The 55,681-nt window shown below is 41.0% G+C and overlaps 4 protein-coding genes and 2 long non-coding RNA genes across 10 annotated transcripts; 2 read left to right on the forward strand and 4 right to left on the reverse strand.

Moving 5' to 3' along the window:
- Positions 1-1,316: 1,316 nt before the first annotated feature.
- Positions 1,317-10,992, reverse strand: eno1a (enolase 1a, (alpha)). Of its 3 annotated transcripts, none has more exons than XM_071475967.1 (12): positions 10,852-10,992; positions 8,372-8,466; positions 6,255-6,350; positions 5,669-5,727; positions 5,174-5,243; positions 4,090-4,223; positions 3,709-3,931; positions 3,088-3,285; positions 2,430-2,631; positions 2,211-2,319; positions 2,007-2,065; positions 1,317-1,831 (listed from the first exon to the last, which is right to left on the reverse strand). In XM_071475967.1, exons 2-12 carry the CDS (start codon positions 8,454-8,456, stop codon positions 1,768-1,770), a joined length of 1,299 nt encoding a protein of 432 aa, XP_071332068.1. In that variant the 5' UTR covers positions 8,457-8,466; positions 10,852-10,992; the 3' UTR covers positions 1,317-1,767. The 3 variants fall into 3 exon arrangements, with proteins under 3 accessions (XP_071332068.1, XP_071332070.1, XP_071332069.1); XM_071475969.1 differs by lacking the exon at positions 5,669-5,727 and adding an exon at positions 6,050-6,108; XM_071475968.1 differs by lacking the exon at positions 10,852-10,992 and adding an exon at positions 8,558-8,737.
- A 7,636-nt stretch (positions 10,993-18,628) lies between these two features.
- ca6 (carbonic anhydrase VI) lies at positions 18,629-24,141 on the forward strand. Its single transcript, XM_071475970.1, has 10 exons — positions 18,629-18,789; positions 19,352-19,531; positions 19,812-19,960; positions 20,571-20,666; positions 21,943-22,009; positions 22,331-22,488; positions 22,679-22,805; positions 22,932-23,015; positions 23,124-23,156; positions 23,286-24,141. Exons 1-10 carry the CDS (start codon positions 18,699-18,701, stop codon positions 23,918-23,920), a joined length of 1,620 nt encoding a protein of 539 aa, XP_071332071.1. The 5' UTR covers positions 18,629-18,698; the 3' UTR covers positions 23,921-24,141.
- Positions 24,132-32,433, reverse strand: slc2a5 (solute carrier family 2 member 5). Its single transcript, XM_071475972.1, has 12 exons — positions 32,293-32,433; positions 32,080-32,178; positions 31,811-31,971; positions 31,590-31,714; positions 31,331-31,483; positions 31,076-31,201; positions 30,775-30,962; positions 30,454-30,564; positions 30,216-30,317; positions 26,594-26,669; positions 26,248-26,375; positions 24,132-24,625 (listed from the first exon to the last, which is right to left on the reverse strand). The coding sequence occupies exons 1-12, from the start codon at positions 32,335-32,337 to the stop codon at positions 24,401-24,403; spliced, it is 1,539 nt and encodes a 512-aa protein (XP_071332073.1). The 5' UTR covers positions 32,338-32,433; the 3' UTR covers positions 24,132-24,400.
- Positions 32,434-32,843: 410 nt separating this feature from the next.
- On the forward strand, positions 32,844-38,792 carry LOC139620432 (uncharacterized). Of its 2 annotated transcripts, none has more exons than XR_011690825.1 (2): positions 32,844-33,170; positions 38,395-38,792. It is a non-coding gene; the product is annotated as an uncharacterized lncRNA (long non-coding RNA). The 2 variants fall into 2 exon arrangements; XR_011690824.1 differs by having other exon boundaries at positions 32,844-33,166.
- On the reverse strand, positions 37,278-43,095 carry gpr157 (G protein-coupled receptor 157). The gene is made up of 4 exons (XM_071475973.1): positions 42,446-43,095; positions 39,910-40,123; positions 39,234-39,428; positions 37,278-38,622 (listed from the first exon to the last, which is right to left on the reverse strand). The coding sequence occupies exons 1-4, from the start codon at positions 42,820-42,822 to the stop codon at positions 38,404-38,406; spliced, it is 1,005 nt and encodes a 334-aa protein (XP_071332074.1). The 5' UTR covers positions 42,823-43,095; the 3' UTR covers positions 37,278-38,403.
- Positions 43,096-45,235: 2,140 nt separating this feature from the next.
- On the reverse strand, positions 45,236-54,597 carry LOC139620430 (uncharacterized). Of its 2 annotated transcripts, none has more exons than XR_011690823.1 (3): positions 54,417-54,597; positions 50,459-50,732; positions 45,236-46,178 (listed from the first exon to the last, which is right to left on the reverse strand). It is a non-coding gene; the product is annotated as an uncharacterized lncRNA (long non-coding RNA). The 2 variants fall into 2 exon arrangements; XR_011690822.1 differs by having other exon boundaries at positions 54,421-54,596.
- Between the last annotated feature and the right edge of the window lie 1,084 nt (positions 54,598-55,681).

A 55,681-nucleotide genomic window follows, 5' to 3' on the forward strand; every position in this document is an offset into this window, starting at 1 on the left:
CTGTAACAGACTTAATGAGAGGCGCCCGGGATCGGACATTATCTGTTTGATCGATTAGTGAATTCCGTTAAATTAAGTTGTAATTAAAGACAGCGGGACCTCTGACATAGTGAAAGACGCAAAACTGAATTCATGAATAATTTCAAATGGTTTACTATTTCGCCTTTTGCAGTTGCGGCACATTTACACCTCATCTCAGCAGGAGCTAGTATGACAGATTAATAGATAAATAAGTACCGGTTGGCTGTCGATTTGAGGTTGCAAAGTCGTGTCACTTTCATGGGCTTTACATGTTCATAGTTACATCAACAGTAAAATTCACGAAACATGCCAAAATGTTCCGATGAAGCCCAGTCAGGTGAACTTCCACATGTCTGGGGGGTAAAGCATGTTGGTGGTTCCCGTGCTGCTATTTACTACATGGATCTGACCACTAGATGGCACAGGTCTCAAAGAAAAGAAATTCAGCATTGCAGCGAGAACCCCATGAAGACAAATATAATCCACGTTGGTATCATTTTACAAGTGATACCAGATTTTCTCTCTGAGAGGCTTAACTTTATGTGAAAACCATTTAATTCATTTAGGTGTGAAAAAAGATTTTGCTCACTCATTTGTTGCGAAATGAAATCTGCAACAGCTGATGGAGGAATTTCCAGATTCTGGAATATGTGGTATGTTGTGTTTTTGTACCAGTGATTTGTAATACATTTCCTTGGTGAAGGTTGAACAATGGAGGCGGGTTCAGACAGGGCTCACACAAAGTGAATTGGCGTGGCACAGACCCAGCTGGCAATCCCCTCTGGTACCATACCACTGGTGAATAGACCTTCAGTAATCTTGGCAAGGCTCAGTACAAAAAGAGCTTGCATAGAGCTCCTGGATTCCTTTACCCAGGGGAGGGACAGAAATGGCGTCCCAGAGCACAGAGCTCATGTTTCTGCCTCTCTGTGGCACTCAGATTACATCACACACTTCAGACAGGAGCAGTAACTGAGGAGGACCCCCTTTACTGCAGATACTCTCACTTTACCTGCAAGAAAGCTTGAAATGATTTGTGAATATAACTTTGAGTGTAAAATGTATGTGCTGCAGTAAACAAATAGTAGTATTTGTAGTAATATAATAGTAAAATAGTATAATAGTATAAAATAGTATAATAGTAGATTAGATTTTCTTTGCTTTGTCCCTTAGGTCTTGTCACTGATTAAATTAAAACTAACTTGATATAGGAATTGTAACATTATAAGAATTAAAGTACATATAATTGAAGCTTCAGCATGAGAACATGAGGATGAAAAGAAAGCACAAAACACTTCAAACTGTATTGTTTATTACATATTTCTGCCGACGCTTACAGCAACACGAGACCTTGTCAGATGCGACACATTGCACGTACAGTACTCTTACCACTGCTCGAGGCAGAGCCATACTAAAGTTACAGTAGCTCAAATACTCAGTAGAGGACCAAGAATCACAACAACTTACGAGAAGCTAAAGAAAAATCTCTCACACAGATACACTGACACAAATATAGGGACCAACACTAATCAGGAGCTAAAGCATAGTTTGAGGATGAGCTGAACTGTGGTTGTGCTAAGACATACTGTAGCTTCTCCACGCCACAGACCACAGACTTGGACCTTGGATTTCAGCGGTGTTCTCTCCATCTTCTCTCCAGACAGGGCAGGCGACCTAGCGTGGCGTATATGTGTGGGAGTTATTTATGAGCAATGAACATATAGAGGCCCGTGGAAGAAGACCTGCTCAGATGGGGTGCCTGAAGTTCTGGCCAGCAAAACGGGCCTTGTCGCCAAGCTCCTCTTCAATCCTGAGTAAGAGTGATGACAGTTTGTTAAGGTGGATGCATGTATAGCCCAAAATATCAGCAATATTGTGCCTTTAGGGCGCAAGAAATGTAAAACTCATACTGTTAATAAAGTTCTGTGTGACCAAGCTTTTATTTAGCCATAATAAGTATGCATATGTTTTTGGACTGGACCTACCTGAGCAGCTGGTTGTACTTGGCCAAGCGCTCGGATCGGCAAGGTGCACCTGTCTTGATCTGGAGAGGACAATGAATGTAAGAACAAATCGGTGATGTAAAAGCTACACCCGTGGTAAGATTTGTATTGTTAGCTTTAACTTTTTTCAAGATTAATGACACAAAGCCAATGAACTTTAATTGACTTGACAGTTAAGCTTTTTACCTGTCCAGTGCAGAGACCGACCACCAGGTCAGCAATGAAGGTATCCTCTGTCTCTCCGGAGCGATGGCTGACCATCACACCCCAGCCACTGCTCTGGGCCATCTTGCAGCTAAAAGAAGAGACACGGGTTAACCCTGTGAGTCAGCTGACACTTTATTTACTTTCTTGGATTTTGGCAACAAGAGTGATTACACCGCTGTGAATATTGTGGACACTCACGCCTGCAGGGACTCTGTGACAGAGCCGATCTGGTTGACTTTAAGCAGCAGGCAGTTGCAGGCCTTTTCGGTCACGCCCTTGGCGATGCGTTTGGGGTTGGTGACCGTGAGGTCATCACCCACCACCTGGATACTGGTGCTGGCTGTGAATTTGGACCATCCCTCCCAGTCATCCTGGTCAAAGGGGTCCTCAATGGACACAACTGTTAGGATAGATAGATGGAGGAATGTTAATGAATGTTTTTAAATAAAACACATTAGAGCTGTTTAAGAAGTCATTGGTTAATCGTCACCATGTACAGAAACCTTGAATTTGGATTACTTGATGTTGTTGGCCACTTGGGGGCAGCAGAAACAAGCTGCTAAGTGCTCCACTATGTTCACCAGCTAGCTGCTAACTTTGAATGTAGTGAACAGTGGGTTTTTAGAGCAGCTATACTGGATTTATAGCATACTGTAGTGTACTAGATTACATTTTATGTAAGATAAAGTAACTTGACAAGACTCTAGTCTGGTTACTTGAGTCTGTCCTTCATGCTTTGCCTTTACTAAATGGATGTCTACGATATCTTGAAATCTCTCACTCTTGGGGAGCAGCAAGCGTGGACTGAAAGAGAGTTTTCAGGCTGTAAATCAGAGACCAAGCATTTAAAACCCACCAGGGTAATCTTTGACAAAGCTCCTGTAGAGGTCAGCCAGCTTGTCAGAGGAAATGTAGCGGTTAGGGTCGTCAGGTGACTTGAAGTCCAGGTCGTACTTTCCACCCTTGTAGAACTCTGAGGCAGCCACATCCATGCCAATAACAATCTTATCAGTGTAGCCGGCCTTGGCGATGGCATTCTTCAGCAGCTCCAGAGCTGAAACAAAAACAACATACTACAGTAAAAATGTGAACAGAGATGATGCTAATAAAATCAAAGCATTTGCTTTTTGCAAATGAGTCACCTCTAAAGACTCTGCTCCACTGGGGCATTTGCCATATCAGCACCTTGACCTGACACTAGAGTCAGAGGCGGGACTCAGTACTGAGCTGAGGCCTTAATTTAGAAACCATATGTCAGCTCAAGAGTGAAATGATAAGTGAAGTACTTTCCAGGGAAGGCCCAAGAATGCACTGCTTTCAAGACACTCCCTTTGGACTAGTTAAGGCAAACAGTAACAACTGATAACCTCCTAAATGTTTAATAAAATGATGAGTGATTTGTTCAGCTGGATCTTTACTCTGTTGGCTTGTGATGAAACTCTTACAAATAAACAGCTTTCTGAGTGTTTGCTCTCACCTTCCTTGTTCTCCAAGATGTTGGGGGCGAAGCCTCCTTCGTCTCCTACATTGGTGGCGTCCTTGCCGTATTTCTCCTTGATAACATTCTTCAGGTTGTGGTAGACCTCAGCACCAATACGCATGGCTTCCTTGAAGCTGCTGGCTCCTACAGGGAGGATCATGAACTCCTGCATGGCCAGCTTGTTGCCGGCATGAGAGCCGCCGTTGATGACGTTGAAAGCCTAAAGGGAAGCAGAGAGGATCCACTTTCAGCTTAATGGAATCACAGCTGAATATAATAATCAAACGTTAATGGTACAAGTCTGTTAGGCCTATTAGCGTTAAGAGTCTTTAAAAAGCCTGTGGTACATGACTTAGGCAATTCAACTATCATGCTCACAGGGACTGGGAGGATGACTTCAGGGTTGCCAGCCAGGTCAGCAATGTGGCGGTAGAGGGGGACGCCCTTCTCTGCTGCACCAGCCTTGCACACAGCCAGGGAGACGCCCAGGATGGCATTAGCACCAAACTTAGCTAAGGGAGGACAGGTACAAATATATTAATACATTGTCTGTAGTACTTTCAAGACTACATTTACAAAATATGAATTGTACTCTGATGTCTATATTGTTCATTGTTTGAACAGTTTGAGTATTTCCATGCATGAACTTTAAATAACAAGGTATAGAATAAATTTTCTGTGGCAAAAACACAGTATGAGTGCCTGTTGATGTTTGTGTGTTTTTTGTGTGTGTATGTGTGTGTGTGTATCTTTTTTTTTAAGAATGGCTCCTGATGTCATTATTTTAAAAAACCCATATTTATTAACCCCCATGAATATTGAAAATAAAACTCAGTGTCCAAAATGCTTCTCTCTCTTCCCACAGTCACTGCACTGTTTACTCTGGAGTGGGCAGGACACTGGCATTCCTGAAACTTAATCATTGTCATTTTATAACATCACTGCTGTACAGTTGTAAAATATCAAGCTTTCAAAGCATTACTTTGTGGGGTCGTTAGCAGACAGTGTACTGTACATACAGTGGACAGATTTTTATTGGATAAATTTCACAATAAAATGGCAGAGGATAAACATAGGGATAGATTTCAGACAATAACTCAAAACTACCCTATGTAGGAGGGGGCAATATGAATAAAAACCCCTCACACTGTATATTTAATTTCATGTTGCAATATCAACATATATCAAGATATGGTAAACATTCAGGAAATACGTCATCATATTAATGCAAAACACTGCCATAAAACAGTTTTGTTCGCTGTATTTGCAACATTGCCCACAATTAAAGAATACACTGCGTTACTATGAATAAATATATAGGGAAAAAAAATCTAGGTTGATAAATTGATAGTGTCCCATAATATACTTATGTTGTCAGTAGACATAATGTTATAAAATTTTGCTCCCAATACTCTGCACTGATTTTGCCAAGAGAGTTTCAGAACATTAAGTAGCAACTTACACTTGTTTTCTGTGCCATCCATGTCCAGCATCAGCTTGTCGATCTTCTCCTGGTCCACAACACTCACATCCTGGATTAGACATATTATCATTTGTTATACTGTACATTTAGAGGTAAAATAATAGTTAGGTTTAATTCTAACTTATTAGTTCAGAAGAACACACTCCAATAATGTTAGAGGAATCACAGCATCTCCGAATAATACCACTGAAGCTCTGCTAATACAGTGGTTTATAGATACTTTAGGTGTATCACGTTTATAAATGCAAAGATTTATAAATGAGGTTGATGTTAAATACTCAGAGAAAGGAACAACAAACAGCTGCTCAACATGTCAGTTTGATGCAGTTTCTTACCACTTCTTACACCAAAATTGTACAGGTTGTCATTTGGAGACTGTCTGTAATGCTGCCAATGTTACTGATATTTTCACATACTTTCTCCTGAAATTAGACATTTAACAGTATTTATTAGTCAAACAATAAATGGTCCTACCTTGCTAACCAGTGCAGGTGCAATTGTTTTATTGATATGCTCAACAGCTTTTGAGACACCTGCAAGGGACAAGCAGACCATGACTGACCCAGACAGAAGAAGACCATGCAGCGCAGGCGAGACAGATGACCACAGCGCACCGTCCAATCTTATCAGGATGTAATTTTGAAAGGCAAAGTATTATTTTGCAATCATTATGAGGACTGTGGTAAGTTATCTGGTATGATCTGTGACGGTGCTCTTATTAGTTTTTTTCTTTTTAGATCTGTGAACATCTGTTAATGCCTGCAAAGGTTAGTTTCCAAAGGCAAACCCATTCTTCATGCTGCTGTGAATAGCGATATGTAAAGGAGTCATCCTGTTATTTCACACTTTATTTACCTGGTTACACAATGCAGGGGCCAAGAATTCATTTATATATTTAACTGCTCTTTTGACTCCTAACAGAAGGAGAAGAGATGGAGGAACCGGAAATGAAGAAGTGAGAGATGAGGACAGACAACTGAATGTGATAGTGTGGAAAAGAAATTAAAGTGACAGAAATAACCAGATAGTTTAGAGGAGGAATTTAAGGAAGATGCCTTACCTTTGCCCATGTAGCGTGTTTTGTCATTGTCACGGAGCTCCAGAGCCTCATAGATGCCTGTGGAAGCACCACTGGGCACTGCAGCTCTGAAAAGACCTTGGAGACACAGAGGACATTTTGCAATCGTCATTTCCTAAAGTGCTGTGTCATGTCCAAGAAAGACAGCAAAGGACTGACTATAGTTTGATAAACGTTGCCATGTAATTTTACTATACAAGTCTTCATCATGACAACCAACTCTCTCACTTAAACGTCTGTGACTACGATGTGGCATTTATACAGCACAGAGACTGAATACAAGAACATGTTTGTTAGGACATTGAGTGTAGGAGGGGATGCTTGGTATTCACAGGAGCAACAACAAGTAAAATGCGCTCAATGTTCAGCTACTGGCATCTCCTGCCCCGGTAAAGTTGTCTATTGTTTTTCTGTGTGGACAGAGAAATAAAGCATGTGTAGAGGAAGTGGTACTGGCTTCGCTGCGGAAGGCTGTGATGCAACAGGGGAGGACGGGCTGCCAACTGAGCATGTGCAGTGCATCTGTGGAAGAATGCCAAGCCACACCCATTCATAAGAGGGCATCCATTTTGGATTCAGCCAAGCAAAGAGAAATTCAGGATGAGCAAAAATCTATTCAATTTGCTCAGTGGACCGGCAGGGATGGTGCAAGTCTGAAGGGATTTAGGACAGGAGGACAGAGCTGCTGTCTCAGCCATGAGCTCAGGCTTAACACATCATCTGCATCAAGAAGTGCAGCTGGGGGGTGCTGGCAACAGCCCATCAGGCTATAAACTGAGACGTAGAGCTGTCACGTTATATCAGCTTTATATTTTACCTGGCAAAATACAATCAAGAGTCACGGGTAGTATAAATTTACTGACCTTTCCAAGATTATCCTTACGTGGACGTGATGCATGCAGCAATTTAAAAATACATACACTTAAATAAATGTCTATTTGTGCCACTATGCAGAGGATATTACAACAAGAGTAAGCATAAATGTGTCTCTAGATTACTAGAGCTACTGAAGTTACATCATTCTTACAACAGGCATAGGAGGTTTTCTAGTATGCCTGTGATCGTGAGGCGAGCTGGTTACATAACACAGCAAAACACATTACAGCTACTATGACAGACATACTCTGGGTGCTGCACTCTCTTTGGTCTGTGCTATTAATGATGCCAAAACATGCCTGGTGGACTTAAAAGGGAATCTTGTCCAAAAAAAGGAATAAAGGTGCTATTTACAGTAAACTGGGGCACTTAGCAACCATCGCAACACAGGGCTGCAGAACAGGGCAGTCGAATTCCAGCCAGTGTTAAAGGCAGTGTGGCCAGTCCCACTCGCTTCCATGTCAATGGTCATTCAGGTTGCTTCATTAACATTCTCAGAACATTTCATTGGGTTGAGCTGTTCCTTTGTTTTAACTCTAAGAAGTGAACAGCTTGCCAAAAAACTTTCAGTCCGGCCATTAGTTAATTGAATGAGCTGATCTCAACCTAAGGTATACATGCTAAACAGTGCAGGGCTTAGATCTTTTATGCCCTGCAGCTTCATTACATAATCTAATCTAGTTTACAGCCAGGTGAGGGAAGCATACTGTAGATCATCAGCATACTGTCATCTCTACCTTGCATGCAATATCTCAACTCAACTCATAGGTTTGTTAGAGGCACCTACTGTATAAGCTATTTGTGCTCCCAAACAGGAACCATTACAGTAACAGAATGCTGTAGAGGCAGTGTGCTATTACAGGAGCTATTTTCACACATTCACCATCTGATCTGATCCAATCTGGGCCTGGAGCTCACAACAGAGCAGCCACACTGGCTTGACCATCATAATCTACAACTTAACTAGTTTCCACCAGCTAAGAAATTTGGCTACAGACACAAAAGAATAATAATTTATGAAACAGATATGTTCGTATAGCAGTATTATCCACACAGTTTTATGCTTTTATGCTAAGTCATGGATGAGTCTGAATTACCTGTTGAACAACGGTTGTACATACAATAAAGATTGATTTGAAACTAAGGTCCTAGTTGTGCCATCCTTGACCACAATTTCTAAATTTAAACAGTACATAAAAACATATATATTAGGCATACAGTACCTTTCTTGGTGTAAAGATCAACTTCCACAGTGGGGTTGCCACGGGAGTCAAAAATCTCACGTGCGTGGATCTTCAGGATGGACATGGTTCTGGATCTGCAGATGAAACGACAGGAAACAGACATCAGTATAGTGCTGTTCCACAGGCCAAGCAGACAGACACTGGTTACCTTGCACTGTTACTTACTGAATTAAAGCTTCAAGCCAAAACAGTGACTGGGCAAAAATTGAAATGCCCAATGACAAAGTCGGGACAAAATGTAATCTAATTTATAGCTGAAGTTTGGAGACAGAGCAATAAACCATCTGTTGGATTCTCTAATTAAAGATATATATATCTTGGCTAGGCACACCACCTGAACCAAGTGATGTGGGGTGGGCAGGATTGCAGGGATATTAGTCACAGAAAGGCGTGGCTTATGCAGCAAAAAAAAAAAAAATCCCTGCAGGTCCCTTCAGTTTACTTAATCTATCAGATTACAAAACCGCATTTCAAAATGCTTGCAAAACGGAGTTGACAGCACTACTGTTAAACAGTTAAGCAAGAACTCTTGATAACAATAGTGAAAAGTAACCATAAGAAATGATAAACGAGCGACTCGTTCCAGTGCATGTTTGGCCTCTTTTTGTCCAAATATCACTGTGCTGTTGTGTGTTACAGGATTCAGTAGTGGTCTAATCTCATGAAGCCTTCGTTATCTCTCCAAATTCCAGTAGGGGAGGTCAGAGAAGGTTTTAAGCCAGACTGTCTGGCCATGACGCCTGCTGTGCTATTGATTTTCATTTGTTTTATCCAACCTGAATCCATGGACTAGCTCACTCATGTACCCACTCTAAATGCATGGGTGAACTTTGAGTACAGTCTCCAAAGCTAAGCTAGAGTGAAAGTACATTAGAACTAATGGAAAATTCTTTGTCCTTAAAAGTCTGCGTGGAAACTCACCACTGGCTACTGCCAGGAGGCAAAATCACTAAAACACAAAAACGCCCCGTTCTTTAGCTAAATGGAAATATTTTACACTTTACTGGAGCTGGGTATTGAACCTCAATATTTTATTGATACCGACCAAAATGTGTCCCTGAGTATTAAAAACAGTCTAGATGGAAAAATCTGCATTGAATGTCTGGTAAGAATCATAATCTTACATTATTCTTTGATCAGACAGAAATTTAATCTATCCTGTTTCCTCATTTAGGAAAAAGTTCAGTTTTATCTTTTTTTTGGTAACGTTTATACAACATTTAAGAATTCTGGCTTCTCTGTTAATATGTCAATATTTCTCAAGGTACCACTTTGGTATTGGAACAGGAACACAGAAATTTAAGCTAATGACCACCCCCATTGAACTTAAATAGAAAGGTAGATAGATTAGTTGATTAACCCATTAACAGGGTTAATGAAAGACTTTATGAAACTGTGATGTGTGTTTCTCACCATTTTCTGACATGTTTTCAAGAAAACAAGTCATGGCAAAGGTAATCGACAGTCTAATCAACAATGCACTGCATATACACTATATTTCTGTTGTGGCTGACTCGTACACATACTACAGTAAATTCTGTCCCATTTCAAGGTTTTTGCTGCCAGATTACTGCAACCACTGGAAAGCAAGGAGGTAACCTGGCAGCACAAAATGGCACCCACAGATAAATAAATAATTAAGGATTGACACCTGATATCTTTTGTAAACTGTGCGCAGGTAAAATGGGATTAATCCTTTGTTGGGCTGCATAAGAGTGTACCAGCAGGCCATTACTGTGTATTAATAATCAGACTAATAATTATCCATAAGAATAATAACACCTTTAAAACTGCAGTGATAAACTTCTGAGAGACTGAGTTAAAACCACATACATCCTCTGGAGGCCTGTTAGGTAGAGAGATGACTAACAATCACTGAACACTGAGACTTGTGTAATCTCCCTACATGCAGTACTTTTCCTTTATTCGTTGGACACACCCCCATGTCTGCTGCAAGCAACTGGTAGCTCAGTCACTGCCTGACCCCAGCATGTGTAGCCTGTGGCAGTGTCTGACATCCCATCACATCCTTTAAGTCTTAAAAAGCTGTTCTTTGACAAATGGAAAAGACTGTCTGCTGGAAGTTGGGAGCTGCAACTTGACGCCCTTTTCCCACACACACACACACTGCAGCTGTAAATGGAGAGACAGCTGACGGCCTGGTTTAAAAATAGACGGGTGGGCTACAAACTACTCCATCCTACAAGTCGCACAGCCATCAACTGAGGATTCAACTGACGCGTATAAAAATCTGACACAAAGTATCTCCAGCTATCACAAGGACAAGACTTTGACGTTCTCGTCGAGCATGAAGACCCCCATGTACATATTTAAATAACAAGAGAAATAGTGAATATCAGTACAAACTGTCTTAGAATTGGCTCTTTAAACCGTAATGGTTATTGTCCCGCCCAGAGTTTGGAGATAAAAAAAAGCAGAGAAAAGGGAGTTAAAGTTACCTTTCCGGCCCAACTGTGTGCAAGGACGGTGCTGTGTCTGTCGTGCGGGCAGGCAGAGAAGGCGTTCGCGACGCCCCTGTGTCGATGATAAGTGCACGTCATCAGGAAGTACCGGGGTAACGGAGCGATGTGATTGGCTGGAGCTGACTCACCGGCCAGATGAGTGCGAGGGGGGATGCACGTCCACCGTCGCACTAAGGAGTCACACATCCCCGGTAAGGACGGAGAGGATGCGGATTTTGTGTCTGAGCTGGAGCATCACTCGTAGTAAAGACTGCATATAAATGTTCAGAGAGCAATGGTGCTTTTTTTTTTTTTTTTTAATTTGGGGTGGATTATGGGAAATGTATTTTTTTTTGTTGGTGTGAGGATGAAAGAGGCAGTATGCGGAAAGATGACGCAGAGATGAGTACGTGCTGAGCAGCAGGCAGGAGCTCCGATGCGGTGGTTCGTGCTTGGTCACATGTCACTGCTGGTCACGTTTCCTGGCACTGACTTTTCTTTTCCCATCATGAATACCACTAAACTTATGCCTCCGGGGACGTATTTAATTTTCTCATTAGGTCCAATCCATAGTAAGCACTGATGTAATGGTTTGCAGGCTAAAAGATGCCAAGACGTTGAAAATGAAACTGGTTGAAAATGAATAGAGCCGTTGTTTGAACAGAATTTCAAAAAATTACAAATTAACATCAGTGATGAAAAGTAAGTCAGTGCATGTAGGCCTCCTTGACTACTTCAAGTTTGAGGTAGTCTACTTGTTTTCTTACTTGATTGGTTTCATTAGACATCTACTCCAAATAATTACATTTTACTCCACCTCATTTAGGCAGCAGCTTTAGTTACTGGTTACTAAAAGCAAAGTATATGATCCTACAGGCTATAGAGTACTGATGCATCAACAGTGTAGAAAGCAGTTAAAATTAGCCTCAGCCTGACTAACTACAACAGTAAAGTACAGTTTACACATGAATACATCAGTAATAATGATACAATAATGTAATTCACTGAGAGGGGGCATTCTAAATCTTGTGTACTTTTACTATATTTAGTATTATTATTATTTTAGTATTATTTTCATACAGTGGTGCTTTTACCAGTGAAAGCTGTTGGAAGTAGTAACTTTACCCTTTAGCTACCCATGTGTAGAAGACCACTGTGATAATCAAACCTAAGACAGTGGTGTGTAGGCCTAGTGTTTTTTCCATTCTGAGTAAGTAAGAGTCAGAATCAAACTACTCACATTTGCATGAGTGGGTGCGACAGTTATGTCTTAAAACAGGGACTGCACCAGTAATTCATTTGGAGACTTTGTAGTGATGAATCGCAACATGAATACTGGGTTTCCTACAGATGTCTGACATCTCATCATTACAGGACATGGGTTTCATGCGGCTGCGCAGTGCAGTGCAGCATCCATGGCGGATCAGAGCTGTGTGATGAAAGCCTGCTGCAGTGACCTTGAGACTCTGTCTGTGTTACATACAACTGCGCCATCTGCTGGCTGGATGCTCTCACTAAAAATGACACAAGTGCCTCCGGCTGACATTTCCATGGAAGGATGGAATTCATTAACCATACAAAGACAGAGGAGTTTATTGACTCCATATTATTCAAGAGGACCTCGGACTCTCAGTCATAGCCTAAATACAAAAACATCTTTGATATTTTTGCAATGGGTCCTCACATGTGCATAGGGGATTTGTAAAGAAACTATGATTCAAGGACAGTGGTGGAATTAATATTCAAACCACTGACTATAGTAAAAAATAGCTATACCGGACTATAAAAGTTTTCATTTACCAATAAAAGTCCTGCATTTAAAATCTTAAAATGCACTTAAAGTATCAAAAGTAAAATTATGCAGACTGGTCCCTTTCAGTGTTATAGTGTTATACTACTGGGTCATTATTACTGATTTATTGATATTTAAGCAGTATTTTGACGTTTAGTTGGTTGTGGGGGGCTATTTTAACAATTTCATATACTGTTGGGTAATATATAATAATACATCATATTTTATAAACTGATTATGTTTGGTATATAAATGTCTAATCTGCTGTCTAATCCCCAGCTAACAGGTAAATGAAATGTAAAGCAGTAAAAAGTACAATATTTCACTCTGAAATGTGTGGAGTTGAAGTATAAAGAAAATAAAGTGGAAAGTAAAGTAGAGTTCATATTGTACCTAAGTGCAGTACTCAAGTAAATTTGTTACTTTCTGCCACCAATTAAGGGATAAAGTGGCCTTGACAAAACTGTCCATAAAATACCAAAAAAAAAAAAAAAAAAAAGAGCACACCCTGATACCTGCTTCTCTGCACAGCCCATTTATGGGCAGAGGATTTTGGAGGCCCTGGCAGAAATCTAAGCTCTTATTCAGCAGCTTTCCAATGAACTTGACCACAAACTGAACCTCACATAGCTGCACATTTTTTGCCTTCTATCATGGCTTCTTTGAGCAGGAAAGAGGCCTATTTGGAGCACTTACAACCAACATGCTATGACTACCTACATTTATTTGAGAGTGGCTATACTGAGAAATAAGAAAATGTGCTCAGTCTTTAAGCGCTCGTCCTAGAGCAGGTTTGTGGTAAATCAATAATAATGGTTATCAGGTTTAATGAATAATTCAGTAATGCTGTTTAGACTAGTATTATCCATTCATCAGAACAACTTTTAGGCTTGGTAGGTTGTGGAAAATACCCCTCGCTGCTGTTTAGGCCCAGCAGCAGGGCACTTACAATCTCATTTTGGTGCTCAGTGGAGTCAACACTGAGCACAAAGTACTGTTTCTTCTAGGGACCTTGATTATCTGTCACAAAATTGGAAAGAAATCCATCCAATATCTTTGTCAGACATTTCAATCTGAGCCACAAATCAACCTAGAGGTGGCGCTAGAGGAAAACTCAGGCGATCACCAAAGTCCATGGACGTCTGTACAAAATTTTAATGGTAATCAATCCAATGGCTGTTGAGATAGTTCAGTCTTCACCAACCAACAGTCTGACATCACCACATGGCTACAAATGTGGGCACAGAGGAAAACCAACAGCATGGGGGATTTGTCATAGCAATGACCCAAAAGTTGTTCTTATGGATGGCTTGTAACTGATATAGAGCAGCCAGCAGCCAATTAGCTTACCACAAAGACTGGAAACAGACACAGCTAGCCTGTCTGTGCCCGCAAGAAACAAAATCTGCATACCAGCACTTCCAAAGCTGACTAATGAACACTTTATATCTTGGTTTCATAATCCACTTGCAGTGTAAAGACTGAAATTTGCTTTTTAATGGGTGGTTATGTGACGCACTATTTCTTGACCAGAGACAGTTACTTCCTCCATTATCTTGCCTGGTTGCCTGGTTACTACAAAGAGCCAAGCTTATTTCCCAAGATGAGTATTTCCCAAGTGTATAAGCGAATTTTCCAATATGTTGTACTTCCTTTACCTAAGTCACACATTTACTGAATTGTCCTCCCATCTGTCAGCTGGTGGTAACCAGAGTGTCTACCACCTGTGTGAGAGCCACTCTCTGCCCCCTCCCCTGCCATCTACCTGTGAAATGGTTGGAGGCAACTGCACTGGCACTTTGCTAAGCTGTTGGAGAAGACTGCAGTGAGATATAAGGAAGCACGTTAAAAGAGTTGGTGATCTGTAGCATGTTGCTGTCAGACTATGTAAAATATTTTCCCATGAGCAAAGCCCCAGCCCTCAGTTACATTGCATTATAAAATGAGGTAGACTAGGAGGAGGAGATGTGAAAGTTGGTTTGCTGATTTACTGGCCTCACCCTGCTGCATATTTTAGAGGAACTGGCTAAATATGAGTGCCACCCTCTTTGCCCCCTGACACTAAAAATCTTCAGCTCAGGAGAAAATGTAACAACGTAAATCAGAATTTTCTTTGCGTAATTCTTAATTGCCTTAATTCTTTAGAGACGCCCTTTCATACAATATGTCCAGCAACATGACCAATTTGCTCCACTGCAGCTGCTCAGTGACTCAGACTGTGGTTTTACTGGGCAGCTTCCAGGTGTGAATGTGCACAAATGTGCATGCAGGGCGTTCCTGAAAAAATCCTTCATGCTCAGTGGACCCTTGTTAAAAAGGTAAATAAAGACTTAAAATCCATCAATTCTTTTTTGTACAGTGGTATTTACTGATCCAGAAGGCTAATCCAACAACCAGTATGTTTTCATGCATATAAAATAACTGGGGTCACTGTGAACAGATAACTTTTTTTTTTAACACACACACACACATGGTTCCAAGTAACACAACTTCCCCAGTTATCTGAGTTAGCATAAAATGTGTGATAATGTCTAGAAGGAAACTTTGTCTTATCATTACAGAAAGAAGAAAATTGACAATTGTAATAATGTATCACTTTGACTTATTTGCACAATAACTTAAATCAAGCAATGTTACAAACAGTTCAATTGCAACATTAAAGCCATTTGACTGTCATACAGAAATAAACAAGGTTTTTGCATCCTGCTCACTTCAGGGCCTTTTTGGTGCTGGTGCAGAAAAAGAGGCTTCAATGACATGCATGCATATACCAAAAGTAATTTAAAAGATTAACAAGTACTCCAGCGCTATCGTTCCATTTATGTTTAATCCGATTGCCACCTTGATATAAAATATAGTCACAAGCAGCAATTTGAGGGTTTCAGGCTTGACAAAGATAAAGTCTCTTTAGCTAGTTTAATTCTGTTTAAAGAGGAAGTGAGAACAATCACACATTTGTTTCATCATCACAATGTGTAGAGACAAAAAATAAATTGAATTCACCCAACCATTATCTAGGTGTGCCAGCAAACTTAAGTTCCTGTTTCGCAGTTGAGGCTTTTCAACTTTTCTGTTAAGAATCTTCTCGTGTTGTCATTATCTGTGCAACCACTGCAGAACGTGCATAATCATATGCAATTTTAATAACAAATTGCATATTAAATTATATTACCTGGTGCTCATTAAATAAACACTTGAACACTGTGAAAAACGAGCACATAGGTCGTCTGTGACCCATATTATGACCCATAGGTACATTTTGTTGTTATGCAACATCAAGCGACATTTGTATTTATGATGGGAGCATAATTACAAAGAGCAATGAAATCCGCATTAGCAGGAAGGTGGGGTGGACAAAACACAGAAATATCACACAAGAGTGGTGGTTGCTTGAATAGGCCACGCCCATATTCATCAATCAATATGTCAGATTTTGGTTAACACTAGCCCCCAGAGCACATGAGAATGTGAAATCTGTCCACCAACTTTTGGTGACTCCCTATGGGTTGGGCTCAAAATTCTTTGGTAGGACTATTCCCAAACACAAACTGAAGATATCTACCAAAATTTATGATGACTGGACAGATCGTTAATGAGTTATGGCCAATTTTCTCTTAAGCCCTGCCCTTGGTGACATTTCTGCTCAATGTTTTTTGGGTAGATCTTGCTCATGTATAATATAATTCTGCAGGCTATCTCAGTCCTGCAGTGCTACACACCAAATTTGATGTTGATACAGTCAAAATCCAAGAAGTACATTACTGTTTTTGTTGATTTTGATCTTTTCCATTTTCTGTTCCAAAGAAAAACTGTTGCTGATTTTATTATAAGATTCAACAGTCCCCCCCCCAATCGCTGCTGGATCAAACTGTAGTCGGGCAACAATTACTTATTCTCATTGCTGGTGGAAGCAACTGGCTGAAAAGTCAAGGTACTAGCAGTCATATGGTTTAAATTGGCCTGTTAACTGTATTGCCATCGCACATCAACAAAGGTTAGCTTAATAACCAGTAGGTCTGGCTTTTATCCTGATGACACACTTAGACCTTTGATGTAATTAATTCTCATCTGGCTCTTAAAAATACAAGAAGCCAGTGTAAAGGTCAAATTTGTCCTATCTAGGAGGCTTGGACCTGTTGTTAATATCATCCTATATTTGAGTATTTGAGCAGTTGTACCCGAGATAAATGTAATTTTGTAACTTTATAATGACATCTAGCTGTTGTTGTTTTTGTAATACTCTTTTGTTTCCTCTTTACTTATTCCATTGCAGGACACTGTATATACAATCTGCGGCTGAATCATATATGTCAACCTCACCATATGTGACCTTTAAATTACTAGGCATGGCTGGTACAATTACATCGTTAAAGTTCCTAAGACTTTAAAAACTATGATTGTCCTCAAGGCAACAGTAAACCTGGTGATTTACTAAAGAAGAAGACAGCTTCAGATAATTCCCAAGTGCCAGTGTTTGCAAGTTAACTGCCAAGGGGACCTGTTGGCCCCCTAATGAGCTCAGAGTTTGTGCATGTCGAACACCCTGTCCTGTTACTTTACCTATAGAAATCATCTCTGTCCTCTCCACCTGGATTTGTTTAACACAGTTTCCATTGGCCTTTAGGCGTTGATAGCCAAACACAAAAACAACTGGCATCAATCAAGTGCAGGTCATAGAGAGGCTGTAAACTCCAGTTCAGAGCGGAAGGAACAATGAAAGTCTTAAATCAAGGTGAGTCCTTTGATCACTTTGTAATTTAATCAGGTCTTTGCACACACACAAACACACACTCACACAGATTTGCAGTGGCCTACTCTCTCTGACTAAATTCATTTCTGAATTCCAAACTTAACCCACCTTAGACCTTCCTTTTAACGATAGTGCACAAAACAAATTGCAATCCTTGACCATCTCAAACTTAACCCAAATTACAAATCTAACCTTAAATTAAAGGAGTCATTCAATTTTTCGGGAAACATGCTAATCCTCTCTCTTGTCTGTCCAGTAAATATAAGCCTTAAACCAGAAAATCAGGTAGCTTAGCTTAGCATATAGACTGGAAACAGGTAATGCTAAGCTAAACAAACAACATACAGTGAGTTAACTGGATGCTGGGTAAAGCCTCATATTAGTCGTCCAGATATAAGGACGGTATCTAACTCTCGGCTGTTCCTTTAAAATCCTGACTGTGATTTTGTCCTAACTATAAAATACCCAGCAAAAAATATTTTCACTTTCACTGATTTGTATGTCCTTGTGAGGACATGTGCTCCTCCAAGGCAAACTGGGCAATCCCACACTCACACACCCCTGAGTTTGACAGCTCTGGCATTTAAAGTTGAGGTGTTGGACATGTTGCAACTGGTGTGATACACCTCATAATATCCTCATATTTACCACTGGCTCTTGTGTTTTTAGCTGACACATGTTTTCATCAGTGTGCCAAGGTATCCTGTGAAATAATTCTGATGAATTTTCCCAATAACAAGTCAGTCAACAGTTGTTTCTGATGTTGAAAGAAAATGCCAGGCTGCAATGCTGATATCACAAAATGTTAGATATAGAGTCAGGTAATTGTGATGCTGTAGAGAAAGGTAACAAGATAGATGGTCCTTATGTCTTTGTCTACACACATACAGTATATATAAGTAAATATATATAAATCCAAAATGAGATGGCAACTTTTGTCCTTCAGGAGAAATGATATCTTTCTGGATATTGATCCGAAGTGATTACCTGCAGCCTTAATTTGGCAATGAGAGCAAAACAGCATGCAGACAATGATGTGTGGTTTTTTTTTTGTTTTTTTTTTTGTTTTTTTTGATTAAACACTGAGATACATTTTCAGCTCAAGCTCTATTTAAAAATACATCGCAGATTACACTGTCTGATAGTCAGTAAGAGCTGCTTTGATGACACTTTGGGGCTGCTCGGAAGAGCTCTGGGCGTTTTCACCAGAGGTTTCGACGCCTCCCTTCACTCGCAGTTTAAATCCAGGGAGAAAAACCTCTGAGGTGTCAGTGTCCTGGGTGAAGGAGCAGAGGCGCAGCGATGGAGATTTTCCCTGTGTTCCTCTCCGCTGTTTTGGTCTGTGTTGTTAGTGCTGGAATTCCTCATGATGGAATACACTGGACATACACAGGTAGGCTATTTGATTTCACATTGTCGCATATTTTCATTTTGTTTCAATCAAAGAAACGCTGACAGTGACGGGAAACTGGATTGAATTTAAAGGTGTTGGATGCGTAAAACTTGCGTGACAACCAATCCGACGCGCACTCGTCTCGGCACATAAGAAATAAAAGAAGCGGCAAATAAAACGCAGTTTTTCCAAGTTGTTTAAAGGTTATTTTCGGCTATTGTCATTATTATAAGTTGACATTCAACCAAGCCATTTTGCCACTGGGTCTCCTGGGTGCCAAATACCTGGGTAACCGCTGTCAGACTCTGGCAGTCAAAGGAGCAAATTATAAGGTGTTTACAGCGCGGCTGTAGTAAATAATTTGAGAGTGAATAATATAGGAAAATACACATCACTTGCAACAATATCCAGCTGAACAAGCCCTGTGCGTGCCAGTATAACCAACAACCTGTGTTTAAATCCTCCACAAACAAGGGCTAATGTAAACAGTAGCTTTTTTTTTTTTTTTTTTTTTTTTTTTTTTTTTACAATGAGTGTGATAATAGTTTCTTTCGTGGCACAGAGGGAGCTTTGGACCAGATGCACTGGCCAACCAAGTACCCTGCGTGTGGCGGCAAGAAGCAGTCCCCAATTGATATCCAGCGGCGCAGCGTGAGGCACAACCCGGACATGTTACAGCTGGAGCTCAGCGGATATGATGCCCAGAGAGGGAATTTTCTCATGTCCAACAACGGGCACTCAGGTAAGAGAAGCCAGCAATATGAAAATGTATGAATTTCCCAACCTCAATATTTCCTTTGTGTCAAAGGACCACTGAGTTATAAGTTAGACTTAGTGTGACTGCTGACTGATCATTGTTGCATGCTAAACCAATGGCTGCCTAGAAGATGGTAACATGTTAAAAAAAAAAAAAAATCTGAAATACTACAACAGTAAAGTATTTGTGATTTGTGTGATGCCTCATTTATGGTTTTTTTTTGATAAAACACTTAAACACATCAACATCTTTATGTTTCCATCAGTGCAAATCGACCTGCCTCCCACAATGATCATCACCAAAGGCCTCCCAGGAAAATACACAGCTGTCCAGATGCACCTGCACTGGGGCGGCTGGGACCTGGAGGCCAGTGGAGCAGAACACACCATAGACGGCATCCGTTACATGGCAGAGGTTGGCTTTGAAAAATTTGGAGATGAACAAAGAGGGTAGAAACCAGCTGTGCAACACAAGCTGGCGCACCACTGCAGTGACAACAGGCCTTTAATACGCAATGCAAACACCCTCCTTACATTAAAGTCTGTACTGAAGCAAACAGATGCAGTTTGTATGTACAGATTTGTTCAGCTATGAAATGCTAAAGTGATCATGAATTACAACTAAGTGAGAAAACCGCATTTGTACAGAAAATATTGCACTTCTTCAAGTCATTCCCAGAGTGTAGTGCAATGAATTGTGAAAACAGATCATGAAAGTATGTATTGCCTGTATTGCATTTTATTATTAAGGAAGCAGCCCTCTTGAAGATCTTTTAATTTGGAAATTAATACTCGCCCTCTTCTGTGATTCCATTTCTGAGCCACCCACATGCAGGTTTATTTCCCAGTATCTCTATGCTGTCTATCTACCAGCCTTAGTTTGCTCATTCTATGATTTAATATGTGACTTCATATAAAGTTAATCAACATTTTTTTATTGTTGCTTCTTAGTAAAGAGCTTTGCATTTGAATAGCAGGTCATTGGGCACATTTTGGTATCTAATCTGCTCTGCATTGTCTTCCAGCTCCATGTTGTCCATTACAACTCTGACAAGTACAAGAGCTTTACTGAAGCCAGAGATAAGCCAGACGGGCTGGCTGTACTCGCCTTTTTCTATGATGTACGTAAGCAACAAGTACTTTTGTTCCCCTTCCTCTATGTTCTTCTTTGTGTGAACGCCAAGTTGTTCAACAACTATGCACATTGCCAACACTTTTTCAGATATATGACCATCAGTTCTTTCATAGAAACTTTTGAAAATAAAAAAGTCTGCAATGAAAAATTATCATTTGCCAAACCCAGTGTCCTTTGAAGTATGTGATACTTTGTTTCAGTCATCCTGCCGGGGTAAAAGCTCTATTGAGTATTCAGCTACATGCTGACATATTGAATGAGTGCTTGTTTCCAGAGGAATGCTCTGGGTCTGAGACAGTCAGCGGCACTCAGCTGTGGGAGGTCATTGCTGCGGTGATCAGTTAAAAGGAAAATTCTGGGTTATTAGTAGTTAGTAACTTGGGTCTTTGGGTGGACGATGTGTCCATCCCTTCCTTTGTTCATAATAAGACTAAAGCTGATTGCTGATATCTGGCAATGTGTAACGTTGCTAAAAGAAGTCTAACAAACAAGGACAAGAAACACAAGCAGTCAGATGATCAGACAAGATATAACTTATTGGAAATAATAAAGGTGAACATTCAAATTATTGCCCAAACTTTCCATTGTAAACATCCTTTACAGTTTACAAACTGACTCCCTAGTTCACTAAGTATATTATTTAAATTTACAAATTGACCATTAGAGATGGGGGAGGAAATTTTAAGTATTAACTTCCTCCTGCTCATTTCCAGACATCTTGCTATTTAGTTTGTTTATTGAGAATTCATTACTTATGTTATATTCTATTGGTTATTATTGATTGCTTTTTTGTTTTCATTTCATGTTTTTTAATCTTTGATGCATGTTTTTTAAATAAAGTCTAATTGAAAAAAAACAAAAAAACATTAACCTAACATACCATACCACAGTTTTCCTGTGCAATGAGGAATTATTAACACTTCTACTGTATGTGCTCACTTCTGCTTTCCAATAAAGAGGTTATGATTATCTATCTGACCTTTTCACTGTTTAAAACCTGCCTGATCATCTGCCCAATGTGTCTGTCTTTGCTGTAACGATGTTGCCTTGTTCTCAGATCTTACAAAGTACCTTGGTGAATACAATGTTATCATTACATATAGAAAATATACAATGGCCAAATCTACGAAAGTAAGACTTAAGTAATAATGAACTGGAATAATCCTTTACAGCTAAAAGCTTAGTCGTGGTACAAGTTAAATTCTTCTGTTTTGGATGTAACTTTAAGCTTTAAGTTTGACACAGCTTTGGTTTATTTCCAGGATGGGCATTTTGAGAACACTTACTACAGTGATTTTATCTCCAACCTGGACAAAATCAAATATGCAGGTGAGTTACTGCTGCACCACACAGATTTTTTGAACATATTAAAACCTAAATAGTTTGCATCTATGTTTATTTGCTAGTAGTCTTCTTCTACTGTGTATTTTTTGGCACTTTGCTGCAAATCTTGCTGCATTATGGTATCTGTAGATCTGTGAAATAGTGCATCAGCCCACGTACACGTATATGTGCACCCTCATATACAAGCCCATCAAAACGGCGAACTATTCATTAAAAATAAACTCTGTAGCACTACTAGTGGTCAAAATCTTCAGAGGGTGACCTTGAATTGAGTTCAATAATGTGACTCTGATGTGACCCCGACAGGCCAGTCCATGAACATATCAAGTATCGATGTGCGCTCCATGCTCCCCGAGAACCTCAACCATTTCTTCAGATACCAGGGCTCCCTCACCACTCCACCTTGCTATGAGAGCATCCTCTGGACTGTGTTTGATACACCCATCACTCTTTCACATAACCAGGTATAGCAGACAGAAGCTGCTTTGCTTCACAATTGAGGGGGAAAAAAAGCCAGTTAATAAAAAAAGTAAAAAATCCAACTTTTTAGTCATGTTTGGAACCACACTTTCTCAATTTGAAAGAAACAGACTTATTTTGAATATTATGTCTTGCTATGTCATAAGTTTCTCTTCCTCTCTCTGGTGTGTTTAGATCAGGAAACTGGAGAGTACTCTGATGGATATGGACAACAAGACCCTGTGGAATGACTACCGCATGGCTCAGCCTCTCAACGACCGTGTGGTGGAGTCTTCTTTCCTCCCACGCCTTGGGAAAGGAAGTATGTAGCATGTTGTAACATTGTGATTGCACAAAAGGGAAATGTCTTTTATTCCTCAGAATTTATATAGGATACGACCAAGGCCTGAGTCTAGTCTGTCATTCTCATTCACTTTTTGTTTTTTAGCGTTTTGTCGGCAAGATGAAATTGAATCCAGGCTCCTGAAGATCGAGGGTCTGATAACGTCTCTTGGAAAGCACATACATTCAGGTAGTTGTTGCTAATAGTTGTAAAACCTCCTTGAGATGGCTAAATGTGACAGGGAAGCTCTAATATTTACATTCCTGTGTCTGTCTTTCTCTTATTTGTTCTCTCTAGGTGGACACCGCACCTCAAGGCCTTCCAGATACAGTGAGTGCTTTGTTTTTTACTCTGACTGAATTTGAGATTTAACTGTTGTTTGTAAATGTGGATCTATGAGGACAGTAGATGGATATTTCTTGGTCTACAGTCTGATTCTAGCTTTTCTGTCTTCCTCAGAACCTCGTGGTCTGTTTCCTCTTGTGCTCAACTTCCCAGAGAAAGATTCTGGTAGTTATGCTTTGGCCAGCATCAGCCATCCTATGGACCTCAACTCCTTCACTGTCTGCATGCATGTCCTGCCTAGGGTTGAGGGCATCCACACTGTCATGTCCTACTCCAGTAATGGCAACGACAATGAGCTGATGATCTCCATCGGTGAAGACAGAGATGCAAGAGAGGTGGGTCTCTGGATTGGCAACGAGTTTGTCAACCTGCCGCACAACTTCAAGTCCCAAGACTGGTCCAACTATTGCATCACTTGGTCGTCTCACACCGGCGGTGCGGAGCTGTGGATCAATGGCATGGTGGGGGAGCAGCGGTACCTGAAAAGCGGTTACACGATCAGCCCTGGGGGTGTCTTCATCCTGGGCAAAGACCAGGATGGATTACTAGGTATCTCTAACGCAGACGCCTTTGTGGGTAAAATGACTGATGTCAACATCTGGGACTATGTGCTGACCACAGCCGATATCCGGGACCAGATGTTATGTGAGAGGAACAGCACTGCTGTGGGAAATGTGTTCAGCTGGGGAACCACTGGACTTAGTCTGTATGGGGGGGTGCAGCTGGACAGTCAGTACAGATGTTCCTGAAAAGGCTCAGCTGCCTCTGTTTGTATGAGCTTCAAAATGTTGCAATAAACCAAAAATATCACTGCTGATGATGGGGATTTAACATGTTTGCGGCATATGTGATGAAGTATAAAATGTCTTTCAAGCACCTGTAAGTCAATATTTAATACAAACGATATTTCATAACTTCAGCTGTGTATTGTATTAATATCTTTGCATCATCAATAAAGGCTTACAAGTGACTTGTTGGTTTAATGACTCAAACACCCATTCACACGTCTATAAGCTTCACAGCCTGCACAGCCTTGAAATGCACAAAGATCTTTGTTATATTTTTACAGTCGGCACAAACAAAAAGAGACTGTGTAAAGACTTCTTGTAAAATAAAAAAAAAAGAATAAAAAAAAATAAAGCTAAATTAAACATTTCCAGTCTATTACCCCCCCCCCCCCCCCCCCCCAGAGTGAAGACTTCCTCTTCTCTGAATGCTATCATTTTTCTTCAGAAGGCTGTGACCTTGATTGCATCCTCCAGGCTTTCTTTGCTTTCTTTCAGTGGCAGATCCCCATCTCCCAGTTTAATCTCTACTTTGTTCCTCTTGGCGAACATCTGGCAGACCTCCAGGAAGGTCTTATTCTTGGTTTCTGGGACCACCAGCCAGATGTAGACTAGCGTGACCAGACAGATGAAGGAAAAAATGATAAAGCTGTAAGGGCCGAGGCCTCTCTGTGGGACAGGGAGGAGAGGAAATGTGATCAGTGTCTACTCAAGATGAATGATTGTTAATACATTTACTTTTCAGTTTATTAGGAACACCAAGCTAAAACTAATTTAGCCTTAATACAAAAGGCCTGCAATAAATCCTCCTCCATGAAAGTTATAAAGTTCAGTTTTTACCCGAAACTATTTTACAAAGGTGTTGCTTAAACTTTATGTTCATTTTGGAGGTTGCTGTTTGTGTTGAATTGTTTTGCATTTTAAGACCAGGTGTTTCACAAATAACAGAAAGGGCTTTGTGTATAGTCCAGTACATGTTGACCAGGAACAGCTGGTTGGACATGAACAGCAGTGGTGAGCTGAGGTGAGCTGAGGTGACATGAGATTTGCAGGCAACTTTTGTTGAAATGCTCTGTTTTGGTTTCTGTATTGAGGACAGATTCCTCGCTTGTTTGCTTTTTGGTCTGAAGTTTAAGACTTAAAAGGAAGTAAACAAAACACAAGCATAATGTTTATATTTATCTCTTGAAATGACGTCACTTAGTTGACTGGAAAAGATGCAATGACAAAACTGCCCCCGATTAACGGGGACTGATGATATTGCTGCTAGAAGAAAGAATCAGGGTGAGCACATGGAGCACAGGGACCAGGAAAGCTGTTTCTTTTGCCTATGAATGTTTAAACAGCTTTCTAGTGTCAAACTACAACATTCAACACACTTTCAAGCGAAGTTACAATAACTAAAACACCTTTTTGAGTGCAGTGAGACTGGAAAAACTGTGAAGTAAATCTCAAACTTTGTAATGTGTTTACAAATAACCTCTGAAGATATTTATTAAAAAAAACGGCTTGTTGGGTTAAATTAAGTGGTTTCTAAGTATGATTCCCTGTTCTTCAAGGCTGTGTAGAATTTTTGGTTCTGACATTTGCATTAGTTGTCAAACCTTTCTTCTCCTCCACCTCCCTCCACCTATTTAAATTTCTTTTGTTGTTAAAACATCACTTATTTTGCATTGCCCATTCAGTGTTTTTCCAAATTTTGATCCAAAAGGAGCAGTTAGACATTTTGGGAAATACACTTATCGGCTTTCTGATACTACTGTCTGATAGTCTGATACTACTCAAATATGTCCATATATATATATTGTAATATGATGAAAGGTAAATAGTTTTTCTCATTTTAAGTGCATTTATAATCAATTATTGATGGTGTTTTTGTGTCATATGATTTGTCTCCTTCTTGATTGGTTGTTGCGGCCTGTGGCCCCAGTATACTGTTTATAGTAATGTGATGTTTCACGTTACTAGTTTGATACCTGACAATAGTCTATGACCAAAACATTGCTTTTTCAACCAACTTAGTGCAAACAGTGTTATGGAATACAAACTTTCTTTTTTTGGGTTAAATTTAAAGTTTGCATGGAAAGCTGCAAACAGACAGACAGACCGACAGCACATACTGAAGTGAAATAATTCAAAATAAAGTATAAATGATCACAGTGCAATAAGGATTTAGTAATTTAGTGAATTGTCTTGTTTGTTACTCTTAAAACATCTGTAATTAATTATGTTTTGAAATTATAAACTTTTGCTCCCTCAATGTAAGAGTTCTTAGAAATTGTGTAACTGACCTCAAGGAAGGGGAAGACGAGGCCGACAGTGAAGTTGGAGAGCCAGTGGACGGATCCCGCGACCATGAAGGCAGCGGGCCTGGCTGACTGCCTGAAAATCTCAGTGGTCACCACATAAGGGATGGGACCTGCAGAGCACAGATGTGGTCAACCAAACCACAACCAAAACACTTGAGACACACCACCACTCTTCAGGGTGGAGGATGCTGATGTCTCAAACAACTGAGTGCAGATTTACATCATGTGTCATTACATGTCTGGTCACATCCAAACAACACTTCAGCTAATGGATGACCCTGCTGTAATCAGTGCGTGTGTAAATAACCACTGGCGGGGTCAGACTCACTGGGTCCTATGGCATGTCCTATGACGTAGGTGATGACACAGGTGATGCTGATGTATGGCATCCACGTCACTGTCTCCTGTAAACACAAACCAGCAGCTGGTGTTGTCACATCAGTACTACAATACCAGTCATATTGATGCTTTGAAACAGTAACAATTAGCTGCCCTGTGTGGGAGTCCATGTTAAAGGTTTCACTGAGTAGATGATTAAACTGCCTGTTGTCTGCTCTTTTTGTTTCTTTAAATTGTGCCTTTACTGCTGTTCAAAATTATGCCTGTCTGAAAGTATTTGATCCAGGTGAGATTACAGGGTTTCAGGAGGGCAGCACTGGTTTTGTGGTTTTGTCTAATGGTCACTGTCACCCATGCTTTAGTGGCGGGTGACTATTTTTATGTCTCACAGTAAAAAATGTGAAGTCATTATTTTATTATACAGATCAAGCTCTAAGTGTATCATATATGCCATTACAGAGAAGTGCATTGTAGCACAGGGACACATTTTCTGTTGTTTCGGCTGTATGCTGCACTTTCCTGAAAATGACTGAAAGAGTGGCCATGAGGTCAAAGTGCTGACTTTCAGTTTTAAATGGTGGGTTCTCTCTGTAATAGCGACAGGTAACTCATTATCATTTTTGCACTGTTCTGGCCCTTTGCCAGCTGGCCAGTCCCTAATCTTAGATAGATAGATAGATAGATAGATAGATAGATAGATATTTTTATTGTCTTTGCATTGTCTTAGTTCAGCAGCACTCCATATAGCTGCATCCTAAAATAATAATATAATATCCCAAAATAATAAATAGTTATAATCACTAAAGTACTAAGCACTAAATAATATATGCTAAAATAAATAGTATAATCATAAAATAAATGATATAATCGCTAAGCCTAAAGTAGTAATAATAAGATAGACATTGTCACATAAAAAATTCAAAGTGCATTGTTGCGTTGCTGAGAGCTTTGGAGCTTCAGAAGGCAGAAGTCCACCACAGGGAAAAAACTGTTTCTCGGTCTGTTTGTGTGTGCTCGGATGGTTCTCAGTCTGCCTGAGGGGAGAGTGGAGAAGAGCGACTGTCCAGGGTGAGTTGGGTCTCTGAGGATGCTTTTTGCACATCTCTGTAGGCTTGCTGAGTGGATATCCTCTAAGTTGGGGAAAGGAGATCTGAAGATCCACTGTGCTGTTTTAATTACTTGCTGCAGGTTCTTCCTGTCTTTAGCGGTGCAGCTGGAATACCACACTGTACATCAGTATGTCAAGATGGTCTCTGTGGTGCAGTGGTACAAGTTCATCAGCAGCTGTTTTGGCAGCCCAATGCACCGTGTCATTTCAGAACCTGCAATTTATTTCCTGGTTCTGTAGTAGTCCTTAGTGTTTTCCTATCTTTCAACATCACCTGATCTCCACACATACCTGCACACCTGCTCCAAATTCCCCCACCAGCTTCCCTCTATATAAACAATACCCATTATGCTGCATTCAGTAAACTTCCTAATTACAGGTCTCAGACTTGTAAGTAGCATTTGTGTCAAAATCCAAGTCATAATTACAATTGGGAAACTTTTTTCCATTTTTTGGAAACTCTGCACTAAATGAAATGGAATGAAATGTAGATGTCTCACATCAGCCAAAGACATAAGTAAACCTAAATGTAGTGGATATGGTGTTAAATTGTCAATACACAGTTATACAATCCTCATATGACCCTACTCTGTTATTACACAATCATTTTTCAATCTCTACCATACAGTCTGTGAATGCATCATTAGTCACAGTATTGCTCTGTGTTGTCTATTGCAACATTGATGTCATAATATTACATCTTCCTTCCCGTGTTGTGCTGCCTGCCTTGAAATTTTGCCTGTTTGCTTTTGCCTTTTTGGACTTGTCAGCATGTTGCTGACGTCTACCTTGCTTTTTGACAAATATTTTCGGACCAATGCAGACTAGCTGTTACACACCCAAATTGCAGAAACTAATCCAAAGATAGAAAATGTTAAAGCAAAACATAACAAAACTAAACAAAAAACATTCAATGCCCTTTAGGGACGTTTGAGTGTTTTTATCCATATTGACTGAACACTATAGGTGTTATATGTTTTATGAAGCAACCCCCTAAATATTAAGATTCAGCAGAACAATTATCATTAACATACAAACAAATCAATCTCATGACCTCAGTACAACTGATCATGTTCATGGCTGCTTTGAGGTTGTGTAAACGGTTGTCACTGCCACTCAATGTCTGCATTAGACCACCAGCATCTCAGACCAAAACAAATGCTTCGTCGGCCACACCACTGGCCTCCGTGATATGCTCCACAGCAATGCTGACAGTTAGCCAGCTAGCCATAGCAACATTTGCCAAACATTTATAATATGGGTAACAGCAAATTAGCTAACGCTATCATGCTACTGTAGCCAGTTACTAATGAAAATAGACATGTAACATTATGTGCCCAGTTACCTATGTATGAGGAGAAGAAAAGCCAGTTCTGAGTCAAGTTGGAACCCTTTAGCTGCGCATATGCTTCTTCATCTCCAACCAGAGCAGTATTAGTTCCACGGTTGGACTGGGAAAGAAATTCAGCCTTGGACTTCCCTGCTGGGACCAGGCTGCATGTATGACATTGACAGAGCTGGTAAAAACTTTAAACTTTATGGCTGTTTTGATGGGCAATTGGCAGTGCTCCCCATGGGCAGTCCACCTGTGACCTGGTTTTATCTCTTTCTTTGCTGGAGGCCTTCTTAGACGCAAACATGGTTTCTTCAGTGGGAGAAATTCTGTTACTTTCACCTGAATGCTGCTGCATACTGCACTGTGCCATCTTGCGTGTTAGCGGTGCCTGTGTGTTCATAAACGTGAGGAGGACCAACAGAGCAAGACTGACACTAAAATAAAGTAAACAGAAACTCAGATTACAACACCTACAGAGGGGGGTGTGACTTGTTCTCTGCTCAGGATGCCATTACTCCACTACATCTTTACACAGGAAATAATTGCTATACTTACTGCTATATTATTGTTTAAAATCTAATTTACAGAACATTTGAAGTATAGAATGAAGGCAGAACCCCTGCCGCCGACAGTATAGGCCCAGCAGAACATCACCATGGAAAATACAAATTGACCTGGTGTTCTGCTTTAAACCATTTATTAAATACTCTGACTTTATTTAAGTTTATTTTCATTTGTCCTGTACATTTTGTTCGCTGAAAATTGTGGGATCATAAATAAAAAAAGCCTACACTTTTCATTTGGATGTAAACACCTTCAATTCAAAGCTGAAAGTCACTATCTTAACTTTGTAGTCACTGTTTCATTTCAAATACAACGTGCTAGAATACCAAGGAGTGTCCTTGGCTTGACTTACAGTCTGGACTCTATATTCCCAACTTTTCCACTGTGCAGATCAATGTTCCATTATCAAAGTAAATAAACAACCCTGTAATAAATCTGTCTTACAAATCTCCTGTGACTCAAGTCTCTGCAACAAATCACCTAAGCTCAAGGTTGATAAACTGACACACAGCAGATTATTTTTTTGAATGCTGAACCACTAGAGGGCAGCAGAGTAACACGTTGAAGGAATGAGTTACACTGACACTGACACTGTTATGGTACCTGGATATTGAGAGCCACAGTGAGCAGCACACAGGCTCCACAGCAGATCCCAAAACCACAGAGGAGGAGCAGCCGTCGCCCTGAGGCCTCCACGATGAACACCTGGTGTAACAAATTCCCTGTTAGAACCTATTGTCTCACGCTAATATGATCATACAACATGCTTTGAAATTCATCTCCTCCCCTCAGATGTTTCACTATTACGTCTTTTCAAAGTTGCAATGAACAGGGTACCTACAGCAGCTATGGTCATGAAGACATTCACTGCTCCTGTTCCCACAGTGACGTACTGGATGTCATTCTGCCTGACTCCTGCAGTGGCATATATGCTGTCTGCATAGTAATAGATCTAAAGAGGGAGAGAGAAATGCATTATGGTTAAAGAATTAGCCAGTAGTTCAAATCACTGAAAGACAATTTAATCTGCTGCTAGAACAGAACAAGTCGCTGTTTAAACAACACAACCATCTAGTGTTAAATCTGTAACAGAGGTAGTGTGGGCATCAGTGGGTTAGGGACAAAGAATAAGGACGTGGACAACTGGACGGGAACATCTCACCGCATTCACCCCCGACAGCTGCTGGCCCATGTTCATGATAATAATGGAGATCAGCTGCCAGCGAAGAGAGCGCTGGGACAGCAGGGAGAGCACAGACAGGTGGCCCTCGGCCCTCTCTGACTGGTCCTCCAGGTGCATCTCTGACATCTCTTCATCCACATCATCCCAGCCACGCAGACGCTGCAGTGCTAAGGCCGACAGAGCATTCAGAACAATGTAACGTTTTCTGTCGCTGGTTTTTATTTACCAGCTTGTCCCTCTGTCTCTTAACCATGTGAAAGCAGCTTTTGTATTATCACACCTTTCCTTGCTGTCTTCTCATCTCCCTTCTGGATGAGCATGTACCTGGGGCTCTCTGGGAAGAAAGGCAGCAGCAGGAGCTCTATCAGGGCAGGAATACCAGTCAAACCCAGCATGAGGGTCCAACCTGGATACAGAGACACATATTTAAATCAAAAAGCTCTCCCAAGTCTCATAAACGAGCTTTCAGGGATGTACTTCTACAACATCTAACCAAAAAAGGGTGAGTAACATTTACTACTATGGTAGTCAGTACCTGTGCTGTTGCCCAGTATGTTTCTGATCCCCAGTACTTGCGCACTGAGGATGCCAATGGTGATGAAGAGCTGTGGTATGATGCCAAGGGCTCCCCTCAGGTTTTTTGGGGAGAGTTCCCCCAGATACATGGGCACCACGTTGGATGACAGACCTGCAGACAGGAATGATGGATGGATGAATGAAATCAGGCGACTTCTACTTTTCCCTACTCCATGTTGAAGACTTGCATAGTTTAAAAAAAAAATGCAGCATCTGACCTGCACAGATTCCCACGATAAACCTAGCCACAATGATAATCTCATAAGATTTGGCAATCTCACTGACTCCCATCATCACGGCAGGGACAATGGAGAAGATGTTGTTGAAGAGGAGGGTACCCTTCCTGCCATTTAAAGTCATTAGACAAGAATACAGTTTTTATTGTGCATGAGAAATGTGACATATCTACTGTCCAATGGGTCAAGAGATGCTGTATTACCTCCCTAGCCTGTTAACCAGGGGAGCCACCATCAGAGAGCCAAAGAAGCCTCCTAGCGGGTACATGGACACAGACAGAGACCAGAGCAGAGTCAAGAAGTTCTCCTCCATTGGCCGACCATAACGCTCCAGGTAGGTGGTGTTATAGAACTGCTGCATGAACTAAAGAGAGCAGAGCAGTACTGATAGAAACACATCATTACATCTCTGACACTGGCCTTGGTGCAATTGTGTGTTACAGTAACGATTTAGTTTCTTTGCTCAGGTTACCGGTGATGGAGAGTTGACCACAGCAACATTGTATCCATACTGGAAGGATGAACCAAACGCAGATATGAGTGTTGCCAGTGCCAGGACTGCAGTTAATCTCTGTCAGGGGACATCAGTGCGCTATGTGAAACCTCTTCCCACTGTTTTACACCGAGCAGACAAAACAAGACTTGAAATGTGATCGTGGTGATAATCACCTGGATTGTAACTCACCCCTCTCCTCTCCACAGGCTTTCTCCATTCCTCATCCACTGCCATGGTTGTGCTTGGACTTGTAGTCACGTTCAGCAATAATAACAGCACACTTTGTTGTTACTGCACCACTGGATTCTGCATGCCCTTTGGACACGAGATCAGAGAGCGTAGCAGTAGTTTACAGCTTGGCTTAAGTTATCGTTTTTATGTTGCTGACTGTGCTCTCAGGTTCAGGAAGTTTTGTATGCAGTGCACTCCTGATATTAAAAAGCTGCCTTGGGCTGAATGTTGATATGTGGTACCTTTTATTGCACTGCACCTTCAATTCAGTTGGTTCAACTGATGAGATCCGCAGCTGTCATTAAAGGCTGGAGTTATGTTATCATCAAAATGATAAAGCTAGATGAACATCTTTATTGCTTATCCACTGACAGGCTGGATTACACAACAGGTTTTATTACAAAATGACGACACAATGCTGAAATCACAAACAGCTGGCAAAGTCTTCAATCTTGATCCTTGTATATATTTATATATATTTGAAGGATTTATCTGCTGTCACACGGGTGACAAGTCATCTCAAGCTGATTACGGAATAGACTAATTTCCTGCAGAAACACCACAGCTGCGAATCTCTTCGTATGTTTGCTTTTGCCCTCAATTTGTCATGTACTGCTTTGCCTCTTATCTCTAAAGCTGAGTCTGTTTGTCAATATGACAGCTCTCAGGCTGTTTGCTCTCAAAACTGGTTGTTATTGGCTTCGAGGATGCCTCACTGTAAAAACCAGGCTTACAAGTACAGTATGTGTTTAAGTAGATAATATTGGTGGAATAACTGGAATTCATAGCTATGTATGCTCACAGCAAAATGCCAGAAAAGATGCAGTGTTAAGTACGTAAGTGTTCAATATTTCATCAGTTGACTGTTCTTGAGATTCAGTAGTCTATGTTTGGTGCTTATAATAATTGTAATATTTCTTCATGTCAGACAATGAACTCTGGTACAAAGGTTGTTGGACTGAAAACAGCAGAGACAACAATGGAAATAAGTCTTTGAATTTATTGTTCTGCCTCTGACAAAATCTGATATGTTGTGTTTTGAAATATACTGGACTAAACCTAAACCTAAAACCTAGTTTTAGATCTGAATAGATGCAAAGAAAAATCCAGTTGAATACATACAGTATGAAAGACAGTGAAATCCCAACTGGCAGTCATTTTTGTTGAATTTCTTCCTGGGGCTGTTTTTACTTGACTTAGCAGTAAAATTAACATCAGCTATTCAGCGGAGTGAGGTCCATGCATGAGGTATAATTATTCTGCAGTTGTTCTGGTTGTACCAAGAAAACTGCCAGTTTAGGGGTCTGTGCATGATTTTCCTTTGTACAACAGGAACAACTGCAGAACAATTATACTTCAGTGAGACCTTGTAACAAGAGTTTTGGTCCAAATGACAGAGCTAATTTGCAGAATCCCTGATTAGGATAATACACGTAAAGTCACATTAAGATTATCACAGTTTCCTTTTTGCACACCATGTCACACCATGCACCTACAGTGCTTTTGAAAAAAAGAAATTGATTACTAAAACAAGACTGAGACAGGGACATACTAAATTTAATTCAATGTTGCATCTAATGGGGAAGCATCCAGAATGGAACTGGGACTTCTGCCATCAAAGGATGATATTCATTCAGAGACAGGTATTATTACAGTGCAAACTGGGCCACAGCAATTTGAGTTTGTGGTTTTTGCCTGGTGGTCTTCTCCATTGTCTGAATAGATTACATTCTCCCCTTTTTTTAGTTTATGTGATGGGATCTTTAAATAAAATCTGAGGAAGTCAGCAGCTGGTGGAGCTAATGCCATTAGTGGTCACATCTCACCATTCAAAGACGGAGAACAAAAACATGTCACATGTTAAATGTAAAGTACAAAGTGCAGTTTCACTTTAATTATTTAGCACGGCAGCGCTTTGAACTGAATGCTAACGTCAGCATCCTAAAATGCTCACAATGACAATGCTAACATGCTAATGGGAAGCAGGTATAATGTTAACCATGTTCACTGTGTTAGTTTAGCATTTTAGTATGCTAACCATCGGTAATTGGCACTAAACACAGAATTAGATTTGACTAAATACATTTACTCATTTGGCAGATGCTTTTATCCAGAGCGACTTACTAGTGAAGGTTGTTGAGATATTTCAATCTGGAAGTGGTGGACCGACTGACAGTGAACAAATGACCAACTCTGATGCTTGTGCCACTAGAATGGCTGATATACAACCCTGCATTTCATGTTGCATCTCATGGGAAAATAAATGGAAACTATGATTTTTGCTACCACAGAAAGCGTGCTGAAAATCATCATTGTCATTATGTGATCCTGTTATTCAAGACAGACATTACAGAGCCAGCTGGGTTTCATTAAAAATCTGAATTTAAAAAAAAAAAAAATCAAACAATGAACTCAGGAGAGGCAGTTTTTTCAAAACATCTTTATTTTCTTAGCTCCTGGGCCGGTCCGAGGCTTAAGCAAACTATGCCCCTGTAAAGAGCCTCTGTGGCCACCAGAGAGCCCCCAAGAGCATTTGAAATGTCCCACAAGAGAGCTTGAATTTTTGTTTTTGATATTTTATATCATTGGTAATCACACAAAAATGCATGCACCATGTATAGCAGTACCTAATACTAATGGTTTAATCAATTCCTGCCACCTCTGACAAAGAGACACAGCTACAACTTCATAATGGATGTGTTAAATGTACAGTAGGTGTGTGAATGGTCAAGTATTGACATTAGGCCCCCAAATCAAATTCTGCTTAGGGCCCCATTAAAGGCTTTGGCCAGCCCTGCTGAGCTCATGTGAAAAAGGACCTTAAGCAGAATATGTGCAGTGGTTGTAATATTGCCAGCAAACAGCTGGTGGAGCTGATGTTGTGGTTGGTGTTAGCATCACAGGAGAAGGAAGACATGTCACATGTAAAGTGCAAGCGCAAAGTGCAGCATCACTCTAACTTTAATGGCTTACTGTGTACTTATTCACAAACTGAACAACTCTGGAAACCAACCAGAGACCTCTTTCTTATTGCTTGTAGTGTTTCTGATGTTTTCTGTTACATGTGTAAAATTGTTCTGTCACTTCTAATCTTAATGTCAGACTGCAGCTCTGACCTATTGCCTATTACCTTTGGTGGGCAATGTGTTTGAGAATTGGCTCCTAGAATCACTGATGCAGCCAAATGAACAGCCAGTGTTGTTAAAAAAAATGTTGTCCATTGACTTGACTGGTGAATGGTCACCTCATGCACTATAGTACAGTCTTGTGGTACTCTTTAACTAAATGAATTAAGTGGGCAGAGAGCCAGCAGAGGAGCAAACAGAAACCCCTTAAGTGTTTCCATCGGCTCCAGTTACTTCAATGTCAGCCAAATCTCAGAAATGACACAGTAGATTAATTCCTGCAGGAAATACAGCCTATGAGAGACCTCGACCAGCCTCAAGGACAAAAAACTATTCACTGGTTGTTTTTGATGTCATCAGCATTTAACAGGACTCACTTCCTCCATTTTCCCAGACATGGTATCTGGTGTTCTGTCACTGTTACTGATGGTCCTGAGAGAATGAACTCTACACTGTGTCCCATTACTTTAGACCGGAGGTAAAATTAGACTGAAGGAAAACTCTTTATCTCAAAGTAAACTGTGTACTTATGCTTTTAATATTTTCAGTAAAAACAGCATAAAGTCCCCATGTTCTGGTGATAGATGGGAACTGACTGCCCTCATAAGAGCACAGTGTTGTTTATGGACGGACTGTGAGACAATGGGCCTCTGGGCACAGACATCTAAAAGGTCCTCCACCCATCCTACACCCAGGCTTTAAGAGACGTGAATACAAACTCTCTAAGACGGCATTTTGTGTCTCTTTGTAGTCGTTCTGCATCTCTTTGTGACTGTTCTGTCTCTCTTTATGGTCATACTGCATCTCTTTATAGTTGTTTTGAGTTGCTTAGTGGCCATTTCGCATCTCTTTGTTGTAATTTTTTTCTTATATTTATGGTTTTTTGCAGTTCCCCCTTTTTGGCAATTTTCCCTTTCTGGTGGTTTCATGTCTCTTTGTAGTTGCTCAACTAAGTTTCCTGCTAGAAATGTTAACAGTCATTTAAAGTGGAGGCTTTGCCTCAGGGGCCCCCTGACCCCTTGGTCCCTGGGCTTACTGAATGAGTCTAGTGGGCCCATTCAGTAATTCTTCCATGGTGTTGTTGCAGTGTAATGAAAAGTCCGCCTGATGTGTTATAAAGGATTGTTACAACAACATCAACCACGTCTGCACTGACTAATTCAACAGCGTCACAGAGGCCATTCAAAAACCATAAATCCACTTACCACGATGCCACCAACACAAGACTTCCTAAATAAGCGTTTGCCCTCTGAGTCAAACAAACAATAATCACTTGAGGATAAGAGAAAATTGACTGTCAACATGGTGGAATTTCTCCTTCCTCATTTTTGCCAACAATCACTGCAGTAATGAATCTTATTTCAGTGTAGCTCATCGGCTCAGACAGGCTCATTAAAACTCAATGATCATGAGACAATATATAAAAGAGCTGAAGGAACTATAGGAGGTGGCGTTGTGGTTGTAAGGCAGATCGGGCCCATGATGAGCCCTGTGCGGTTCAGTGGGTTCATTCACTCCTTGTTGGTATGCATTCAGCCTGTAGCTAAGTCCGGCAAACGGGAGCCAAAAGCAGCAGGGGTCAAAAGAGAAGTGAGGCTCATGAGAAAGGCTCGGGTTTCGAGGAGGAAGGATGGCATGTGATGATAGTTCATGCATCCTCCTGACCACAATGACAGTAATGATCTCGAGTTCATTTTGGTCACACGTAAAATGATGCTGGGCTTTTGCAATTACTGCCTGAAAAAAAAAACAAAAAAAAAAACAAAACACCACATTAGGCAAGAATGAATAGGTCTGAAGAAATAAAGGACAAATGGAGAATGTTTTAAATTTTAATGCAACTCTGGTGTATGTATTTAAGTGAACTGAACAATGACAGAAAACTGTGCCCATATCATTATTTCATTTATGGTATTTTAAAAAGATGGTCAGTTTCTTGCACACAGACCTTTTGAACACACCCAAAGTCATATTGAAAAATATTAAAGTTACATAGCAGAATATGTTAAACTGATAATCTATCCAAAAATGAAGACATATTGCTATAACATGTTGCTTGAAACATGACTGTGAAAACATTGCAGCTTCCTGACTAACAGAACTGCAGCTGTGTTTAGCTTGAGTTAATGCCAGTTGTAACGGATTCTAATAGTGACTGATTCTCACTTTGGAAAGTAAGCGTCAAAACATTCAAGGAAACTTGTTAAATCACACCACCGGCATCATTTTCTTCTACTGTTCATCTGATACTTGTATCTTTCAGATAAAAAATATATGCACTCTGAAGCTCTGGCAGAAGAAGAGCATTTAGTCATATCACAGAAAATTACTGAGTGCACACAAAAATTCAATCAGTGACAATAAAAAGTTTAAAGAAAGATACAGTATGTTTATAACCCGAAGTGAGAAAGCTATAGCTGTTTTTACTTTCCTTAAGTAAAATGTAGGTATTTCCCCCCCATAAATACAGAACTTAAATACTCACTGGAACAAGATGAAAACTGACTATTCCTTTCACAGTGACAACCTCAGAATGTGAATGAGTCCACACAGTACATCAAAAATAAAGCTACAAAACTGTCCATCACAGAATAAACCAAACAGAAAACATGTAAAAAGATCAACTCAAAGTGAAATGGTACTTTAAAGTCTGATGTACAGCACATTTAAAAAACTACAGTACAAAAGTGATCTGTATGTGCAATTTATGTCACATTCAAAAACGCTTTACCAAATGCTGGCGAACAATCAGGCAGATTCATCCTCATCGTCCAGAGTGCAGGCATGTGACTTTTCCTGTGACACACATGCACATGCATCCGCACATTCTCCAACCCTCTCTGTGCAGGCACTGGCTGTAACGAGGTTCAGTGCGAAGCAGAGGCCAACCCACCCATCCCTTAATGTCAGCCTTTGTCTCTCCTCTCATCCACAGACTCAAGTATCATCTGTCGGGGCCGGCTCGGCTGGTGCTGTCTTCCTCTCTGTGTGTGGCGGTGTCCTGTCCTGGCAGCAGCCTGTGAGGGTTGTCGTGCGAGTGCTGCACCTCTGCTCGACACTTGGAGCAGCAGCAGAGCGCGGAGCACAGGCGTGTGCGGAGTGGCCGAGTGAACAGTACAAACATGATGCAGTTGGCTGCTCCCTGCGAGGTGTTGCCAATACCCTGTTGAGTCCAAACAAAAGTCTTTGAGAGCAGAGTAGCAGTAACAGATTATTACATAGGAATAAAATGTCCCTCAATGGATTGGAAGTGTAACAAAACCTCTTACTATCATTATTTGATGAAGAGATATTGAATACTTGATAATAAAATAAAACATATTTTCTAATGAATTATTGCATTATTATATCAACAAATAAAATATTTTACGCACACTTCAAGTAACAATATGATGTAATAAACTGTCTGGGAACTTTTTACATCATAATGGTTTTTTATCACAATTTTAACCCATTTAAAAGGGCAGTTTGTACATTTTAAAAGCTATTGTGCTATTCTTCTGATGTAGCAATTTTCATGACGAATGTGTGATGATTCACAGGCTCAACAGCATGCAAGTCACAGCATCATAACTTTAACAACACATAAACCAATGACCAGTACACATGTACACATGTATGATGGCGTCAGATGCACAAAATGACAAACAAATGCTAAAGGAAGAAGCAGCAATAACAAGAAAAGTAAATTGTAGAATAAGAGTTCATATTAAAGGGAATTAGCAGACATCCTCAAAATTGGCTGTCATTGCTATAAAAAAAAAAAACACTCACATGCAGGGTGACCAGCACCGGGTTCTGTCTGGCTGGAGAGCCCGCTAGCAGCAATATGAAGCGCACTGTGCTCCAAATGCGCAGCACGATAAAGATGACAGGAATAAGTGTTAGCTTCCTATCAGCCATGGAGGAGAAGGAGTGGGCCGGAGCCCTGTGGGCCAAAATGGGACGGTACTCGGACAGGGCAGCATGCTGCATCAGACAGAGTACACAGGGTGAGACCACAGGTTATGATTAAAATATTTATAAAAGATGAAAAGATGACACAGACACACAAATAAGAATAAAAATGAAAAAAATGAGATGTGTCATTGAAGATAACAGATAATCTTCTCACTACATGGCAGCTATTTGAAGCAGACCTGGAGCTGTAGGAAAAGCTTTTTTTTGTTAGCTTTTATATCAGTCAAAAAATAAAAATTGGTATAGAATATTTATGTATTGTATACATATTTAATATTATCCATTTAAAATTGAGAATTAAAAATGAGTATCTTCAATTCTGGAAAGGTTTTTTGTGGACGGAGAAACAAATTATGTACATAAATTAATGTTGGAATTAATTAATTAAACATGGAAAATAAAATATGTACATGATTCTGCTGTTGATGCAGATTGCTGCTGGTGTCATAACAGCCAGCAGTGAATCTACTATGCCTGGTTCGGACCTCACCGCTATGTGGATGTGCCTCTTGATCAGGATGTAGAGGACAGGCAGCGTGAGGTAAGCCAGGAACTCCCAGATCTTTCCGGTCAGCAGCATCCACAGGACCCGGTCAGGAGCGTGGATCCTGACCCAGCACCAGCCCACGGACATCTCTGATGCATTGTAGCCAATCTTGTTCAGGGACACCGCTGCAATAGTGATGATAAGAGGAACACCCCAGCTGGACAAAAACAGGGGGTTTAGAGGACTGAACACAACTTCCACAAAGGTCACCTTTCTATTTTTAAACGTCTCCACACAGTTTGTTATGCAAATGTTTTGTTGGTTCAACTGCCACAAATATTACAAAGACATGTGACACCATGTGATAGATTATCTTGTGCTTAACGGTTTTGTGTGTTACATAGTACAGGCTGCAGGGTCAGTTATAAAAATAACAAACTGATTTCAGCACGTTAGGAAGCAGTGTTCGCCATGTTTCCCCCTGAAGCAGCACCTCTCTTCTTACAACACTTGAAATGACACTACATTTTCACGGCAATACATGGCTGATCATTATAAACACCACCAATCCTCAATGACTAGCTGTCTGTGTTATGTATACAAGCCTCTATGAATGGCTCTGCTGTGTGAGCTCCATTTCAATGGAGCATCTGAGAATTCACAAAAACAAAATGGGAACGACAACCACAGACGCCGTGGTGAGGCGCACCCAGGGGTGAAAATGTTCTGTGTCCAAAAATAGATCAATTATACAGCGCTCCACCACGGTGAATGAACTCCTTCCTTACATCCTCACAATCAACATGGACAGCTCATTAATGTGCCGAAGGAAAACCGACACAACGGATCAAACCCATGTGATTCAGAGCATTAAAATTAAAGTCTGGCTTAGAATAAAACAAGTGGATTGCTAAACCTTTTAACAACGCTGCATATATTTGTTAATATATGTTATCCTGGGAAACCCCACTGAAAAAAAATTATGTCGCTGTGATTTTTTAACTGTTTTTACAGTTGGGGTACCTAATAACAAATGTAACTAAAAGACATGCATGATATAAACCATCAGCTAATCAGTACTGGGTGATAATTGCTTTAACATGATTGAAAATAAGGAAATACATCATAACTAAGGTTCCTACAAAATTCTGCCTAACATTTTGTGGAACATCAGTCATGATTACAGTGACAATTTCAATCTGTTTAAATGTGACAAATTTAAATTGAAGGTATAGTCTTAATGTCTACATTTCGGTGCATTTTAAAAACTTGTTTTCCCCGTGACTGCATCTTAGTGGGATGCTCTCAAGAATCCACCCACCGTGGAACTAATACAAGAGCAAGAATTATCCAAGTGAAAATGTGACGTTAAAATAAATGATACATATTCTTTCTGCATTTGGGTTACATCAATTGTGCTCATCTCCATTACAAGCAGTTTTTAGACATTTTTTTGCTAATTTATTAAAAATAAAAAAGAAAATCTCTTGTATTTACAAATGTCTTCGTGCTGGTGGTGTCAAACCGTGGTCGGGAGCATCCTCTTTAATTATCCTTGAGATGGGCCTAGAGCTTCACTGGAGTCCACATGTGACTAACTGAACTGACTGGACTCAGTTAAGAAAGGCACATACCCGTTTATATAGAAGGTCCCACAATTCACACTGCATGTCAGGACAGAAAAAAAAAGGCTTGAAATGTAAGGAACTCTCTGTAGACCTCTGCGATAAAACTGTGCGGGGCATAGGTCAGGGCAGGGGTATATCAAACCATCTCTAAAGCTTTGAGTGTTCCCAGGAGCACAGTAGCCTGAATAACTAGTGAAATAGTACAGCCAAACTGACTAACCAAACCAAGAAGGGCCCTGTTCAGAGGGGCGATAAAGGACCAAACAGTCGCTCTAACGAAGCTTCAGAAGTGCAGAGATGGGAGAACCTGCAGGAAGGTTGACCATTTCAGCGGCACTCCATCCATCAGGGCTTTACAAGAGTAGAGTGCCTCTGACAGTAACAGGACAATGAGAGTATGAGGGAAAAGATTCTCTGGTGCGATGGGACAATAATTGAATTTTTTTGGGGCAGAACTACAAGCACTATGTCTGGCAGACACTTTGCACGGCTCTGAAAAACCTGGACGTTGAGCAAAAACAAAACTGCTTTGAAGTGATTCAGAAAAAATATGAGAAAAATGGGGGAAAAGGATTATTAGTCCATATTAGGCTACATGATTTCTTTTTCTTAAAAAAAAAAAAAAAAGTAAGGTTCAAGACTCCAAGAGAAACATTAAGTTGGTGTTAAATATCTGGAGAACAACTTGAGAGGAAATATTTAAGGAAAATCTTCTAAGCCCCGTTGGCCTCGCTGCAGACACTTTAGAGACGGGTCCTAACTTTAGTTTGTCATTTCCCTGCTGAGCTCCAGCTCAACACCGAGCCTGGGGCGGATTTATGACCTCGCTCGTTCATTATTGACACCGAAACATCTTCCCCACAGGCGCAGGCAGAAAGAGGAGGATCTCACGGCCGCCCACGTCCACTCACCTGACGAGGTGGAAAATCAACTCCAGGCTGTCGGCGACTCTTTGACTGGACCTCACGATGAAAACGTACAGGTAAACGGCGATGGCCACGGTCCAGAAAAAAGAGCTGGTGTTCGCGAAAGTGGACACGGCTCCTTGAACGATGCAGTCCACCGAGTCGGTTTGGAAAACTCTCCAGACTCCGAAGGCGTAGGAGACGGCGGACAGCCAGTCGGACACCGAGAGGTAAACCAGGAGTCTCCGCGGAGTCGTCCTCAGGTCGGACCACACAATGTAGGTGAGGACGATCAGAGACGAGCCCACGAACGACAGGGCGCACGAAAACAACACGACCACCTGCTCAGACAAGTAGACGACGGTCTGATTCCCGCTCGCCATCGCTCGGTGTGATTCAGACCCGAGCCGCTGTCACCTCATGAGGAGACTTGTTCCGTGTCCGACGCGCTGCGGGGTTTGCAGACGGACTAGTCCGTCACGCTGTTGCGCATGTTGGGTGTCGCCACGGTGCGCGCCCTCGCAGCCAGGGCACGGCGGTGGGGCCCCGAGTCGAGCCGTGAGACCGAGAGTCACTTCTCCGCTTTACAGGCGGCCAAGCAAAACTTTTCTCTCAGGATTTAACCCCTCCCTCCCCGCTGTAACCCGGAACCCAAAGCAGAAGTCACAGTCAGCTGGTAACGAGCGGACTCATATGGGACTATATTTGGCTCTGGTGATGTTAACTGGTGTGACCTTAGTAAAGCTATTGCATTAGGATTTGTCACATGGGAACGGATGGCAGCATGTTAAAAAAGTCTTTCCCATTCCATACTATGTACATATCAATTCTTATATCTAGACCATGGTGAATGTAAAAGAAGATTTAAAAAGAAATGATGCCACACGTCAAGCATGTGAAGCAGAGAGCACCTGTCAGATCATTTAAGAGGGAAGTATACTACATCTGATATTGTTATTATTATCATGATTATTGTTGTTGTTATTTAATAACCACATGTAAATTAAATAATTCCCTTGTAACCTTATAAAGACTGCCCCACTCCTTATTAACGCATGGAAGTAATGACAATACAGTTTCTTTATGGTGCAACTTTCAGTACATGTTTACAAAGTGCTTTACAAAATACCCAAAGTAAGGCAAAAGAAATCATAACAATAGTTAAAAATAATAACAACACATAGATAATCAGAGTTTATAAAAACTTTATGTAAGATAAGTTAAGGTAATGATAAGATCAAATAATCACTTTAAAGTGCATCTGACACAAGGGTCTAAAAGCAGCAGAAATTTCAGCTGTTGACTGTTTACTAATGCTGTAAACTACACTTATAAGTTTTAGTCATACCCAAAATGTCATCATTAGGACTGCAACTGCTATATTTTTTAAAATTATTTTTCAATTTAATTTCATTCTTTTAGATAAGTGAAATAATTGTTTGCTCAATAAAATGTCACAAAAAAGTGAAAGGCAGCTTCTCTCAGAGCCCGAGGTAATATCTGCTTGTTTTGTCCAACCAATACTCCAAATCTCAAGATATAAAATCCATTGTTCATCTATATAAAACACAGAAAGTTTGAGATCTGGAACTTGTGACTGATAAAAATGATTGATCAAGTATTAAATTGTTGTCAGTTAATTCTGAATTAATTGACTCATCATTTCAGCACTAATTTACAGGATTATCAACATTATGGTCTGCAGCTGGACATATATTCCCCAGCCCTGTGTTATACTGCAAACTGGTGAACATGCTGAAACATCACATTTACACAGCTGGAAAACAATTGCACATATTTCAATTTTAAAAGGCAGTTCACAGTAGCACACTGCATCACCCACCCAACATTTAAGCTTTCCAGTCTAGGACTGAGACAATCACCCTCAGCACACGCTGAGCATCTCAGCTTTCTCTGGTTATAAAGGAATTTTTAAATGGAAAACACACATTTAATTAAAATTTTCGGCTGATGGTTACATTTTGCATCAAAGTACATTTCCTCGTTATCAAACAGATCATTGGGCCCACAGGCAGTAATAAAGTATTAAATTGTTGTGACATTTTTGAGTAATGAGGGTTGTCTGTTGTACATTGTGTAGAGTAGCTGTTAATTCTTTGGTGTCTTTGTGATTGTGGTTTACCAAAGAGCTGAAGTGTAGGAAGATTTAAAGCCATAAAGCAGTGACCTTGTGTGGGAGCAGGACTTCACTGCTTCTGCATTGCTGCAGCTCAGAAAAAACTGCAACCCCTTTTTGTGTTTACAGCAATGCAGTGGCAGGCTGGTCTTTTTCCAGCAGCCTGCTGCAGACACATCTGCCTTTACCATCAGAATCACCCATAACCAACAATCAGTTTTACAACACACAAAGCTTGCATCAAATGTTAACTAAATGAAAAAATATAGTGTTGGCAAAACAATCTATATTAATATATTATTATAACAATATATTGTGTCGGCAAAATTTTTTTTTTGGATCTTAAATCAGGAGCACACCATATATTCAGTTGAATCTGTGTTTGCTGTGTATGTGTATATGTGAGTGCGTGTGTGTGTGTGTGTGTGTATGGGTGTGTGTGTGTGTATGGGTGTGTAAACCTAAATTAGTGTGCACCTGACATCCAGGCCATTCTGGCTCATCTGCACTCATTAGGTCTACTGTGTTCGCATGGCAACGTAATTTTTTCAAGGGTCTCACAGAGGTTTTACACAGTGCTAAGTGGTTTATACAACACAAGTTTTCCATAATTACAAAATGCATGGGAATTGTGAAAACAAACAAGGCAAATTACTGAATCAGTCCTTAAGTAGCTTTTATTTGCCCTTTATTATTGTCCCCTTTATTTTACAGTTTTAATTTATGAGAGATGAGGGATGAAAAAAAAATTTAGGCTGAAACTAATAAATAAGAAATTAGTGAATACAATCACTATAGAAAACCAGAGGGAAATGCAGAAAGCAAAAATATATTTGTACACAAAAACAACATGCGTTTAAAACTGAAAAATAAGTGATCACAAATCATGGTGAACCAAGCCATATTTTCTGAATGAAAGGGATTTTGAAGCTGTGTCAATGGAAAAAAATGTACAATGTAGGTTTTACAAATTGCTGCTGTGTTTGATGAACAAAAGCATGCTGGGAGCTTCAGTCACGAGATGGCAGCAGAGGGTCATAAAAGTACAAGACAAAGAGTAGTTGGATGATCTGATCCAATTGCAAATATTGTAGAGGCTGTACACACAAAGGTCATGCCCTCAGTAGATCTATCTTCAATGAATTCTGTATCAGGTCCTCAGCGCTTGTTAAGTTCTACTGTGTCAGCACACATGTAAAAACTTAGCAGCAGGATCCTTGTTTTCATACAATGCCGATTTGTGTTTTTCCTTCCTCTCGTTTTTCTCCTTGTGCCAGCTGCAATCCCTGGGCCTCTTATTGCGAAGAATTTCTGCGGCAGTATACTTGCTGATTGCTTCGTTCTCACTCCTCACAACAACCAGCTAAGACACTGCCAGAGAAACACCCACAGCACCCGTGTCCGACAGTTCCGTACCTCTGCCCGCCTCTCCCCCGGCAGGATCCTGACTGCTGTTTGCCGTGCACTTCCCACATGAGAGTCTGACACTCCGGACTCTCACGCCTTTAATGCCCAGCTTCATGGTGGCGGTTGTTGGAAGGCAACAGCCTCACACTGAAAGCCCCTGGGGGTGGTGTGGTCCTATGCCAACAGCCAGAAGCTCTATAAGGGAAGTAGGAAATAATGATTGAGCAACAACTGGTTCATGGAATCAACTTAATGTGGCCAGATACATTTCCATGAAAACTTCAAAATAAATCTTAGAAATCTTAAATTAAGATTTTACGAGGCACTCTGCCCCACCTTCCTCAGCTTTATATAACTGTGATACATTCATGAGTGTGCACTCTGCTGCCCAAAGTGACCCAAAGCTTGTTCCCAAACATATCCTCGATACTCCTCTAGCCTTTTGTGCAGCATCACTTTAAGTGCACACAACTTGGGCAAACACAAACACCCCCGAACTAAGAATAGACTTGCCATGACTCATGATTTTGCAACAAAAAGCTCAGTTTGATTTAGCTCTCATCTATTTGTGTGTGTCTCCCTGTTCACATGAATGCCATATAATGCATGGCCCTGTGTGTGTTTATGTTCCTAAGGGACAACAACTAAAATCCCCCTCGCGATCACTTGCGTTTGCTCGCTGCAGTGCTATTTTGAGCCGGCTGACCATTCCATACTGTCCTCTCCCTGTGGACTCTGCTTTGCTGACGGGACAACATGGTTACGAGAGCGATCTGCAGTCACTAGCAAAGGAGGGAAGAGAGGGAATCGTGATTGAGACAGAGATGTGTCAGGAGGGATGCTTGGAAAACATACAGTTGGCTGAATCTCCTCTGTCTGGTGTAGCTTTAGAGTTGAAATCTGCAGTGAGGCTATTTGTGGCCCTCCATGTCTGCTTTTGCTGTGTTTTATGACGCATTTTTTTGGTTGTGTAACTGGAAATTCCTCGCTTGATTGGTGGTTGGAGCATTTTGACCGTATCTGATGTCAAAGACAAAACAGAGGCATTTCTAAGAAAGATGTTTGTGATGCTCTGGCACAAGTTTTGGCACAACATGCCCGCTAATACTAACACTAAATGTTTATTTGTCTGCCCCTGCCTCACACACATGTGGATACAAGTGATGTCCACGGACAAACAAAGAGACGCCTCTTGACCTGCTTTCAGTTGCCAAACAGCTGTGTCCGAGTCTCGTCGTGTCTTTGTGGCCAGCCAGACGCTGCCTTCACTGAGCACATGATGACAGGAATTCCTTCCTGCTCAGGGCTTGATATAATCCCTAATACAGGATTGAGGAATGCCAGTGAAAACAACACCCAGTTTGCTAAATGAATGAGCGGCTGCCTCACCGCCTCACGCAGCAAACAGCAGCAGCAGGAGCAGCAACGAGCCTCGACTCACAAACCTGTCCACAAATATGGTTCAGGCCTCAGGCTGGGTTCAGATTTGCAGACAGATTTGTTGGTCTCTCTTTTTCTGTACAATTGTCCAAAAAATGTTATGAAAAAATGTGTTTACAAAAATTAATGTGAGGTGTGGATTAACACTGCACAAATTATTTTAGTAGGGGATCTAGAGGAACATATTTTAAGGTTTGCCAGGTTAAATTCATGTTAAATAGGCCTTCATTTATACAGTTCTTTTTAGTTATACTTATATGACATAGATATAGGATTAAATTATATTAATTATATTAATTATATCAATGTCTTGTGCTGGATTACTGTTGCAAATATGATGAAGTGCTAGAGAGATAGACAGACGAAACAACGTGAGTGGGGCCATTTTCTTCTGGTCTAAAATTGATGTAACATATCAGAAAATAGTGGAAAACGGTCGTCAGTGATCCGTGGTGTACGAAATGTTTTGTATGTTTGCTTGAAAAATGCATTTAATGATTGATTATCAAAATAATTTCAAATGAATTTTCTGTTGATTTACAAATCAAATAATCTGCTGTCTCTACTCGAAGCATCATCAAAGTGACAGTATATTCGAAGTCATAGTTTACAGATTCTGAGTTAATAATACACAATGAAAAACCTTGTTTACTCAAATAGCAAAAGTGGCACCAAAAATTTGTCCTTAGCTTTGATTTGATATTTCTTATTTTCCCGATTGAAATTTTACTTTAGTTATTTTCTAATATTAGAATGATTATTTTTACATGTATGTTATTTTATTAACCAAAGTGTTTGCTTTAAAACTTTTAAGAATGTTTATTTATTTTTTTATCAGACAGCTTGTTAAAGACCAAAGCAAGATATCAGAACAAGCATCATTTCAGTTATTGAATTTGGCAACTTAAGTGTCTTGGTACCATTATCCATACCAGCCTCTATTCAAAATGTGATGAAACAGCTTAATCAAAATGAAATCTTTGTAGGCCTGTATTTATTTATTTTTATTATCAATTAATCTGCTTATTGATTTTTATTTTATTTAAATCATTAAAAATGTCCATCACATCCAAATGTGATGTCTTTAAATGTTTTGTGAGACAGTTTTGTTAAATAAGAAGTTAATGATATTTGAAAAAGACAAGCAGAGGAATATGAGAATATTTGACTTTTTTTTTTTTTTAAATGACTGACACAATCACTTATCAAAATAGTTGTGGGTTATTTGGGCAGATCGACTTATTGTTTCAGCTGTGAAATGTGAAATGTTCACATGATGCACGTAGTGTTTGTCTTAGATTGGTATTTGTTCCAGTTATCGTTGGTCTCTGCTGTTACAACGATACACGTCTTTCACAAGTCTACATTTCATGACATGTTCAACCTACTCCTCAGCAACCATGTGTATTTCCCATCACCTCAACCGATCACAAACACACAAACATTTACACGTACACCCCAATGCCAGACCCACCTACACTTCCTGAATATGCTGGATTCCTGCTGTCAGGCCTCAGATGGTAAGACAAAAAAAAAAAAAAAAAGAAAAAAAACCCCTGCTACCGAGCATCACCAACCCTGTGCACTTTTCTGTATATCCTCGCCCCTCCTCGCTCCTCACCACTGTGCATGTCTTGGTTGTTCTAGTGTCAGCTAACAATGCTCAAACAGTCATGCTTTCCTGCTCCGGTCCCATTCCACAGACCTAATCATCTTATGGCTAACAATGACATTAGTATTTACTGTAAGGCCATGTTTCTACACGATGCTACACATGACACACAAACTGATGGCATGCCTGCCGCTGGAGCTTAGTGTTTTGTGAGGTTTATATACCACAAGTATGTCTCTTGATTTGAAGATGTTTTCATTTCTAATCAGCAAAATCAACACTGGGAGCATTTTAACTTGGTATAAAATGAAGTAGTAAAATTAATGTAATGACAAAACATTTTTTGTGAATGTGTATTGGTTTAATTAATATTCAGATATGAGTATTGTATGTCATCCTGCTGTGTGTTAATAATTTAATGGTTGTGAGTCTTACACACAGTGCACACTACCCCTGGTTACCAGAAAACAAGAGTTGCCCCAGTAACTATCTGCTTGCTTGGTCACACACAGGTAAAATACACAGATCATAGTGCACAGGACACTAAATGACTATCCTTTAATTCACTTGAATGATTAATGTATTTGAGTTTTGACAGGCCCACATGAGTTTTTACCGTAGAGCTAATCAGTAGCGTGTCGCGACCATGTGTCACAACGTGGGCAGTCTGCTACAGTTAACGTTGTCTTTATCTGCTTTTCAGTGTAATCAAACGACGCTTCCTGTCTCCAACACTTCTCTGTTGAATCTTCTGCCGCACCATCGGTCACGACAGATTGTCGCTTTATGAACAGAAACTCAAATCAGCTCTGTCTCTCGTCTGCATTTAACCAGATACAAATCAGTTATGAGAAACGAGGAACTCTGAGCTCTTTATCTCTGTGGTCTCTGCTTTTCAGGAAGGAGAGGTGGCCTGCTGGGTCTCCTGATGGAAACAGGCTTTCATTTGGAAAACAATAACAAAATCAGCTGTCCTTCTCTGTGAGGATCAGACCCTGGTCAGACAATGATCGCTGAGTCCCAGTGGACTTGTGAAAGGGTCACTGGTGGTGCTCTGTCTGTGCGGAGGTTAGTGGGCCACTGTGTGATTGGTAACTGTGTGTTTGAGTGTAACCTTTTGTATAGTTACCATGGCATCATGTTAGCATCAAGACTCGGCTTGGACGCTTTCACGACACTGAGAGCTGTACACTTCAAATTACCATTTTTTCATTTATACTTCAGTCAACTACAAGGCCTTGTTAAGCTGATTTGAAGGTCTCATTTTAGCATCTTTTTACTTCTCCACATTAATTAGTGTTTCTGGAGTGGCGGTGTGCTGTGCCCCTCTGTGCAGTGACAATTAATCTAGACATTCACAGACATGCTCAGTTGTAATATTCTATGTCAGAGGCTTTTAGTCACACAGAGTTTTGACACTCACCAAGCAGCAAGGCGGCAGTGGCGCTCCTCCATTCATGCTCGTCCCCAGTGAGTGTTGACATCAACAGGAGTCTGTCTCTCTCGTGTGTGTGGGTCACTTCACTCTGGCAAACTGTTGACCAAGGGTGTCTTCTCTCTCTCTCTCTCTCTCACTCTCTTGCTCTCTCTCTCTCTCTCTCTCTCTGAGGCTATCTCTGCCTCACTCAGTCAGCACAACAAGTCAAGGCATGTTCCAACACGCCACCAACAGCCGGACCCGGTGTATGAGCCTGCTCCTAGACCAGAGGGGGAGGAGCAGAGGATCAGAGAGGGGGGAAACCCAGAAAAGACCCAGCATGACTCAGCCTGCTTCAATCAGTTAGCAAGCACAGCTTTTACTTTGAACATTTTAACACATGAAGGAGTTAAGTAGATTTCTTTACAAAAGCGGAGCTGATGAGATGATGTGAGGGCCAGTGGCAACTGACTGAAAAATTGTTAAGTTAAGAGTATTTTTCAATTGCGCTGACTTGCCAGATCATCGTTGTTATGTCATAGATAATAAAGAAGTCCAGTTTCCCTGCAGGCAGTGACTTCTCTCCCTTTTCACCCTTTCTATCCAGCTGGTGGAAACTGTTGTCTGTCTTTCTTGGTTAATGCTAAAACCTCAGTTCTTACTGGTTGAAGCTGAAAGGATTAAAGTACATTTAATATCTTCAACTACAGTGTTGCTATTCATTCATACTCTTATTAGTCAGCAGTCTTACTTAATCTTTAACACAACAGAATGAATAGTTTATAGAAGCGGTAACTGGGCACCAGGGCAGCATACTAATGAAAGCTGCTGATTCATCAAATCATCTTGTACAGTATGGTCACAGTAGGTCACTTCAATTACAAATGAAATGTGAATTACATGGCTGTGAAAGTCTGAAAGAAAGATATAGAACATTTTTGAAAAATGTATATTTTCCTGGAGCAGTGACGTTTAATGTCAGAGCTGATGTATATACAGATGTACAATGTCTGCTGTTCAGCTAGACACATTAAACTGCATCAAATGTGCAGAATCATCACCATCCATGAGTGCTAATTATGCAGAGCTGTTCTAATGCTAGCCGGGTTTTTTTTTTGTTTTTTTTTACTAGAGGAGGGGTGATGCCAGTTCATCACTGCTGTAGTGGAAGTTGATCACTAGGCAGATTCTGGGTGCAGCAGCAGGAACCAGCTCAGCAAATCTCACCTGCTACAATATGGTCTGAGTCTGGCTGCCTGAGCATCTCTAACGCACCATACTGTGCATCACTGGTGCTGCTCTCCACTGCAGCCTACCGACACACTGATGACCTTATCAATGAAAGAGCAAAGTCACCATGATGTTATGACCAGAAAGAACTCAAAGCGCTCTGAGCTCTGCTTGGAGGTTTTTCTTTTCCCTGCTGACAGCAAGTAGAAAAGCAGAGCAACTTTGTAAAAGAGCAGAAGAGGCGTATTCGCCTGCAGATAGTTGCTCTAATTTATTGGAAGTGGAGATGCGGCACTGCACTGCACAGCAACGTTTTGACAAAGAGCCAGCAGTAGTTTCGCCAACTGAGTTGGTTCTTAATATATGGAAGCATGAACTATCTGAGCGAAATATGGGCAATGAGATAGCCCACTCAGTGGAAATTATGTTCTGCACTTTAATAGCGAAATCATCACATAAAATTGTAATTCATTTGTCTTCCTACCTGGGACACATACTGTAGCTGAGGCCTCACACTTGCATCTGTGTCAATCAGGGGAGAATGGGGGGGGGGAGGAACCCCTAGCCCAGCAAGTTCAAAGCTTGCTGCATTGATTACATCATCGGAACTGGAGTGCTGGAATGGGACAATGCACCATCAGAGGGGGTGGGGGGGACAAACGGCTAATCTCACCATTGCCTCCCTGTGGAGCTCCATGGGCAGAGTGTGTGTGTATATGTGTGTGTGTCTTTCTCTTTCTCTGTCTCCAAACTCAGCTTAGTCCAGCCCAGAGTGAGACAGCCTGCTCTCCCTCACATTTACCACCACTGTGTCACGTGACTGAAGGACAGTCTGTGTGTGAGAAAGAATGGTCATCTTTGATGTGCATCCCCATGCTTGTGTGTGTGTCTGTGTGCCTCAGAGCGTGTGTGTGTGTGTGTGTGTGTGTGTGTGTGTGTGTGCACTCTTGTGCATGTGTGCTATTAGAGGCCAGCACTGCAGGAACTCAGCTGCTGCAGGACACTGCAGGATTGCTGTTCTGCTGCTGGCTCACTGGCTCTTGCTTTTTTTTCTCTCTCTGTCTCTCCTCTCTCTATTCACTCAGGCAAATTGCTCAAGGAGGATGGTGAGAGCATGTGCTGCATACTTTTTCAGCAGGGGAGAGGAGGGGTGAGTGGAGGAGAAAGGAGGAGGAGGAGGAGGGATGGGGGGTTGCAGAATCACAGAGGTGCAAAGCATGCCGGTGAGGCACTGTGCTGGGCAACTGTACCTCTGAGAGAGACTACAGTAGAGAAATTGGAGACGAGGCAGGAGGAGGAGGGAAGAAGAGGGTGGGAGGTGGGGGAGGGCAGAAATGAGGTGCAAGGAACATCAGGTGAGTGCGGCAATTTCCTTTGCTGGCAGTGCAGCACCCACCCTCAGTAAGAGTGTAAGCAGGAGAACTGCAGATGTTCAGAGATGATGTCAGGCCCCGGATGTGGCACGGACCTTTAGTGCAGTTTGCTATCACTCTATTCCCTTGCACTCGCCTGCCTGCAGTGGGGAGAAATTCAAAGGCCAGAGAGATGCTCGAGACTTGAGCCTCACAAAGCGCCAGCTGTCGATGCAGGGCCGGCTTTTTCAAGGTCTTAGCACAGTTACCTGAGGTGAACTCAGTGCTGACCGTTCCTGCATACAAGCAAACTGTCCTGGCTGGATTCACGGTCCAATCCACCAAAACTGGTTTCAGAGCACAATTAAAATACTGACTAACTTTTATATGACGCTTAAAAAAAACAACAACTATTCTTAGATGGCCTTTGAAAAGGCTTGGAGTTGAACATAGACAATGTAATAAAGCATAAAAGACAAAAGTAGCAATACTGACTTTTAGAGTTGCTGAGATAGTGCTGTCGCTGCTGCAGAGATATTGGCCAGTGTAAGAGTGGTTCTGCTCAGAGAGACCTTTTCCTCTCCGCTTTTATCCAAAGGAAAAATAAATCTTCTACAAATGCAAACACCAATCGCCGAATACTCTTTCTTTCACACTGTTTGTGCCAAACCCGCCAAGAAAAATCTTACAGAGCTGCACTCTGCCCTGGTATCCACTTATAGGACAGCAGAAAAAGTCATAGTAGCTAGAGCACAACTTCATGACTGCACCACAGCTCCCCTGTCCCATACAGGCCACAGTAGCCTCATTCTCATTTCCTCATCTCAGCACTCAGACACTGTCAGCACAGGACCACTGACACAATAGATCCTTCCCACCAGTTTCCAGAATCATATTCACAACTAAAACATGCTGCTAAATATAAACCCATAACTAGATGAGAAAAGTAGAGAGCTGGGACTATCTGTACTCTCCTAACAGCAAAGTCAGCAGATAAAAGTCTCCTCTAGTGGAGGGAACTCTCTGCATCTCGGTTAGTTTTTTTTGTCCTTGTGTCAAATAGTCTCTTAAGCAGCCGCTATCTGACACGCCGGCTGCTATTTCCAGCCTGTACCATGTGTTAAACATGGATGAGGGAGCAGAGGAGCCTGACTGCTAACTGACTGGCTGTCTAGCTGGCTGCTGCCTGGTTATTACTGGTGCAGAGGAGGCTGAAACTGATGAGACAGAAGCAGCCAGGAGCTCTAACACTGCAGGCATGCACAATGATACATATATCAACTCCTGTAAGGCTAAGAAGTATACTATCCTTTGCACAGAGGTAGACATGTAAGGAGACAACATACAAGGTAAATAAGACTAGATAGGAAATAAATGTATACCTACTGATGAGTCTTGGACCGCATCACACACCGGGAGGAGAGGAGGAAAACTTCTCTGCACTCACTCTGAGCCTCTTGGTTGCTGGTGATGTGCTTTCATGGCGCGGCAAAGTTGACTGCAGCATTGCCTCCTGAACAGAATGACATTGTTTGCACTCTCTCTCTCCCTCTCCCTCTCTCCCTCAGTCCTCCTCCTCCTCCTGTGCGCGCTCACTCCCCCTCCTCTTCTTTGCACGCTTGCTGGCAGCATAAACTGCACAGCTCAGCAGTGTTCCCCCACTGCCGCAGCAGATCCTGCATGAGCTCTGCGTATCTGAGTGGGATGGGACTTTTAAAGGGGAACGCAACCTCCAGGGTCAGTGTGTGCACATCCTCGGTCCGCCCTCCTCTCCTCCCTGTCCTCCTCAGTAACCCCCCCACCCCACCCCCACCCCCCCCTGCTCTCCTAACACTGCTGAGAATCATCAGTGTAAAGGACTCCTCAGAAGAGAGACCCCCTCCATGCACACATAACCCTCCATCCCCTTTAATAATTTTCACACCACAGCAAAAGCTGCTTTGAGAAGTGAGTGTGCTCAGACCTCAATGAGGAATAATTTGCTCCTCAGAGAGGCCATCTCCTCTGGTGTGCTTTGAAACTTGCCTCAATATCTCTTAAATCTAATTTCCAGTGAAAATTCCTGGATGGATTTTTTCAGGAATGAGTTGCAAAAAGCTGCATTTACGACCATTTAATTAAAAAATGTTCACATAAGATCAGAAGATGTGACACTGTGTCAAGACTCAGTCACCACTTCTAAATCAAGATGATCATTTGTCACCAGGTGATATTGTACCTAAAAAAAATCTGGTTGGTTTATTAGACTGTTATTTATACTGTTATACTGTTAATTATTAGGAACTGTATTTCAAACAAGTACATCAACAACAAAGTACAAAGCACAAGGCACACCACAAGAGCACTGCACACATCATGAGCAATAATCATGCAATCAGTGAGTGAATGTCACTATCTTAAAGCTGCCTCATAATGTAAAATGCACTTAATCTGCCTACCTTTCATTACCCAAGATGCACTGCTCTACTGGTGCTATTCTGCAGTGCGCTAAAATATAGAATATCTTGACCAACCAAATTTGTCTTTTGCGTGTTGCACAACTCTGTGAGAGTGAGATCATCCATCATTTAGTCAGCCAATAAGGTTGAACTTCTCTTTCTGCAATGGCTTTACTTCACAAAAACGCACAAGGTGGTACACTTCCCAG

This window comes from Trachinotus anak, unplaced genomic scaffold (genome assembly GCF_046630095.1).
Source record: "Trachinotus anak isolate AG129_WGS33_773 ecotype Australia unplaced genomic scaffold, CSIRO_AGI_Tana_v1 ptg000004l, whole genome shotgun sequence".
Taxonomy (NCBI): domain Eukaryota; kingdom Metazoa; phylum Chordata; class Actinopteri; order Carangiformes; family Carangidae; genus Trachinotus; species Trachinotus anak.

What these genes read in the sequence shown, in the direction of transcription:
- eno1a (XM_071475967.1), bottom strand. Translation starts at nt 8,456, where the DNA reads ATGTCCATCCTGAAGATCCACGCACGTGAGATTTTTGACTCCCGTGGC. An exon ending in TGATCTTTACACCAAGAAAG is followed by an intron (nt 6,351 to 8,371) that starts GTACTGTATGCC and finishes TGTGTCTCCAAG; the next exon opens with GTCTTTTCAGAGCTGCAGTG. An exon ending in TCGGTCTCTGCACTGGACAG is followed by an intron (nt 2,066 to 2,210) that starts GTAAAAAGCTTA and finishes TGTCCTCTCCAG; the next exon opens with ATCAAGACAGGTGCACCTTG.
- ca6 (XM_071475970.1), top strand. Translation starts at nt 18,699, where the DNA reads ATGGAGATTTTCCCTGTGTTCCTCTCCGCTGTTTTGGTCTGTGTTGTT. An exon ending in TACTCGCCTTTTTCTATGAT is followed by an intron (nt 20,667 to 21,942) that starts GTACGTAAGCAA and finishes GTTTATTTCCAG; the next exon opens with GATGGGCATTTTGAGAACAC. An exon ending in TGGAAAGCACATACATTCAG is followed by an intron (nt 23,016 to 23,123) that starts GTAGTTGTTGCT and finishes TGTTCTCTCTAG; the next exon opens with GTGGACACCGCACCTCAAGG.
- slc2a5 (XM_071475972.1), bottom strand. Translation starts at nt 32,337, where the DNA reads ATGGCAGTGGATGAGGAATGGAGAAAGCCTGTGGAGAGGAGAGGG. An exon ending in TGAGAAGACAGCAAGGAAAG is followed by an intron (nt 30,963 to 31,075) that starts GTGTGATAATAC and finishes TGTCGGCCTTAG; the next exon opens with CACTGCAGCGTCTGCGTGGC. An exon ending in AGCTGTCGGGGGTGAATGCG is followed by an intron (nt 30,565 to 30,774) that starts GTGAGATGTTCC and finishes CTCCCTCTTTAG; the next exon opens with ATCTATTACTATGCAGACAG.
- gpr157 (XM_071475973.1), bottom strand. Translation starts at nt 42,822, where the DNA reads ATGGCGAGCGGGAATCAGACCGTCGTCTACTTGTCTGAGCAGGTGGTC. An exon ending in AGAGGCACATCCACATAGCG is followed by an intron (nt 39,429 to 39,909) that starts GTGAGGTCCGAA and finishes TGTCTGATGCAG; the next exon opens with CATGCTGCCCTGTCCGAGTA. An exon ending in CGGTGCTGGTCACCCTGCAT is followed by an intron (nt 38,623 to 39,233) that starts GTGAGTGTTTTT and finishes TGGACTCAACAG; the next exon opens with GGTATTGGCAACACCTCGCA.